This window comes from Hordeum vulgare, chromosome 6H (assembly GCF_904849725.1).
Source record: "Hordeum vulgare subsp. vulgare chromosome 6H, MorexV3_pseudomolecules_assembly, whole genome shotgun sequence".
NCBI classification, from domain to species: domain Eukaryota; kingdom Viridiplantae; phylum Streptophyta; class Magnoliopsida; order Poales; family Poaceae; genus Hordeum; species Hordeum vulgare.
Genome location: NC_058523.1, coordinates 544343831 through 544415919, shown reverse-complemented (window position 1 = coordinate 544415919; position 72089 = coordinate 544343831). Strand labels below are relative to the sequence as shown.

Genomic DNA, 72089 nt, shown 5'->3' with positions numbered 1-72089 from the left:
GTAGAAGAGTTCTCCGGCAGCGTGACGGCGCTCCGGAGGTTGGTGATGATCTTGTCTCAGCAGGGCTCCGCCCGAGCTCCGCGGAAACACGATCTAGAGGAAAAACTATGGAGATATGTGGTCGGGCAGCCGTGAGAAAGTCGTCTCAAATCAGCCCTAAAACCTCCGTATATATAGGTGGGAGGGAGGGGAGGAGGCAGCCTCAAAACCTAAAGGTTTGGCCGAAATTGGAGGTGGAGGAGTCCTACTCCAATCCTACTTGGAGTAGGATTCCACCTTCCCACTTGGAAACTCTTTCCACCTTGTGTTTTTTCCTTCTCAAATCTTATGGGCCTTAGTGGGAACTTATTCCAGCCCACTAGGGGCTGGTTTATCTCTTCCCATAGCCCATGAGACCCCTTGGGGCGTGACACCCCTCCCGATGGTCCCCGGCACCCCTCCCGGCACTCCCGGTACACTACCGATGAGCCCGAAACCTTTCCGGTAATGCACGAAAACCTTCCGGTAACCAAATGAGGTCATCCTATATATCAATCTTCGTTTCCGGACCATTCCGGAAACCCTCGTGACGTCCGTGTTCTCATCCGGGACTCCGAACAACATTCGGTAACCAACCATATAACTCAAATACGCATAAAACAACGTCGAACCTTAAGTGTGCAGACCCTGCGGGTTCGAGAACTATGTAGACATGACCTGAGAGACTCCTCGGTCAATATCCAATAGCGGGACCTGGATGCCCATATTGGATCCTACATATTCTACGAAGATCTTATCGTTTGAACCTCAGTGCCAAGGATTCATATAATCCCGTATGTCATTCCCTTTGTCCTTCGGTATGTTACTTGCCCGAGATTCGATCGTTAGTATCCGCATACCTATTTCAATCTCGTTTACCGGCAAGTCTCTTTACTCGTTCCGTAATACAAGATCCCGCAACTTACACTAAGTTACATTGCTTGCAAGGCTTGTGTGTGATGTTGTATTACCGAGTGGGCCCCGAGATACCTCTCCGTCACACGGAGTGACAAATCCCAGTCTTGATCCATACTAAATCAACTAACACCTTCGGAGATACCTGTAGAGCATCTTTATAGTCACCCAGTTACGTTGCGACGTTTGATACACACAAAGCATTCCTCCGGTGTCAGTGAGTTATATGATCTCATGGTCATAGGAATAAATACTTGACACGCAGAAAACAGTAGCAACAAAATGACACGATCAACATGCTACGTCTATTAGTTTGGGTCTAGTCCATCACATGATTCTCCTAATGATGTGATCCCGTTATCAAGTAACAACACTTGCCTATGGCCAGGAAACCTTGACCATCTTTGATCAACGAGCTAGTCAACTAGAGGCTTGCTAGGGACAGTGTTTTGTCTATGTATCCACACAAGTATTGTGTTTCCAATCAATACAATTATAGCATGGATAATAAACGATTATCATGAACTAAGAAATATAATAATAACTAATTTATTATTGCCTCTAGGGCATATTTCCAACACCGGGGACCATCGGGAGGGGTGTCACGCCCCAAGGGGTCTCATGGGCTATGGGAAGAGATAAACCAGCCCCTAGTGGGCTGGAATAAGTTCCCACTAAGGCCCATAAGGTTTGAGAAGGAAAAAACACAAGGTGGAAAGAGTTTCCAAGTGGGAAGGTGGAATCCTACTCCAAGTAGGATTGGAGTAGGACTCCTCCACCTCCAATTTCGGCCAAACCTTTAGGTTTTGAGGCTGACTCCTCCCCTCCCTCCCACCTATATATACGGAGGTTTTAGGGCTGATTTGAGACGACTTTTCCACGGCAGCCCGACCACATACCTCCACGGTTTTTCCTCTAGATCGCGTTTCTGCGGAGCTCGGGCGGAGCCCTGCTGAGACAAGATCATCACCAACCTCCGGAGCGCCGTCACGCTGCCGGAGAACTCTTCTACCTCTCCGTCTCTCTTGCTGGATCAAGAAGGCCGAGATCATCGTCGAGTTGTACGTGTGCTGAACGCGGAGGTGCCGTCCGTTCGGTACTAGATCGTGGGACTGATCGAGGGATTGTTCGCGGGGCGGATCGAGGGACGTGAGGACGTTCCACTACATCAACCGCGTTCGCTAACGCTTCTGCTGTACGATCTACAAGGATACGTAGATCACTCATCCCCTCTCGTAGATGGACATCACCATGATAGGTCTTCGTGCGCGTAGGAAAATTTTTGTTTCCCATGCGACGTTCCCCAACAGTGGCATCATGAGCTAGGTTCATGCGTATATGTCTTCTCGAGTAGAACACAAAAGGTTTTGTGGGCGGTGATGTGCGTTTTGCTGCCCTCCTTAGTCTTTTCTTGATTCCGCGGTATTGTTGGATTGAAGCGGCTTGGACCGACATTACTCGTACGCTTACGAGAGACTGGTTTCATCGTTACGAGTAACCCTCTTTGCTCAAAGATGACTGGCAAGTGACGGTTTCTCCAACTTTAGTTGAATCGGATTTGACCGAGGAGGTCCTTGGATGAGGTTAAATAGCAATTCATATATCTCCGTTGTGGTGTTTGCGTAAGTAAGATGCGATCCTACTAGATACCCTTGGTCACCACGTAAAACATGCAACAACAAAATTAGAGGACGTCTAACTTGTTTTTGCAGGGTATGATTGTGATGTGATATGGCCAATGATGTGATGTGATATATTGGATGTATGAGATGATCATGTTGTAATAGAAATATCGACTTGCACGTCGATGGTACGGCAACCGGCAGGAGCCATAGGGTTGTCTTTATACTAACATATGTGCTTGCAGATGCGTTTACTATTTTGCTAGGATGTAGCTTTAGTAGTAATAGCATAAGTAGCACGACAACCCCGATGGCAACACGTTGATGGATGATCATGGTGTGGCGCCGGTGACAAGAAGATCGTGCCGGTGCTTTGGTGATGGAGATCAAGAAGCACGTGATGATGGCCATATCATGTCACTTATGAATTGCATGTGATGTTAATCCTTTTATGCACCTTATTTTGCTTAGAACGACGGTAGCATTATGAGGTGATCTCTCACTAAAATTTCAAGACGAAATTGTGTTCTCCCCGACTGTGCACCGTTGCGACAGTTCTTCGTTTCGAGACACCACGTGATGATCGGGTGTGATAGACTCAACGTTCACATACAACGGGTGCAAAACAGTTGCACACGCGGAACACTCGGGTTAAGCTTGACGAGCCTAGCATGTGCAGACATGGCCTCGGAACACATGAGACCGAAAGGTCGAGCATGAATCGTATAGTTGATATGATTAGCATAGGGATGCTTACCACTGAAACTATTCTCGACTCACGTGATGATCGGACTTGAGATAGCGAATTTGGATCATGTACCACTCAAATGACTAGAGAGATGTACTTTTTGAGTGGGAGTTCTTAAGTAATATGATTAATTGAACTAATTGTCATGAACATAGTCTAATGGTCTTTGCGAATTACGATGTAGCTTGCGCTATAGCTCTACTGTTTTTATATGTTCCTAGAGAAAATTTAGTTGAAAATTGATAGTAGCAACCTTTGCAGACTGAGTCTGTAAAACCGAGGATTGTCCTCGTTGCTGCACAGAAGGCTTATGTCCTTAATGCACCACTCGGTGTGCTGCACCTCGAGCGTCGTCTGTGGATGCTGTGAACATCTGACATACACGTTTCTGATGACTACACGATAGTTCAGTACAAAATACTTAATGGCTTAGAAGCAAGGCGCCGAAAACGTTGTAAAAACGTCACGGAACATAAGTGATGTTCCAAAGAGATGAAATTGTGATTTCATGCTTGTGCCCTTGTTAAGAGGTATGAGACCTCCAACAAGATTCTTTGTCCACAAAGTAAAGGAGAAAAGCTCAATCGTTGAGCGTGTGCTCAGATTGTCTGAGTACAACAATCACTTGAATCAAGTGGGAGTTAATCTTCCAGATGAGAAAGTGATGGTTCTCCAAAGTCACTGCCACCAAGCTGTGAGAGCTTCGTGATGAACTATAACATATCAAGGATAGATACAATGATCCTTGAGAGATTCGTGATGTTCTGACACTTCGAAAGTAGAAATCAAAAAGGAGCATCAATAGTTGATGGTTAGTAAAACACTAAGTTTCAAGAAAGGCGAGGGCTAGAAGGGATACTTCGTGAAACGGCAAAACAGTTGCTGCGCTAATGAAGAGACCCAAGACTAAACCCAAACCCGAGACTAAGTGCTTCTGTAATGAGGGGAACAGTCACTGAGGCGGAGCAACTCTAGATACTTGGTAGATAAGAAGGCTGGCAAAAGTCGAGAGAAATATATTTGATATACATAATGTTGATGTGTACTTTACTAGTACTCCTAGTAGCATGAGGGTATTGGATACCGGTTCGGTTGCTAAGTGATTAGTAACACGAAATGAAAGCTACGGCATAAACGGAGACTAGCTAAAGGCGAGGTGACGATACGTGTTGGAAGTGTTTCCAAGGTTGATATGATCAAACGTCGCACGCTCCCTCTACCATCGGGATTGGTGTTAAACCTAAATAATTGTTATTTGGTGCTTGCGTTAAGCATGAACATGATTGGATCGTGTTTATTGCAATACGATTATTCATTTAAAGATAATAATGGTTACTCTATTTTCTTGAATAATCACCTTCAATGGTTTATTGAATCTCGATCGTAGTGTTACACATGTTCATGATATTGGTGCCAAAAGATACGAGTTGATGATGATAGTACCACTTACTTGTGGCACTGCCGCTTGAGTCATGTTAGTATAAATTGCATGAAGAGGCTCCATGCTGATGGATCTTTGTACTCACCTGATTTCGAATCACTAGTGACATGCAAATCATACCACATGAGCAAGGCCTTGTTTTCATTGAGATGAAATAAGATAGTAACTTGTTGGAAGTGATACATTTTGATGTATGCAGTCCAATGGGTGCTGAGGCACGCAGTGGATATCATTATGTTCTTACTTCACTGACGATTTGAGTAGATACAGGAGTATTTACTTAATGAATCACAAGTCTAAAATGTTGAAAAGTTCAATTCCGTTTCAGAGTGAAGTTCGTCGTAACAAGAGGATAAACTGTCTACGATATGATCATGGAAATGAATATCTGAGTTACGAGTTTTGGTACACAGTTGAGACAATGTGGAAATTGTTTCGCAGTTCATGCCACCTGGAACATCATAGTGTGATGATGTGTCTGAACGTCGTAGCCACGCACTATTTGGTATGGTGCATACTATGATGTCTCTTATCGAATTACCACTATCGTTTATGGGTTATGCATTAGAGACAACCGCACTCACTTTAAATAGGGCACCGCGTATTTCCGTTGAGATGACACAGTATAGACTGAGGTTTAGAGAAATCTAAACTGTCGTTTCTTGAAAGTTTGGGGTTTCGACACTTATGTGAAAAAGTTTCAGTCTGATAAGCTCGAACCCAAAGCGAATAAATGCATCTTCATAGGATATCCAAAACAGTTGGGTACATCTCCTATCTCAGATCCGAAAGCAAAGTGTTTGTTTCTAGAAACGGATCCTTTCTCGAGGAAAGGTTTCTCTCGAAAGAATTGAGTGGGAGGGTAGTAGAACTTGATGAGGTTATTGAACCATCACTTCAACCAGCGTGTAGCAGGGCGCAGGAAGTTGTTCATGTGGCGCCTACACCAATTGAAGTGGAAGCTGATGATGATGATCATCATTGAGCTTCGAATCAAGTTACTACAAACCTCGTAGGTCGACAAGGTCGCGTACTGCTGCAGAGTAGTACAGTAACCCTGTCTTGGAGGTCATGTTGTTGAGCAACAGTGAACCTACGAGTTATGGAGAAAGCGATGGTGGGCCCAGATTCCGACAAATGGCTGGAAGCCATGAAATCCGAGAGAGGATCCATGTGTGAAAACAAAGTGTAGACTTTGGAAGAACTACTTGATGGTCATAGGACTATTGAGTAAAAAAATGGATCTTTAAAAGAACACAGACGATGATGGTGATAAGTCACTATTAAGAAAAGCTCGACTTGTCGCAAAGATGTTTTCGATAAGATCAAACAGTTGACTATGATGAGACTTTCTCACTCGTAGCGATGCTAAAAGTCTGTTAGAATTATGTTAGTTGTTGATGCATTATTTATGAAATATTGCACGTAGGATGTCAAAACATTGTTTTCTCGACGGTTTCCTTGAGCAAACATTGTATGTGATACAACCAGAAGGTTTTGTCGATCCTAAAGATACTAGCAAGTATGCAAGCTCCAGTGATCCTTCAATGGACTGGTGCAAGCATCTCGGAGTTGGAATATACACTTTGATGAGATGATCAAAGATTTTGGGTTTGTACAAGGTTTATGAGAAACTTGTATTTCCAAAGAAGTGAGTGGGAGCACTATAGAATTTCTGATAAGTATATGTGGTTGACATATTGTGGATCAGAAGTAATGTAGAATTTCTGTAAAACATACAAGGTTGTTTGAAAGGAGTTTTCAAAGGAATACCTGGATTGAGCTACTTGAACATTGAGCATCAAAGATCTATGGAGATAGATCGAAAAGCGCTTAATGGAAGTTTCAACAAGATGCATGCCTTGACAAGTTTTTGAAGGAGTTCAAAATAGATCAGCAAAGAAGGAGTTCTTGGTTGCGTTGTGAGGTGTGAATTTGAGTAAGACTCAAAACTCGACCCCGGCAGAATAAAGAGAATAGACGAAGGTCGTCTTCTATGCCTTAGCCGTAGAATCTAAAGTATGCCATGCTGTGTACCGCACCTGATGTGTGCCTTGACTCAAAGTATGTTGAGAGGTACACAGAGTGATCCATGATTGAATCACTAGCAGCGGTCAAAATTTATCCTTAGTAACTAATGGACTAAGGAATTTTTCTCGATTATGGAGGTGGTTAAAGAGTTCGTCGTAAAGGGTTACGTCGATGCAAGCTTTGACACTAATCCGAATAACTATGAGTAGTGAAACGGATTCGTATAGTAGAGTAGATATTCTGAGTATTTCCGAATAGCACATAGTAGCAGCATCTATAAGATGACATAAAGATTTGTAAAGAACACACGGATCTGAAAGTTTCAGAACCGTTGACTAAAACCTCTCTCACGAGCAAGACGTGATCAGACCCCAGAACTATATGGGTGTTGGATTCGTTGAAATCACATGGTGATGTGAACTAGATTATTGACTCTAGTGCAAGTGGGAGACTGTTGGAAATATGCCTTAGAGGCAATAATAAATTAGTTATTATTATATTTCTTAGTTCATGATAATCGTTTATTATCCATGCTATAATTGTATTGATTGGAAACACAATACTTGTGTGGATACATAGACAAAACACTGTCCCTAGTAAGCCTCTAGTTGACTAGCTCGTTGATCAAAGATGGTCAAGGTTTCCTGGCCATAGGCAAGTGTTGTCACTTGATAACGGGATCACATCATTAGGAGAATCATGTGATGGACTAGACCCAAACTAATAGACGTAGCATGTTGATCGTGTCATTTTGTTGCTACTGTTTTCTGCGTGTCAAGTATTTGTTCCTATGACCATGAGATCATATAACTCACGGACACCGGAGGAATGCTTTGTGTGTATCAAACGTCACAACGTAACTGGGTGACTATAAAGATGCTCTACAGGTATCTCCGAAGGTGTTCGTTGAGTTAGTATAGATCGAGACTGGGATTTGTCACTCCGTGTGACAGAGAGGTATCTCGGGGCCCACTCGGTAATACAACATCACACACAAGCCTTGCAAGCAATGTAACTTAATGTAAGTTGCGGGATCTTGTATTACGGAACGAGTAAAGAGACTTGCCGGTAAACGAGATTGAAATAGGTATGCGGATACTAACGATCGAATCTCGGGCAAGTAACATACCGAAGGACAAAGGGAATGACATACGGGATTATATGAATCCTTGGCACTGAGGTTCAAACGATAAGATCTTCGTAGAATATGTAGGATCCAATATGGGCATCCAGGTCCCGCTATTGGATATTGACCGAGGAGTCTCTCGGGTCATGTCTACATAGTTCTCGAACCCGCAGGGTCTGCACACTTAAGGTTCGACGTTGTTTTATGCGTATTTGAGTTATATGGTTGGTTACCGAATGTTGTTCGGAGTCCCGGATGAGATCACGGACGTCACGAGGGTTTCCGGAATGGTCCGGAAACGAAGATTGATATATGGGATGACCTCATTTGGTTACCGGAAGGTTTTCGTGCATTACCGGAAAAGTTTCGGGCTCATCGGTAGTGTACCGGGAGTGCCGGGAGGGGTGCCGGGGACCATCGGGAGGGGTGTCACGCCCCAAGGGGTCTCATGGGCTATGGGAAGAGATAAACCAGCCCCTAGTGGGCTGGAATAAGTTCCCACTAAGGCCCATAAGGTTTGAGAAGGAAAAAACACAAGGTGGAAAGAGTTTCCAAGTGGGAAGGTGGAATCCTACTCCAAGTAGGATTGGAGTAGGACTCCTCCACCTCCAATTTCGGCCAAACCTTTAGGTTTTGAGGCTGACTCCTCCCCTCCCTCCCACCTATATATACGGAGGTTTTAGGGCTGATTTGAGACGACTTTTCCACGGCAGCCCGACCACATACCTCCACGGTTTTTCCTCTAGATCGCGTTTCTGCGGAGCTCGAGCGGAGCCCTGCTGAGACAAGATCATCACCAACCTCCGGAGCGCCGTCACGCTGCCGGAGAACTCTTCTACCTCTCCGTCTCTCTTGCTGGATCAAGAAGGCCGAGATCATCGTCGAGTTGTACGTGTGCTGAACGCGGAGGTGCCGTCCGTTCGGTACTAGATCGTGGGACTGATCGAGGGATTGTTCGCGGGGCGGATCGAGGGACGTGAGGACGTTCCACTACATCAACCGCGTTCACTAACGCTTCTGCTGTACGATCTACAAGGGTACGTAGATCACTCATCCCCTCTCGTAGATGGACATCACCATGATAGGTCTTCGTGCGCGTAGGAAAATTTTTGTTTCCCATGCGACGTTCCCCAACAAAAATCATTGCAGAACATATGACCAAATTAATACAAGTTCATCATCACATTAAAGCCAACGAACAGTAGTGATCAAATGTTATTATTGCAAAAAATAAATACATAAAGTTCTCTCATAAAACAACATACAACTATGTAAAACATTTAAATGCAACAACAAACGCGATCAAAATCGCAACTAAGGTAACAATTGACCCAACAACATAATGATACCAAGCCTCTTTATTAATGGCATATTTTCTAATATTCCTAATCTTCAAGCGCATTTCATCCATCTTCAAGCTCATTGCATCCATCTTCAACCGCATCGCATCGATCTTCATCTTGCGATCATCGATGACATCGGCGACATGCAACTCCAGTTCCACATTTTTATCCTCAATTATTTTCAATTTTTTCTTCAAGTATTTGTTTTCTTTTTCACCCAAATTTAACTTCTCGATAAGAATTTTTATGTGGGTTGGAATTTCCGGTTCACATACCTTCTAGATTAAAATAATATATGTCACGTTGGTCGTCATAATTGTCATAAACACTAAATAAAACAAATAGTTATAAAAGATAATATATACCACATCCGAATCATAGACAGGACGAGGGCCGACGGAGGCGAATACCAAAACCATCGCACTATATAATAAAGCAAAAAATAATGAAAGTTAGTAATTTATACAAGTATGTATCTAAATCATACAAGTAAGATTTTTTTTATTTTAAAAAGAAGATAAGAACAAGAGGCTCACCGCGGTGGTGCTCGCGACGAGATCGGCACGGGGCGATCGACAATGGTGAGGACGGGCACGGGACGACACCCTACGCATGTGCAGACTCTAAGAAGTTAATTTGAGCATTTGAAATGAGCTACACTAGCAGTGACAAATGAAAGGATGAAGTAGCTAACCTTTTAAAACACTTGTGAAGTTGGTGCACGGCCAAACCTAGACAAATATTAAGGAAAATGGAGCTTGGAGGTCGAGCTTGGAGAGGACGAAGCTTAAGTAGAGTGACTCGGGCATTTCATCGAACACGTCATGTGCATGAACTAGAGTGGCAAGAGCATGGCATGGTCACACTTCAACAACCAAAAAACAGGGGACATGGTGGGCAGGAGCGAGGGTTTATATAGGCAACACTTTAGTCCCGGTTCTTGCCACGCCCCGGGACTAAAGGCCCCTGCTTCCCGCCTTCTGGTCTGCCGAAAAAGGACCTTTAGTCCCGGGTCATGGCTCCACCCGGGACTAAAGGTTGTCTCTAGTCCCGGTTCGAGCCACGCCCCGGGACTAAAGGCCCCTGCTTCCCGCCTTTTGGTTTGTCGAAAAAGGGCCTTTAGTCCCGAGTCGCGGCTCGAACCGGGACTAAAGATCCACCTGTATAAGCGGGAGTTAGAAAATTTCGAACCCAAATCGTCCATTTCTCTTCTTCTTCCTCTCGTTCTCCTGCCCGGCGCGGCACATCGACGAACTCGACGACGCCGTCAGGCTGCCCGCTGTCCTACTCGCCGCCGCCTGTCGTCCTCCTCGCCGTCGCCGTCGTCCTGCTCGCCTCCGCCGTCCTCCTCGCCGCGCGCCGCCGTCCTCCTAGCCGCGCGCCATCGACACCTCCGACCGGTAAGCCCCCCGCCCCCTCCTCCCCAACACTCCGGCCGGTAGAAGAAAAGAAGAAAAAGGAGAAGAAAAGAAGAAAAAGGAGAAGAAAGGAAGAAAAAGGAGAAGAAAGGAAGAAAAAGGAGAAGAAAGGAAGAAAAAGGGAAGGAGAAGAAAAGAAGAAAAAGGAGAAGAAAAGAAGAAAAAGGAGAAGAAAGGAAGAAAAAGGAGAAGAAAGGAAGAAAAAGGGAAGAAAAGAAGAAAAAGATTTTTTTGTCATTTAATTCCTATTGTTATTAGGTTTGTGCTAGATTATTAGGGTTAGTAATATGTAGAATTAGGAAAAAGGAAAATAAAAAGAGGAGGAGAAGAAAAGAAGAAAAAGGAGAATAAGAAGACAAGGAGAGGAGAAGAAGAGGAAAAATAGAAGAAGAGGAGAAGTAGAAGAAGAGAAAAAATTAGAAGAGGAGGAGAAAGGAAGAAAAAGGAGAAGAAAATAAGAAAAAGGAGAAGAAAGGAAGAAAAAGGGAAGGATAAGAAAGGAAGAAAAAGGGAAGAAAGGAAGAAAAAGGAGAAGAAAGAAAGAAAAAGGAGAAGAAAAGAAGAAAAAGATTTTTTTTTTCATTTAATTTCCATTTTTATTAGGTTTGTGCTAGATTATTAGGGTTAGTAATATGTAGAATTAGGAAAAAGGAAAATAAGAAGAGGAGGAGAAGAAAAGAAGAAAAAGGAGAATAAGAAGAGGAAGAGAGGAGAAGAAGAGGAAAAATAGAAGAAGAGGAGAAGTAGAAGAAGAGAAAAAATTAGAAGAGGAGGAGAGGAGAAGTAGAAGAAGAGAAGAGGAGAAGTAGTATAAGAAGAGGAGAAATAGAAGTAGAAGAAGAAGTAGAAAAAGATGAGAAATAGAAGAAGAGGAAAAAATAGTTTAGGGTTACAAGAAGAAGAAATATATTTTTTGTCATTTAATTTTGCTATTGTATAGTTTATATGCTTAAGTGTTAATAGTGTTTCTTAGATTATTGCTTAATTTTGCTATTGTATATGCTTAAGTGTTAATAGTTTAATTTTGCTATTGTATATGCTTAAGTGTTAATAGTTTATTTTTAGCAAGAAAATTAATAGAACTAGTTTAATTTTGCTATTGTATATGCTTAAGTGTCCGGGACTGGGCTCCGCCCGGCTGATATTTTAGAGTTTAGGTTATAGCCAAGACCCAGGACTAAAGGTCCTCCTATATAAAATGACACTTCGAAGTTTTCAACCCCTCTTATATAGTTTGTTAGTTTATTAGTTAATCAAATGTCCGTTTTTTGCGGAACTATGGATCCACATATCAGGAACCTCGAAGAGGAAGAACTTCTCGAAAATATAATCAAAGACGGCCCCGACGTTGAACCAGCTGTATCTCCGTCGTCATATCTAAACGCCTCCGGATATGGAATGGAGGTCGAGCGGCACGAAGATGAAGCCGATGGGGCAGGAGATAGGTCCAATGACGGAGAAGGTGATAGCTCCACTGATGGAGAAGCCGGTGGAGAAGCCGTTGAAGAAATAATAAAGTCCGGCGAGGTATACATATGAAGTTCGACAATCACTTGTAATATGTGAAAAATATTGGAGATAGTTCTATATTGTATACATATACATTCATTTGACGAATGTTTCTCCCTCTTAGGCCTCCACATCGAGCAAAGCTACGAAACGAGGCCCGACTAAAAAGTTGGATGCACGGACGCATTACACCTTTGAGGTGATATTGCCTACGAGCGAACCCAAGCTTCCTAAGAATGTTGTTGACACATTTAAGAAGCAATGCGGAGTTCTTGTTAGGGATCACGTCCCGATCAGCGTTCGGGAGTGGAACAAACGCAAAGGGGCAGCCGATAGTGACTATGTCGTCGAAAGGTACAAAGATAATCTTTGGAATGATCTCATGTCACATTTCAACCTGCCATAATGTGAGAATGAAGACGCCGTAGACAAACTGAGGGCCAAAGTCAAGCAGTGGACTCTAAAGAAGATGGCCGAACTGTTCCGTAGCTGGAAGAAGAAGCTATGGAAAAACTATCTGAAGACAAAGAAAGTGCCAGTATTCGAGGGGTATCTAGCCAAGCAGGCGAATCACTGGAAGGCATTTCAAGAGTACAAGGAGTCAGAAGATGCCCAGGCATTATCAGAAAAGAACAAGATAAATGCCGACAAGAAGAAATATCACCACAAGCTGGGGCCAGGGGGCTATGAGACTGCCATCCCGAAATGGGATAAGAAAGAGCAAGATCTGCTAGACAAAGGCATCGTACCTAAACCACTCCGTGATGAGTGGGAATTGAGAGCAAGAAATTGGTTCCTTGCGCATGGTGGGTCGTACGACGAAAAAACAGGAGACCTCATCTGCAGTGACGGTCTTAGGATACCCAGGGAGAATTGGAAAAGGATAGTGAAAGAAATTAAGGAGGGAAAAAGAAAGTTCACTGCAGATAGAGAGAAAGATTTGCTCACACTGGTCCTCGGCAATGACGAACATGAAGGACGAACGCGAGGCTTTGGTCCTTCTTACCCGTGGTGGCTTGGGTTTGCCAGAGACCAAGACACTTACAGAAGCCGAGAGAGAGCAAAGAAGCGGCAGCAGGATGAGGAGAATGACAAGTTCAACCAGTTGCTTGCCAGGATTAACGAGCAACAGAAGCAGATTGATGAGCTTAGAGGAGTAGCGCGCCAGGAAGATCCTGCACTTGATATTACCGGCGCCCCATCTAAGCGGAAAAGCAGCGTGGCTGAGTCTGAGGCCCCGCCCAACGATGCACGAAGAATGATAGAGGGCGGTCCCGGCTACCCCGTGGATGGAATCAAGGAGTCAACATCATGTGAACTCCATCAGAAATTCAAGAACATATCCATGAAGGTGGCCGTCGGACAAGCTTTACCTTCTGGCCCTGATGCACGCTTGCATGGCCGTGAGATTCCAGCTCGCTTTGCTAAAGTCGGGGTGGATGAAATCCTGACGGGGTTTCATGATATGGAGCTCGACATAGCTGGACCCGAAGATGAGAGGACACTCAGAGAAGTACTGGGTGGAGTCATCCTATGGGACAAGAACTACATCAAGCTTCCAGGCTCGGCCCCAAGGACAACACCGCCTCCGAGTCGTCGCAGGTCACCTACACCTCCATTACCTCCAAGCCCTCCACATGACGTCGTCCAGCACAACACAAGTCCATCTCGATCACCGCCACCGGACTTGGGTCGTCCGTCTCCGCCGCCGCCCGCTCCGGATACTAAGCGGGAGCGTGCCACCAAGAACGCTCCGCCGACGATTCCTAAGCCACGGAGCCCCCCAAAGCGCAAACGGTCGCCCCTCCCAAAGGTACGTCATGCTAATCTTCCTATCAGACCTTATGATCGTACCCCCGAGGAAAACGCCACGATAGCAAAGGAACATCATGATGCGTAGATGAAAAAGAAGGAACCCGAGCCCCGCCCGGAATACACCGAGAAGCAAATAACATTTGCAAAATACTTCACGACCCTTCCATCACAGTATGACTTACACCATAAGCCTGATGACTATACACGCACATTGCAGAAGGAAGTGAAAAAGAGCAGATCACCTCCAAGCCCTCCACATGACGTCGGCCAGCACAACACGAGTCCATCTCGATCACCGTCGCCGGACTTGGGTCGTCCGTCTCCGCCGCTGCCCGCTCCGGATACTAAGCGGGAGCGTGCCAACAAGAACGCTCCGCCGACGATTCCTAAGCCACGGAGCCCCCCAAAGCGCAAACGGTCGCCCCTCCCAAAGGTACGTCATGCTAATCTTCCTATCAGACCTTATGATCGTACCCCCGAGGAAAACGCCAGGATAGCAAAGGAACATCATGATGCGTAGACGAAAAAGAAGGAACCCGAGCCCCGCCCGGAATACACTGAGAAGCAAATAGCATTTGCAAAATACTTCACGACCCTTCCATCACAGTATGACATACACCATAAGCCTGATGACTATACACGCACATTGCAGAAGGAAGTGAAAAAGAGCAGATCACCTACAAGCCTTCCACATGACGTCGGCCAGCACAACACGAGTCCATCTCGATCACCGCCGCCGGACTTGGGTCGTCCGTCTCCGCCGCCGCCCGCTCCGGATACTAAGCGGGAGCGTGCCACCAAGAACGCTCCGCCGACGATTCCTAAGCCACGGAGCCCCCCAAAGCGCAAACGGTCGCCCCTCCCAAAGGTACGTCATGCTAATCTTCCTATCAGACCTTATGATCGTACCCCCGAGGAAAACGTCAGGATAGCAAAGGAACATCATGATGCGCAGATGAAAAAGTAGGAACCCGAGCCCCGCCCGGAATACACCGAGAAGCAAATAGCATTTGCAAAATACTTCATGACCCTTCCATCACAGTATGACTTACACCATAAGCCTGATGACTATACACGCACATTGCAGAAGGAATTGAAAAAGAGCAGATCACGTGCAAGTGCAAGTGGGAGCAAATCAAGTTCAACTACAAGCAAGAAAAGATCAGACGTTCCTCAGCTTGGACAACAGGCTAAACAGTCGATCCCACCCCTCAAGGTGTTAACCGAGAATGTTCCCCCTCCGGTGCAGGGGCTAGCTTTTGAAATAGCAAAGGAGTTGGCGGCTGAATGTGGTGTCTCGGTTGAAGATTTGCTAGCTTCCCAAGACGACAGGATACCCAAAGCTGTGGTAGCCCCTAAGCCACAGTTTGTCATGGGTGAGCCTTTGGTCAGCAAAGATGATCTCCCAACAAATATGCGTTACTTGTATCAATGGTACTTAAGTGAATCAAGAATGGGAGAACGATGATCGTGCTGAGTGTCCCACGGGAGTACTACGGCCGCCCCGAAGAAATCCATATCGACTTTGATGAACTCTTCTAGATGTACAATGGCGACGCCCTCGACAAATCGCTTATGAGTTGCTATTGTCTGTAAGTTTTTCAATTCGTTGTCTACATATAACTTGTTTAGTTATTTCAATTCATTGTCTATATATAACTTGTACTCTATTATGCAGAATGAAGATTCTGGATTGTAAAAGTAAGAACATCCTAAATATTGGGTTTACTGACCCAGATAAAATACATATAGCGACGCTAACTGATTATCCCAAGGAGACGGAGGAAAACCTTCTAAGGTTTCTAACAGATCAAAATTTCTGTGACCACATACTGTTTCCATACAACTTCAAGTGAGGGTCTTTACTCTGTTGTGTCCATTCACTTATAAGTGTAACTGATAAGTTACTGACACACACACACACACACACATATATATATATATATACATGTGCAGCTTTCATTGGATTCTGTTGGACACTCAAATTGATAAGGGAAGAGTTGATGCCTTCGACCCATTATCGAGACCCTTGGAACAGTTCCAAAGCCTGCAGGACATGCTCCAAGGGTAATTTCAATCATTCTTGCGCTCTATCAGTCTCTTTCGATGATTTTCTGATATATCAATTAATGAAAAATTTAGCAAATAATTATCCTTGTCGGACAGGGTTTGGAAGCGGTTCAAGTGCGTGACTCCCGGTAACTTTCCTGAGAAGCTGACCTTTAGAGCGGCTCAGGTAAGTAGTAGTATGATATACTTCTATTTTCAATACATTTATGATGCTAGATTATTATTTTGATTATATATATTCTATTCTCGTAAAGTGCGACCAGCAGCCACGGGGAACGCATCTATGCGGATACTATGTTTGCGAGACCATTTGCACGTTTACCTCTGAGCACAAGGATCACAGATTCGACGTAAGCAATGAATATTCACACCTCTATTTTTACCCGTCATTCTTTGTTATCATGATTAATATTCATATTCATCTCCTCTTCTTATATAGCACACGGTCATGACGACAAAGGTCCTACCAGAGCAATGCGCGATTGCTGTTGCAGAGGAGCTTGCGGGATTTCTGAAGACGGAAGCTATAGATGACAAAGGACGATTTAGTGTAGCTAGGGGCCATTACTGATGTTCGTCCATGTAATCGAATAGACGGGCTCTAGTCCCGATAATTCAGATCTCCATATAATTGTATATATATGCTCGCTTGTAAGATAAGTTAACCTTATATATATATGCATAATTATTTTTATTTAAATTATATGAAAACTAATTCCCGAATACCAAACGAGGCATCACGTTAATCTCCCGAACACCTAAACCCTAAAACCCTAAAACCCAAAAATAATTTCATTAAAAAAACCCAAAAATAAGCAAAATCTGAATCTCTTTAGTCCCGGTCCGTGTAACGAACCGAGACTAAAGGTCCTGCGCCTCATCCTGCCACTGAGTCGCTACGAGGCGCCCACGTGGAACACCTTTAGTCCCGGCTTGTAACAGGGTCAGGACTAAAGGTTAGGCCTTTAGTCCCGCTCCTTTAGTCCCGGTTGATGAACCGGGACTAAAGCCCTTTACGGACCGGGGCTAAAGGTTCCGTCCCCGCCAGTGCTGCCCCTCGCGCTCGCCATCCTTACCATGACGTAGTATGCAGTAACTCAGCCGATGGTGTGCTGGACCGGCGACGTACCTGTGCTCCCATTAGTTTTTCTTTAGTCAAATGAAGTTCTACCTGCAGCTGCAGTGAGATGATTTGATGGGCAGGCCAGGATTTGCCTAGAGTAGAGTATAGACGCACTTGAGCACACGGTGCACATATGGCTCTGCACTTGGGCTGGTGAATGATGCAAGTATGCATGGACTTGGTCACTTCATTTACTTTTGGAGTTTGACTGTTAGAGCAATTCTAACAAGGCGATCAAAAAGACGCAGCTTTGTCTGTCTTTTGTGTTGAAATTAGAGCATCTTCAACAGCCGCGCTTCGCGCCGCGCGTAAAAAACCTGTTTGCCGCGCGCGCTTCGGCTGGTTTAGCGCGGCCGTCAGCGCTGGCTCCAACGGCCGTGCTATAATGCAGCGCGCGTCGCTCCAGCAGCGCCCAAAAACACAGCGCGTGCAGCACGCACAAACCACATATACATTTCAAAAAATAAGAGCAAAAGTGATCAAACAAACAAAATAAATCAACAATAAATAGTCATTATAACTCAAACAAATAGTTTATCGTTCAGTACAACAAATAATGCAATAAACACAAACAATAGTTTATGAACAATACAATGTCGAATGCAGAAATCATTTATCTGCAATGCGCCTGAACAAGTCGGTGCTCATCCTAAACCGGCAACGAAAATACGACTCCGGGTATGTGGGATTCTCCACGAAATAGTTCTTCATCAATCTGTTATGGGCATCAATCCTATCTCTCCAAATTTTCTCCCAACCTATAACCGAACCACCGTGCTTCGGTTTTTTATTGATATGCATAGCTATGATCATTGCAAGATCCTCCTCCTCTTCCATATCAAATTCTTCTTCGGAAGAATCATACGACGAACTCATCTACAATGTTCAATACTATACTATAAAAACTACAATTCAAAACATGCACCAAATTCATGAAGTTTGAGCAATACATACCTTGTAGGCGTTTTGTCGAACACCTTGCAGGCGCGGCGCGGCAGCGAGCGCTCGGGCACTGTTCCTCGGACGATAGAGGCGCGCGAGGGCCGGCGGGACTAGGAGGGGGTGGGGCGGAAGCGCGGCGGCGCGGGGATAGGCCGGGGAAGCGCCTGAACGGTAGCCGGGGGGCGCGGGCGGCGGCGGCGGGGGGGATAGGCCGGGGAAGCGCCTGAACGGTCGCCGGGGGGCGCGGGCGGCGGCGCGGGGATAGGCCGGGGAAGTGCCTGAACGGTCGCCGTGGGCGCGGGCGGCGGCGGCGGCGCGGCCGGATGGGGGGTGGGAGTGGGAGAGCGAGCGCGCGAGAGTCCAGCGCGCGGGAGCTGGCGCAGCAAATAAGCGGTGCGATTGCGTTTCGGCCAGCACGCTGAACTGCATATGCCGCGCGCGTCGTTTTTGCGCGCCCGCTGGAGCCACCCGCCGCGTTGGGCGCGCGCTAAAACGGGCTAATTTGCGGCGCGGCGCTAGTTTAGCGCGGCTGTTGGAGATGCTCTTAGTAATGGGCCTTAGGCCTATAAGAGAATTTCAGAAATCTTCAAGGACCCATGTAGGTAGTGGCATGACAAGGTGGTGGTGAGAAGTTTAGTCCCACCCCGCTAGTGGAGAAGAAGTTGGACCCCTTTATAAGGGTCTCTCTTCTACATGCTATTTATTCAACATTTTGTTAGTTTGAGCCAGCTCATCCGTCGTCCTACCTATAGCTCGATGTATGTCCAATTCTAACAAGACGACCCAAAAGGACGCACGTTTTGTCTATTTTTTTTTTAGGGTCAGCTCGTCCGTCGTCATTTGCAAATGGGTTGGTTGTATGTCCAACGCGTCGACCCATTTTTCGTCCGCATACAGTCAGTTTTTAATATTAAAATGTCTCACGGTCATAAATCATGTCAACTATCATGCGAGCGTCAAGAGTTTACGCCGGTTATATGCCAACGGCCGACATACATATGCCAGTCTAAAAAATACATTGTTTATTTTTAAAATAAAGACGCTAAAAGCGTCCGGCTTTAAATTAATAAAGCCAACAGGAAGCATCCAAACAAGGTTTTTAAGCTTACGGACTCATAGAGTCAAAAACGAGACAACACGTCCAAATTACATGTCAAGTTTGGAACAGCCGGAGGCATAGACAAAGCGGGGCAAAGCGGGACGGGTGATCTTCAAATCTATCTTCCGTCGCGGGCGAAGACTCAAAAGCTCAATCTGTCGAAGTGGTTTGCCGAACCAGCATTAGGGTGCGCCTAATCTTCTCTATGGTCTCCAGCATGCGCTCAGCATCGTGCTGCTTCTCCAACGTTGTCCACATCTGTAAGAAGAGATGACATTCGAAAATGATATCAGCTAGATAAGCGGAGAATTTCTTCTCAATCATAATTTTGTTATGGATCGTCCAAAGAGACCATAGAAACGCCCCTACGCAACGCCTAACCATACTTGTGTTCGCACCCCGCTAGGACTGCAGCAAGGAAAGAAGGTCCCCTCCAGAGGTGGGATTCTAGTTGTGACTCCATGCAAACCTAGATAGGAAGCAGCGAAAGAAGACGTGATTCGCGTCCTCCCCTAGTTCGCAAACGGCACAAGACCGTGAGTCGGTCTGTTGTGTTTGGCCACGTTATCTGACGTCGGTAGGCGGTTTCTAAACATTTGACCAAAAAAAAAATGAGTGGCAGGGAAACCTTCCATAGCCCCCTAGCTATGTCCAGCGAGTTGCCCTCGGTTAGCTTCTTGTAAAGTGATTTGACCGAGAATTTTTGTGAAGCAGAGAGGCTCCAGGTGACAGTATCAGCCCCCAAGCTGAGCTATCTGCCGCCCAGCAAGGCCACGAGGTAGGCCCAGCTGGCCTCTTCAACCGGGTCAAGGGTGCGCATGAAGGGTATCACTAGAGGGTAAGATCTGAGGGCCTCGCTCACGAAGATATGTGTATCCGTGGCAAGTTGGAAAATCGTTGTGTGGGATTGCCATAACGGTGTCTGACCCAAACAACTATCGAGCCAGGACCGTGTGGACATGTCATTGTTAACGCTAAAACGGGCCCCCACCAAGAAAGCCGGTCTAATCGCTTGGATCTCATTCCAAAACATAGAACCAGACAACTTGGCCTTGAAAAGGTTCCTATCTGGGAAGTATTTAGCCCGGAGGAGATCCGCCCAGAGTACCGACTCGTTTTGAGCAAGGCGCCACCACCATTTGGTAAGAAGGGCTACATTCATTAGCTTGGAGTTAGTAATCCCCTAGCCCACTTGACCAGATGGTATTTGCGTTTGATTCTGGTTCCTTCCCAAAAGAACCGGGAGCAAGGTGTGTCATGCTTCGCGTGGACCCCACGAGAAGAAACATACCCATTGTAAAATGTGGGAGGGAGGAGAGGCTCGAGTTTGTGAGTATCAATCTAGCCGCTGAAGACATAATCCAAATGTCACAACCTCCCATATGTCTGGCTACTTTGCCATTGCCGTGATGAACTACTTTGTGAAGAAAAGTCAATATTTGTGAAATCATAGCCAGATCATAAAGTGATCCGAGGAGATGGAGAAGGACATTGACATAGTGGAATTATTAAGTGAGCTTGAGCGCATCCAAGAGGTGTTGGCCAAAATCATCAACAAGGAGGTTGTAAATGAGGATGGGAAGTTCCGCTGCTAGCCAGAGTCAGATGAAGAACGACTTCACCAAGTTGAAGACACATTTCGGCCATTGAGTGGCAGCGAATAGCCAAGTCGATACAAACAATTTTTCAAAGTAGCTTCAAAAACTACTAATTATGTGTTGAGACATGCATATTTTTCTCACACTTTTTATACTCACTACTTTGCTTCACTATAACTCTTATTTATTGTGGCGACGTTGTAATAATGTATTGCATGCATGTGTGTGCATGATTGTTTGAATACTGAGACAACATTCTATATTTGTAATGCAATGTGATGACTAAATACAAAATACTATAACCGTGTCAATTAAATGTTGCCACAACAACAAAAGACGTTGGCGTGGCAGCAATTCTTCTATAGGCCTAGACCACTACCAGTGGCGGGCGCCAAGGATGACTGCCGCTGCTGCTACGAACAACAGCGGCACAGAGAGAATAGTTCTAGCGGGTAGTAATTCCGGCCCACCACTAAAATAGTCCCACGAGTGGTGAGAGGGCGCCCGCCACTATTGCCATAATAGTAGTAGTGGGAGGTCAATGGCAGGTGGCCCAGAGAGTCTTGCCCCCCACTACCGACCTTTTCCCACCGCCACTGCTAGGCAATCCTGCACTAGTGTTATAGTAAATATTAACAATGTCTAGAAACCATGCTAGAGTACTGCTGGACAATGTAAGGATACTTTCAGAACAAAATGGCATCCTAGAAAGAGCATTAGCTGACTACTGGCCTTTTCCCACCCGCCACTGCTAGGCAATCCTGCACTAGTGTTATAGTAAATATTAACAATGTCCAGAAACCATGCTAGAGTACTGCTGGACAATGTAAGGATACTTTCAGAACAAAATGGCATCCTAGTAAGAGCATTAGCTGATGAATTTATAGTTCCTTTCTTGCAAGTGATCTTATGTTGTACGCCTATTATTTTAGTTAGAGATTTCTGCTGCCAAGCTAGATATAAATGTTATTTTTCCAAATGAGCTAAACTCTCCTGGTCAGTTCTGATCTCAAATATTTGCACCTGCAAATAGGACCTCCACTATTCAATGGTTAATAAAATAGCCAAGTACTCCTTTTCATAGACTAACAAGGTTAGATTCCTAGGAAACATAGTAACATATATGACAATGGATGTCCATCTTGCATTAGCACAACACCAACTCCCACATCACAAGCATTTGTTTCTACTACAAAAGGCTTATTGAAGTCAGGTAAAGTGAGAACATAAGCAAACATCAAGGCTTGCCTAAGAGTTCGGCTGGCAAGTCATGTAAGAAAATTGCACCTTCCTTCAACGAGTTTGTTCATGATTTGGTAATGATCCCATAATGCTTAATGAATTTTCTATAGTAACCAATGATACCAAGAAATGCACTCACTTCCTTTGTGTTAACTGGTGTAGTCCATTGGGGAATGATCATAACCATGGAGTTTAAACCCAATTTGGATTAAGTTTAGGGTTCAACTATAACTGTGTTGTGGGTGATTCCAAAATTAATAGAAGAAATTTAGTAGCTTCCCAATAATACTGGAAGGTTAGGTATAGGTTTTTAAGGGATTTCACCATATGAAATCCCTCAATTTAAAATAGACAAAATCTTTTCATTTTATGAATAGCAGATTAATTAAAATAAATCACTGCATTCTTTTAAATTTCGGAGGGCCCACATATTAAATATGAGGCTCTTTAGAAATATTTAGGGTTTGGAATTGTATTTTGAACATTTGGCAAAATGTAGGGTTTTGGCCCTTTAGGAAAAGGTGAAGATTGCAATTACCCTCATTTTCATATTATAATGAGATGAAAATGATACTTATGAGATGGTTATGATGCACAAATCATTTCCTAAGCATAGTGCTAGTGCTGGTTGTTACATCGCTAAAGGCCTATATTTTGTAAAGATGTTCCACTGAACTGCCTACTGTTGTTTCAAGATCTTACTATGTCTTGCTCGTTCTGACAGCTGAAGCCTGAAGGCCGGTGTTTTGGTAAGATGTTTCAGGGACATGTCTAGTGTTGTGTCCACATTATGCTAATTGATTCGTACCGTGTGATTGTCTCGTTTCTTTCTGAAGTTGTCATGTTGGTTCATTGCATGATACCCAAACGCTGCAACACACATGAATAGGATAGCAACATATAAACAGAGGACAGAAAAACACAAGTTTCATAAACTCAATTCCCCAAAATCTTGGATCATTCACGGGAGTAGAAAAAACAGAGCCAAATTGAAGTCTACATGAAAATGCTGTCTAGCCATGGATTCTTCATCTCAAACTCTCATAACCAGGAAGCCGTCTAGCCTAAAATTCACCCCTTTGACATAAAAAAGAAGAGCTAACATCCCACTAGACTAAGATTCCAGAACATCGGTGACCATAGAAGGTGAAGCCCTCGTGTCTTGGCTACCGACGGTCACCGAGGGGAAACTCAAGGTGTGCAGGAGACACTGAAGCATTGCCCTCATCATCAGTCGGCATCTGGGAAAACTGCTTGAGGAACAGGAAGCAGTGGCCTTGCCATCATTTACTGGACTGACTTGACATCACTAGCAAAGGAGGCAACCTTCAACTTCAAAGATGTGAATCTCTCATCCACCTTCTTCTCGAATGCATCTTGGCGGCTAAGGAAAGCAGCCAAAGAGCCTCTATGCTCTTAACCATTGGACACTAGAGCAGGGACACGGACACACACTAGGCTTTGGAAATTATTTACATACATACACAAGCGCGCAATCCAAATCCAGCCGGTCCTGGGAATTGGGACTAGTCCTAACTCGTTCCTAAACAAAATTTATCTCGACTATTGGGGATTGTGTGATCCCATGGAGCCGCATACCACTTGTCTGGATTCCTATATTTTGAAGTGCTTATATCCATAGTCCGAGCTCGTCATGCCTTCTTCCCAGTCGCCCAATTTTCTGCCGCCAAAAACAATCTGTTTGATGCCCAAGTGTCTGCAGTGTTTGCCAAATCAACACAGGGTGAGTTACAGTCACTACGATAGTTAAATCTGGAAAAACTGTGCTATCACATTTCGTAATCTATATTATGTGTTAAGAAATGGTGTTGTGTGGGAGGGTTTTAAAAAAGAAGAAATTATAGAGCTGGCAAACCATACATGAAACAAAAGGCTGTGAGTTTGATTATACAATTATCTTGGTCTCACAATTGGGGTTCAGCTAATATGAGTTACAGAGTTAAGGTGCCAGTGCTGATTTATCTGCACAATCTAATTGGAAACGATGATCTGTGATGATACTTCTTCTGAGCCAAACTGCTACGTATTGTACTATGTCAGTGAGAGATGCCTTACTCTGAGCTTAATTGTGTAAGACAGTTCAGTAGTACATCCAATCCAAGATGATCTGAAGTCCCAAGGTCCACCCTGAAATAAATAGAAGATGGTTTCCAGAATAGCATACACCACTTTACAAGGCTTCAAACTTACTGAATGTTTCCAATCCTTACCACACTCTGCCCCAACTGTCTTGGAACTCGACATCACTGATATCGTGGAAAGATGAAGGCATTACAGCAGAAGCTTCTTCAGAATCATACGAAGGGTCAAAGTCCAGCATTGAGTTCGCCAGCTGAGATCATTTTTTACAAAATCACAAGTCCAAAAGAGTAAAGGGAAAACATAAATATCATAGAACAGCAGAAGAAGCATGCAAGTTTTACATACATAAACTTGCAATGGCTACATAAATGTTGTAACCAGATGATAAGAATTGCTGAATAGGTAAACGCTATTATAAGAGGTCAAACATTTTTCTATCTAATATATTGGCCTGTGTGATTGCGAGTAGAATTTGCAACACTTTTTAGGTGCCAGGTTAAATCATGCCAAAGATGGTTCACAAATTACATAGAGAAACAAGGGTAATTCACAGATCACAAATTCACAATAGTGTGCATTTTTTTCGAAATTTAGAAGACACCGAATATAATGCGCAAATTATTTCATATTTCCAAAAAACTCGGAGGGTTTTTCTTAAAACCGATGACAGTATTATCTTTCAGTTATCGATTAAAAACATGGTGGCAATGTAGGTTTCAAATATCAAACAAGTCCAACCTGCAAATTTGAAGAGTTGAAAGCTCCTAGCCTTCCCATGACATACCAAGCCTGAATAACCTGTGAAGAAACAACTAGCGTCAAGACAGGGTGAAAGAAAAAAAAGTGAATCCAAAAAAAAAAAATACAAAGTCACTTTACACCGCCAAGAAGGTCAACATCTCGATCGGTTGGTTCTCCAAAGAGCTCAAACCAGATGAAAGCATTTAACGGGTTGAAGCTGCAACGATACAAATATAAATGAAATTCAGTGTTCATGAGCCTCAACTTCTTTGAACTTGGAACAACTACTATTGCTTTCAGAGCAACAACCACATCAACGGCCTGTACAATGTTGATGCCAACTTAGCTGTTACATTGTTGATTTATGCATTAGAGTGGCCGAAATTCAGATTGTTGCCTCAGTTTGAAAAATGGGAAATACTGCATTGAAAGCAGAAGTTGTTTTGGATTATGGATGTTTCTGGAGATGCCGTGTCATTATTATTTCACTAAGAAAGAATTTCAGCTACATCAATGAGAACAGAATCATGGATACAGAGAGAGCAATTCGATGTTTGGCAATGAATGCCGCTACTGATTGAAGCACATCATCATGCATGCCGAGCAGATAAAAATACATGCGTATCCATCATCTACGCGACAACTCACTCTCGGAAGCTGACTTTGAACGCGGCGACGGAGCCCGTCTTGGGTCTGTTGAAGCCATCCCTGCCTTTCGCGCGCACCCTCTCTTGTATCTGCACAGCAATCACACAAAGGTCCACAATTTCAGTACAGCAGACGCACTGCACTCTGAGGCCCCAAGAACCAAAACCCCGGTTGTTTATTTTCACAGGAAAACGCACCCTCTGCTTCATGAGCTCCGGGTTCCCGATGCTGTCGCCGAGGATGGCGCGCATCTCCTCGTCGTCCCTGCAGGCGTTCTCCAGGACCCTAAACCACCACAGCAACCACCGGTGAGCTAGCTAGCTAACTGATCAGAGGGTCCATACATTCATTTCAACAGGCGGGGGGGTTCATCCAAACACAAACAGTCCATGCATACAATAGCAAAGCAGAGGGGTTCAGTAAGGAGGCGACGGGGGGGAGATGGCGGACGGACCTGGCCCAGCCGGGGTAGGTATGCTCGCGGTCGTACTCACGGCGGCGCCGCTCCTCCCGCACCCTGGCCAGCCGCCGGTCCCTGGCCGACGTGCCGGACGCCGCCGACGCTTCGGCCGCACCGTCGCCCCTCCCGCCGGCAGCGGTGGCGGTGGCGCGGCGGAGGTGGAGGTGGAGGCGAGGCGAAGGCGGGGGCGGGAGGCGGGAGGGGAACAGGGTTTTACCGGCTGGGGCTAGCAGCGGCATGGTTGCTGCGAGGTGAGCGCGCGGCATGGCCTGGCCACCACCTTATCTTCGTCTTCCTGTAGCTCAAGAAGTAATTCCAGTGGGTCAACCAATACTGCAGTTCGGTCACTTGGGTTGGGCTGCTTGGCCCGGCCCAGTTGTCAAACAGGCCCAAAACCATACAAATGTTCTTTCAAATTTTAATTAAATAGGAAAAAATGGCACCAACCAATTCTCAAAATATATTATCTGCAACAACAAAGGTCCCAATTTTCAGGTGCAAATGAATGGATCCACCAAGAGAGAACAAGCCTAATGTAGTCAAAGCATCTGGGTTTTATTTGTCTACTAGATCATCGATGGCGCGCGTTGCTGCGCCCGTCTACTTATTCGTTGGAATAATAGGGATTTCCATAAATATAATACAAATGAAACATAAAAATTCAATTACATAAATATCTCATTCAGTGATCGAAAAAGGATATTCATATGCTGATGGATTAGACAGTTTTGACAACTGATAATATTCTCATAGAAATAAGATAAATCAAACAAATTAATTCAATTACATAAAGATATGTTGTATCATTCAGTAATTAAAAAGGATAACTTATGCCAATGTATTAAGCACTAACGTTTTCACGATGTAACAGTACCAGAATCACATTAGGTTGTTCTCAAAATAATGTACTCCATGTACTTTAGCCAGAAACCAATGTAGTAGTATAGACTTTCATTTAGTGCAAATAAATAAATGAATAAAAAATCATAATTGGCAGTTGCATTAGAAGAAAATGCGCTCCACATTATAACTACAAACCAACAAGGGAGTATATTTAAGAGAAACTACTTACTGTTAATATGGCCATGCTCCATGTCTCAAGTTTTCACAATGTGCAATCCTTTTGTTTCTTTGGCACATAAAGAAATCGAAGTTGTGTTATTTCATCCACCACAGCAACCCATTAATACACAACAGACAACATCATGTCTTTCCCAACCTAGTTTGCCAGAAAATGGAGCGGATAACATAAAGTTAGTAGATGTAAGGCTGTAAGTTACAAAAACAAACTTAATTGTCTTCAATTGTGATGGATTTCATGTGAGGCTAAGCTCTCAGACATACGTTGGTATCTCAGAGAACTTGGATAAGCTAGTGTGGTCCACCATGGCATATTATCTTATTATCTTGTTTATTCATCCTCATATTCTTATCTTGAACCACTTGTAAGTTGGCAGATCAAGATTGAAATTCACATATATACATAGTACGGTGGTTGTAGGCAAACATCATCCTATCTATGCAATAGTGCTTTTAAAGATCACAACTCTGCCTCCTCTTTTTCTAATGTTTACCACGTGTTTAGAATTTCTTCTCTTGGTTTTTGATGGCCTCTTACATTGACTTACGTTTTTGTTCTATATATGTCTTACAATAGTTCCTATAAAAATGTGTACATCATATCAGGTAAAATCATTTGTAATGTGAGAAAAGTCTGACCAGTTGCATTGAAAAATGTGGCTAGTATTTTAAGATTACAATGTAAACAACTTAATGTAGCACACATCTTACATGAAAATATGAAATGAAACTGCAAACAGTTACGAAAATCAAGTAGCCAAGATGTGCAAGAACCAATGGGATATTTTGGAGGCGGAGCTGAAATGAAATGGGAGCGAAAGAAAACCTCTCGACAGATCAAAACATATATTATCTTTCTTACATGCTAACTGCTTTCACAGATGATTCATAAGGATCAGAAATTGACGTACAGGTAATATCTGCATATTCATGTAGTCAGCTTCTTAAGAGCCTTCTTTCTAGGGTCAAAAGCTTCTGAAAAGCCTACGATTATCTAAATTTCTCATAAGTGGCAGACATGAAATTTGATTCAAAAAAATCACAATTAAGAGTCTATAGTACAGCTCGAGCAACAAACCAGTGGTTTAGTATAGCATCATGAAATAATAGTACCCTTCCTGAAGATACGGTCAAACAAAAAGTAGTGTACCGAACCAATGGTCCAGTCTACAGTTAAAATATGTACTGCAATAACCAAGCATCATCTGCAGCAGCTGGACGTTTGTGAAGAGACAACTTATAACTACACATGAGGAAAAAAAACTGCATAAACTCCCAGAAGGCAACATCAAATTTTACAGATTAAATACGTATAGAAATAACACAACATCAGCTCCACCATATATATCAAATTTTATAGATTAATTTTTTAACCGGTCTTACATAATTTAATATTTATTAAACATTCATGAGAATAATACAAAAAAATAAATATGTTAGACTGGATTTGCATTTTAAAAGCAAGATGGACAGACCTGTTTTCAGTTTTGTCTTAATTTTTTGCTCAATCTCCATAAACTCCTTTGACAACTTCATAATAGATACCGAAATGCACTTCAATTGCTTTTCTTGTCCCTTCTTAGTGAGAGCACCACCATAATCCATAATTGAACTGTTCAGTTTGAGAAGTTTGTCATACCGCAGATCTTGCTTGGGACTCATATGGGATCTTCATGGTGATGTGTTGTTAGGCTTCACCTGGATATCACACAAAACCATTTCAGCACTCCCTTGCTTGGGTCTTCCTGATGCTTTTGGAACAAACACTCTTTCTCTAGCGTTCCTAGCTTCTCCTTTAACTTCCGATTTTCTTTTCATTCGACGAACACATCCTTTTCCGTTTTGGAGATGATCACAGCTTCAGTGAAGAATTTTTTGCATCAAAGCATAGTGAAGAATTTTTTGCATCAAAGCATAGTGCAGCTTCACACCTGTCACCCATTGAATCATCAAGTAAATTTCTTGTAGCAGTATAGTATAGACAATACCTAACAACACTTTCAGTTCGGAGGTCCTCCTACTCTTCTTTGCTTTTCTTGATTTGCCTCAAGAGCTCGTCTTTGCATCACAAACATCTGGCAGCAGTACACTCCCCCCCCCCCCACACACACACAAAGCAATATATCACACACCGTGCAATAGCAGTACTAAATAAAGGGTACATCAAGGAGGAAGCATAAGCTCACCTGCCTAACGGAGACGAGAACGAGCTGGGGAGGAGGGGCGTACGTGGGCGGCGTCCGCGTGGTGCCATGCTTGTGGAGGAGCAGGGAGGGGCGGTCGCCACCGCACGATCTGCAGCCCGTGCCGTTGTACATGGAGTCGGTGGAGGCGCCGACACCTGCAAGCGGTCTGAGAGCCGGCGGGTCGGCGAAACCCTAGGTTTGGAGCGGATTAGGTTTGGGCTTTTCTGTGGAGATTTGTTGGAACGGGAGATCCCCAATTCAACGACGACGGGGGAGTGGAGAGGAGGACTCCACTCACCGCGGCAACTATCCCAGCCCAGGTGCAAGCCCCGCCGGCGGTCGTAGCGCGTGTGGTCCTAACGCTGGGGAGGAGACCTGCAGGCGGACAAAAAGAGAAGAGATCGGGAGAGCATGAGTCGAGGTGCAGCAACCTGGAGTCCTGGAGTCAGCGGAAGCAATGGGCCAAAAAACCAGATAGCAGCCCAGTTAACCACAATGGGCCAAAAAAGCTACGGGAATAGCTGCCCTTTAGGACAGCCAGCCCATCTCGCGAAAAAAATCATCTTGACAAAAGATCTAACGACCAGAAATGTTTAGTACACGAAATCGGACGGTTAAAAATGTTAAATGCCTGAGGAGGGTGGAATTAGGTGCAGTTTTACTGTTCTAAATTTGTTGCTACCATGTTGAGCTCAGAGAATAGATAAGCATGCACATTGCTTCCTTTTCCCCACACAGAATTTTATATCAGATATACATAACTGAGTGAACACATTCTAACTGAAACAAAAAGAAACACAGATTGCGCTGTGAATCCCTAGTGAAACCAAAGTATCAAACATGTCCTGCTTCTATCCGGCTAACAAGGTGTTTTCCACCACCTCAACTGTCCTATTGCTGCCATACATTGAATATGCTTCCGTTGACCAGGTTCGTGCACGCGATATGGATATTCGAGGAGCACAGCTCGCAACCTTCAGCACCAACAACATGCGATTCGATTCACAGGGCACCTGAAAACAATTTTTTATAAGTACTCTGGGGTAGTAAATACCAGAGACTGATGTACAGTTAAAGAAAAAGGAACGAAGAGATGTCGCGAATTACCAGCGTGTGTTTCATACCCTTGCACGATGGAAGGTTGACGAAGGGAGCACAAGGTAATGATACATGAAAACTGCCAGATAAGTCCGCTGAGGTCTCATTTCGCAGACGCCGGTAAGCTAGGCCTTGAAACAGGAGCATGCCCCTCGTTCTCAACTGCAGGATTCAATGATTTCAGCCTTGCTTGGTGCATCAATTTGTACACACTCTTCCCAATCAGACCTCTCTCGATGGCATGAACCCAGAACATGTTCAGTGTCTGCTTCTCGTCCCCATAAGAAGTGCACAGGCAGTTGTAGATCTGGGGCGTTACTGACAGCTGCTTCTTCGCCATATCATTCAATGTGTCAGAAGCAGCAGCCAGCTTTCCTGCAGTCAGCTGTGCGTATGCAAGTGAGGCATACACTAGACAGTCAGCTTCTAGACCTTTGCCTTGCATTTGGTGAAGTACTTTTTGGGCAAGGTCAACCAGCCTCTTCTTGCAGAGCCTTCGGATCAGAGACCTGTATACCGATTTATCTGGAGGAAGACCCCTTTTCATAAGCTCATCAGGAATGAGTAGCACTGCATCTGCATTATTCCTCTTGTAGAAACCATCGACGAGCCATGAAAATACACTATAATTGGGTGAAAATCCTGCATACAGATAAAACCAAACATCATTAGTAGAGACTAATAATATGCCTAAGTAACCAGTTTAGTGATGTAAAGAGGTTTTTTTACAGCAGGCGTTGTACAGAGTTAGTCACTGGCTTGAATACCAACTGTTTTCTATTGTAACATAAGGACCACACACACTCAAATTACTGGTTGGTGGTTACACATTATATATTTATTCAGCCTTTAGTCCTTACAGTGGGCTGATAACGCTGACTGAAGCCGTAAAATAAGACAAATTTGGAGTACCTGCACCCATCATCTCGAACAAGGCCTCTTTGGCCTCATCTAGCTGCTTGGCCTTGCTGAATCCATGGATGAGAGCCTTGTAAGTGAACTGATCCAACTGCAATCCTGACTCCATCATCCTCGTCTTGACCTTGCACGCCGAGGGCATGTCCCCCTTCTTGGAGTATGAGTTGATCAGCGTGTTGCACGTCACATGGTCAGCCTGCACCTTCCTCTCGTCCATTTCGCTAAGCAACCCGTTCACTTCCTTCATCTTGCCATCCTCGCAGAGCTTCCTAATGATTGCGTTGTAAGCCGCCACACCCGGTAACATCCCTCTTGCCTCCATCACCGCTCGCAGGTTCATCGCTTCCCCCACATCGCCCGCCCGGCAGTACCCGTCCACCAGTGTGGTGTACGTCACCGTGTCCGGCTCTATGCCTGCCGCCACCATATCCCTATGGAGCTGGGATGCCTCCTTCATCCTCCCCTCCTTGCACATCCCATGGATCACGGTGTTCCAGGTGACAATGTCCGCCTCGACACCGTCGTTCGCCATCCGGTCCCGCACGCACATCGCCTCGTACTGCATCCCCTTCCTGACGTACAGCGCGATGGCGGTGTTAAAGGAGAAGAGGTCCAGCGGCACGCCGGTGGCGTCCATCCTCGTCATCAGCGCCTCGGCACGCGCGGCGTCCCCAGCCTTGAGGCACACGTGCAGCATGGCGTTGTAGACGTGCGTGTTCATGGCGACCCCGGCGCGGCCCATTCCGTCGAACACCCTGCGGGCGGTGGCCGTCATCCGGGCCCTGGCGAGCGAGGTGAGGAGCGCGGTGCAGGCGTGGGCGTCGGGCGCGAGGCCCTCGGCGCGCATGTGGTCGAAGACCCGGACGGCGTCGCCGGCGCGGCCGCCCTGGGCGAGCGCGAGGAGGAGCCAGCTCGGGAGGTGGGGCTCGGCGAGGAGCGAGGGGAGGAGGAGCGGGGAGGAGAGCGGGTGGCGGAGGGAGAGGTCGCGCAGGAGGGTGCGCGCGACGGGGTGGTGGCGCGGGTGCGCGGCGAGGAGGCGGACGAGGGCGAGGGAGGCGTCGAGCGGGTGCGGGGGCGGCAGCGCGCGGAAGAAGGAGAGAGCCGCGGAGGGCAGCGGGGAGAGGCGGCCGAGGACGGCGGCGAGGAGGGTCGGGTCGGCGGCTAGGAGGTGGGCGTGCCGCCGGTAGGAGCATTTGATGACGGCGGCGCAGATGGCGCGCGGGAGGTCGACGCCGGCGTGCGGCGGCATCGGACCGCCGCGAGGAAAGTGAACGGGGGATTTTTGATTTTTAGGCAACTCAACTCTACTCTACTCTACCGCATGCCCATTTTCACAGACTCTAGCAAATTCTCTACTGTATACCCATCACATTCACATGCTCTAAAACCCCTCAAAAAACAAATCACATTCTCTAAAAAGAAATGTAGAGCACTTCACCAAAATAGCTAAGAGCAACTCTAGCATAGCCCGCAAAACGCGTTTGCGGTTTCACGAAGATCGCGTTTGCGGGTCGAAAACATGCGCGGTAGAACAAAGACTGTAGATGAAACTGCATAATTTGAAAATATAGTTTCGCGGGAAGTTCATACTACATATATTTTACATGATCAAGCTCTGCAAACACTAGTTCATACTACATACTACATCAGTACTAGTACTAGGGGGTGGGGATCTCACGGCGGCAAGCTCGCGGCCATGGACGACGCCTCCGAGGAGCTCAATCCGCCTCGCCGGAGCTGCAGAGATCGATGTACATCGCCCTCTGCTCCTCGCGGATGCGCCACCACTCGTCGTCCTTCGCCTTGGCGGCGAGGTTGGCCTCGACCGCCTGCCGCCACTCGAGATCTTCCATCTTCTCGTCATGGCGCCGGCGCTCCGCCTCCTCGCGCACGCTACGCTCGGCAATGACGGCCGCAACCGCGTCCACGTCGGCGACAAAGTCCTCCGGCCCGACGACTCCGCGGCGGCCGAGCTCCTCGGGCTCCTCCTTGACGGGCACGAGCTCCTCCTCGACGTCCTCCGGCTCCTCCGACCACTGCCTCTTCACAGGGAGAAGGCGCGCGCTGGAAGAGGAGGAACTCCCGGCGTAGGAATAAGCTCCCGGTGTAGAAGAGGAGGAGCCCGCGGCCGAGGACGGCGTACGGCCATGCCGACGGTCGTACTCCTCCGTCTCCTGGACGAGGAAGTTCGGCGGCGGCGAGAGGTCGTGGTTGGTCCACCTCTTCGCCTCGCGCTTCCTCGCGGCCTCGGAGCGGATGCGCCGCTCGCGCTCGGGGTCGTTGCCGCCGCAGGATCTGTTGTCGGAGCCGCGTCCGGAGCTCCAAATGCGGCCCCACATGGCGGCTGGCGGCGGAAGGTAGTCGCCGGCGGCGAGAAATGTGGAGAAGGGGGTGGGGAATTGCGTGGCTCGGCGGCGGCGGGGGATAGGGTTTCGACCCGCAAACGCGCCGCGAAACCATAGATATAGTGGTCGGGGCGTGCGGTTTGCGGGCCGCAGCAAAAAAAATTACGGGCCGGGCGAGTATGCGGGCTCTGTTCTGACCGAAAAAGTGGCCCGAACCCGCATACTCGCCGGATTTTTACGAGTTTGCGTCGTGTGCGGGGTGTGCTAGAGTTGCTCTAAGGCCGAGACGCGCTTCGCCGCGCCGTTCTTCACTCATGGGATTGTCTTTTTTTTTCTCTAGCAAATTATTGCGGCTGTTTGTTTTGTTTGGTTTTATATATGCGTTGGCTTGACTATTGATTATGTTCTGATGATGATGTTTTTTTTTCGTTCGTAACCCGTGATGGGTGTTTGTTTGAAGGGAGAGTGTGATTTCGATGCCCTTAAGCCGATGCTCGTTTAGTTTTGTTAGAGTAAAACGAGATTGAATGAAAGTAATGGACGATTAGTCCTGATTTCTATTGATTCTCAAGTATATATACATCTGGAAGAGGTGCGAAGAAGAGGTGTCTGTTCGGAGGCATCCCTCCAGAACAGGTGCCTCTTGGCAATAGATAGAGAAAGGAGACACGACTCTTCGGGTTGGACACATCCCTTGGATTAATGTACTAATTAATTTCTAACACTCCCCCTTGTACAACGCCGCTCCTTGAATGTTTCATCGTTGAAAGCTTCTTGCATATAGATCTTCCATCTTGAGAAATCTTTCAGATAATCTTGAGAGTCTCCCCCAAAAACTCTGTGGGAAAAATATGAGGAGAATAGAGTAGATATGTTGCTAAAACTCCTTCAAACCCAGTGGGAAAAATAAGAAGAAAATGATGCAACATATGATGATCATTGTCTCTTGATAACTCATATGAGAAAACCTTTGAAGAAGGAGAAAACTCATTTATAAGTTTAGAGAACAATTAATATGTCTTGAGTACTTCCTTTAAAAACCCCGGTAGGGAAAATAGAAAGTATGACATATGATCTTTGAGAATATATTGCCTCACTAAAAACCATTATGAGAAACTTGAGAGAAAACTCATAAGGGAAAAGAGTGCAATCGTACATGCCATTGAAAACTCCTTTAAAACCCAGTGGGAAAAATACAAGGAGAAAATGATATGGCATATAAAAACACGTGTGTTTATATTATCTCGTTAAAAACCTTTTATGAGAAACCATTATGAAAAAACTCATCAAGGGAAAAAGAGTACAATATACGCAATGTGATGATTGTTAATATGTTATAGTCTGGGAGATTACTCCCCCTGAACTTTGCAAATATGGAGGATGTCTCATACCAATGCCATTGACATGAACATGAGATTGTGTATAATCTGTTGGATTATCACAATATTTTGTTTGCAAATTATTTCCTCAACGTTCTATAATACATGAGGATAAGTAATTTTTGAGCAATGTGATTTATGATATTGCTCTTCATATAACCTGTAGGTATTGAGTAACACAAGTGGTAGTATCTTGATAAATCAAGTTATGTGATTCTGATGAATCTCAACCACACGATTTTGAGTGTGGTTAATCATTCTGCCAAGCCATACATATTTTTGCAATGCTTTAGGATAAAGCAATTATGTCAGAATGATAAGTGGAAATAACCATTAAAATCCATTTATATGACTTCCTTGTGAAGGCTATTCTAGCAAATTCAGTCATTGATATGGCAGCGTTGGGATCAAATAAAGAGCCAATATCATTACATCATATCATGATCATATCTTCTATTTCCTGATGGAAATATTCAAGATTTACTGTAATCTTCAGATATAAGATGATAGTACTTATATCAACCATATACCTTTTGTTTGAGGTTGCACTCCGAATAAAGATAGCAAATATAGTGTCAGGCCTGACGTAGTTTGCAAGTATATGAGTGCTTTGGCATTAGTGAGATATAGAACTTCAGGTCCTAGTATCACTTCATTATCACCCCTAGGTATGAATGGATTTGTACTTTATCAAAGGTAGTATGACCTTACATGTCTTTTGTTGATATGATATATACAAATTGAACTTCTCGTATATGTTTGGATATATGTAGACTGATATGTATTCTTGAGAGAATGCTCAAGTTGTAACTTAAGCTAAATTTGGTTGAATCCAAAAAAATTCGTCTTGAGATGAGTTTATGTATGTTTAGGTCTTGTAGAGACATTGATGATGAAATCATCATATACGCTGAGGTGATGTAAGGAAATAAAATTTTGGTATTCCTTTATTAACACATAAACAATCATCATCCTTTGAGTAATCCTCTGAAGAAGGAACTCGTCTAGTCGGCAATACCATATGATTCACAACTATTTCTAGTCATAGAGTGACTTATGAAGTTTTACACAATACATGTTGTGATTTGTTTTTGTATTCGGAAATGAAGCCCCTCAGGGACTTTAATATAGATTTCCGAAATGAGTGACTCATATGAGTATGTAGCCACTTCATCCATCAACTGCATGGATAATATTATTTGTACTACCAATGGTATTTATTATCGAAACATAAGGCATGTTACATCATAATTTGATGTCGGGTCTCTGCGTGAACCCTTTTGCTACAAGCCTTGCTTTCTCACCACCTCATTGACTTTGTCTATGAATGAGAAGTTTTTAGTATTCCATATGGAAGATACTTACGAGGAGTAGGTATTACTGTGGTAAATACCACTCGTTTGTAGAGCGAGTGCTATTCTTCATTACTTGCTTCCTTTTATGTGAACCAATATGAGTACAAGAGGCACTCTACCATGGATTTTGGTTCAGGGCCCAAAAGATTTTAGCAATTTTCAGAAGAAATATATGTCGACAAATGTAGACTTATGTTATATGATTCTGGAGGAATCAATGAAATTTGTGGAAATGTATTTATTCCTTTTAACTCATTGTGATTTCCTACAACAATGGAGTCAAGGTGTTTCGATGTCCCGACACGAAAACATTTGTGCACATTTATGTCGGGCTTTTGGATGATGAACATCCGGTGAGGTGTCTTTCAACATGATGTTGAATTACATTTACTGGTTGAGGATTTGATTTCCTCTGTTTCCGCGGAAGCATATGCGAGATTATATCTCGTGTGGTCAGATTTCTCCCCCTGTTGCTCTCATTTTGAGGACAAGAGTGGTTTATCAGGTACCTCCACTCTTTCTGACACTTTACTGCAGGAATATAAAATTGAGTGACACCTTTGTCATCAGTAAATGTATGTGGCAGATTTGCAATGAGTTGCAAATGTGTGATTCTAAACTTCTTGTTCAAATTCTTGGAGTACGTGGATATAGGGACTGAATGTGAATAACATTTCTAATTTATTTCTTGGCATTCTTTGTGGTACTTATCTCCCCTTAATGCCATATATGTCCTTATTGCTGATGCAATCATCATACGGGCTATGAATAATTTTGATTGACGAATAAATTGTTATTCCTTACATAGATCCCTAATTTTCTGTGAGACCCCATTGATGTATGCTCGAGTGGTGATATCGGTATGTAACCGAATTATCGCAGATAGGAAATACTTTGTTGATTTCCACGTAATTACTACAAGGGGAAAGTAGTAAGCTATGCAGTCGGTATGATTTATATCATACTTACGGTGTGTAATGCCGTATTTGTCTAGCATGAGGCTAGTTAATTATGATTTTATAAATTTTATCATATTATTAATTTCACTATCTTTGATAAGATATTTAACTAAACCATTCTGGGTATGTACATAAAGTATTATGTATAATCAGGCATTGCTTGTGAAATGAGTTCAACGAAGTTGCCCATTCGAATGGATTTATCCCTTGTTTAGGATAACTTGCTCTTACTTTGAGAATTTGAGCAATTAATTTACTTATATCATTCATGGTTTGTGTGACAAGAGACACACTTGAAAATCATTTTATAAATGTTTCCATGAGTACCATGAAGTATCTATATAATACCACATAATGGTTGAGTAATCCACATATCTTCTGAATGTGTTCAAGGAAGAATGAGTGGCTCATTTAGAATTGTAAGGTGAGAGAGCCTTAAAACTTATTTCCCATATGGCACATGTGGTGCACATAAATCTGATGATTTGAGAAATTTTGTAACTTGTTAAGTTGTGACCAATAGAATTGTCCATAATTTTCTAATCAACCCCAAACCAGGATTGTAAGGATTATAACCAAATATTTTGTAAGATTTAGAAAATTATTTTGTACGCAACCAAACTAAGTATGAATTGATCCATACATTGAAAATTTATCAATCATGATGTCCAAGAAATAGGATATTGGACATTATACTACATGTAGTAGTCCAACTATAGGCTAATGTTATTTTGAGAATAATTAGGATATTACATGAGGTCACCCATATTACAGGAAAAAAATTTAATTATGCAGACATATCATAGGCATAAAGGAATTGATCATTCTTTTATTACACTATATTTTTGGTTCTCCTTCTGATGAAGATTTGAGAACAATCGTTTACGAGAATGTTTTCTAGTTGTATGTTTGCAATTTCTCAAATATCCCAATGAACTTATCAGCCTTTTGAATAAATTTGTGATGTGGTTTGACCATATGTTTGAGGGTTTGGTAATCATATGTACGATATTTATATAACCACACATTTGACAAACTTGAGAGTAGTCTTTGTAATCGTTTGAAAATGATCAATTACCAATTAAAAGGTAATTATGTCATTGGTTGTCTGTATCCTCCACTTTACTTTGAATTCCTCATGGTTCTATTCTGTGACCACTAACTTGCATAGTATTCTCAATGCTAGCAAAAATTTGAAGCACCCGTTGGGTCAATATGATGATTTTAAGAAATAACATGTTTCTTTACCACGAAAATGGTAATACCATCATAAGGAGATGTAAAGTGTATCAAGGGCTTTTCAACCCGATCTCCATATGAAAATGTGAGATCATGAGATCTCAACTTCAAGTTGATTTTATAATTACCAAAATTGTAAGTTGCGATAGACTTGAGGTCTTGAAAAGTTATTGGGTGATCATTCCAAATGTGCTCACGGCTGCATGTTTCTCTTAAGGGAAATATTCAAGGTGAATAAATATTCATCCATTATGTACTTAGTTTGATAACTAAGTGAAGTTGGTGATTTATAAAATGCATATGTCCATATTAACTATTAAGATAATAGCCACGACACATTTTCCCAAGGTGGAGTTATAGTGGCAACAATGCCACATGTGGATATAATGACTGATGTCATGAATCATCTTAAAATAAATACTCCCACCAAATCATGCATTTGGTGTATTTGGAAATGTCAGCCATGTGTTACTTGAAAATTCTAATGCATTTATTTAATTTACTGCTAGGAGCAAGTGGCATCTATGAATAAATGATTTGTTTGAGAACAATCATGGCCAAGGTGATCCCTGGTGAACTTGTGTGTATCCTTCAATACAACACATGTGATGAAATTATTGATAATGTTTTGGACTTCATTCTTGAGGAAGTGTGTGACTTTAGAGTCACTGCCAAAACATATAGACTTGCATGCTTAACATTGGTTAGTCACTATGAAAGTATAACCACGATGTGATGTGGACCTTGCGAAAGTGTTGAGACACTCAATAATTGTCATAAATTATGGGATCCATCTTTACGGATGGACCTCGACACTATAATTAGAAGTAGTGACATAGGCTCCATTGCCATATATTTGACCAATGTAATAGAAGGTAATCATACGTATATGAAATATTTTCCTAGTTTCTTATTACATATTGAGGGCAAAGTGTGCAAGAACAATATTTACTATGAGAGTAAAATATTTTAGTGAACAACAACAATAAATGCTTCGGAGGAGCAAATATTAGCACGGTTGATGCCTTATAGCCACATGTTACCTCTGTGGGTAAACCAGAGATAATTAATTTACCTACAGTAAATTTAAGACCATCATGGTTGATGTTGTAATGAATTTAGTAAAATTAATGGGTATTTGAAGAAGTTATCTTTAAATCATTAATGTGAATCTCAAATTGCTAAATATGACACCTTGAAGATAATCTCCAAAATGAAGTAGATCCCGCACCACTAGGGAGTATAATTTGATGAAGTCAGTAGACTCACTCGTAATGCCTTGTGCCATGACTTAGTAAAATGTGTGGGAGAGCACTTTGTAAAACAATCATAATGTCGAAACGACAAAATGTAGGCATTATCAATAGTGGTGATAATCTGCAAAGCAGTAGATCTACACACTACTTGTGATCCCAAAACATCAATTTGAAAAACAACACTTAGAATTTTGCATATCAATTCTTGCTTGTATCAAGCCAAAGGCTCAATTAAGATGAATTGATTTTTATTTGCAAGAAAATAAAAATCTCAGTTGCAAATCTCAGTTGAAAATTAAATGAGATGATCTTATATCAAGTTGCAAGATAATTCAGCAAAATGAATTAATATTTCGTGAGAAAAAAATTATTCTCAATCGCAATGAGATTGTTTTGCGAGATTTTTTTTTCAATCGCAAATCAATATTGTTGTGCGAGAAAATTTAATTTCAATCGCAAAACAACATCATTGTACTATAAGATATGTTATAGGGATTGCTAAAAAGCAAACGCATTGAACATGCCGCATATTTTCTTTCTGGAGTGTTAAAACTCAACAGAAAAGAAACTGAAAATGCAAAATTCCAAAGAGCGAGATGGCTCGATTGTAAAATAAAGTCAAGCATATAGCTAAACTGCAAAGATTCGCAAGCTTGAGGATCGAATCAGAATTTTGGACCGATTTAGCATTAAAATAAAGTCGAAGGACTAAATAGAGGAACGACTGAAAGGATAAGATGCCCTTTCTTCCTCCTGTGGCCATCCTGTAACCGTCGCATGCGAGCGCGACTGGGCGGCTGCGGCCATGGCGCAGTCGGGCGCGTGCGGCGGCAGGGCGGCCGGGCGCGTGCGACGGCCGGGCGGCGCGGGGCGAGCCACGGTCTGGAGCGGCAACGCGTGGATGAGTCGGGCATCCCGTCTTCCTCCTGTGTAGAAGAACCACCATGGAGGCCGGAGTTGGATGCCACGCCGTTGGGGAGCCCGAGCGTTGTCGGGTGCTGGCGAGTGCACTGACTCGGTTCAGTTATCCAGTCCGTGTCGACTTCCAATTGTATGCCGTCATTTGCCTGATTAAGGATGCTATTTACAACTTCATGGTTGTCTCATTGATTCCCGTCGTTTGACTTCATGGTTCGCCTGATTCAGGATGCTATTTACAATTTCAGGATTACTCTTCACATGTGCGGAGAAAAGCGTTGGGACGGGCGCTGTCGGCATAGACGGAGCCCGTGCGGTCAGGCAGGGCGACCCTAGTCTGCAACGCCAAGCTCCATGGCGTTGCAGCCTGCATAGAAGCGCCAAAGTGCATGGCGTTTTTCGTGCGGTCTGCAACGCCGCAGTAGACAGACGTCTGTATTTAGAGCAGAAACGTGAGAGTAGACTGGCGTTTTTATATACACCAACAACGCCACGGGTTCTGACGTTTCTAAAAGGATTAGATCGTGAAATACTTTCAGATCGAGTTTATTCTGTGCATTTTTTTTCGTCTTGTGGGTCAAAACAGTGAAAAAAACCTTGATATTATTGGTTCCACATGACTTCTTGATGTGATAGTAATTCGTCTGAGCCAGGCACATTCTCGTGGGGCTTCGTATAAAGCAACTATCTCTATGAGGGCATGCTTACATGACCGCCAAGAAATTGAAGTTCTAGTCGTAAAACAATTAACGATCAGCCCATCATAGTCAAGTTTTGGTTTCTCTCGTAAAGATAGTTTTGACGCAAAACAACGGGTTCAAGTTGGGGGATGCATTACATCAGGCCTAGTGCAATTCGTCTCTGAAATTCCCATGCTCAAGTTGTAAGCCTAAGCAGAGCCAGGTTTTTACCAACTCTTTTATCTCAAACTCCGTCTTTAAGGTAAGACCTAGCTTCCTTTACATCCTCAATTTGCGTAGCCGATGATAACATTCACATCATCGATATAGATAGCATTGATATAGACTGGGGAATTGTTGGAGATACTCCAAACACCTTAATTTTGCAAAATAAATCCTCGTCACACACCCTATGTCCACAAAACCCATGCCATTTATTTTGCAAGAAAGGTCCAGTAGTAGTCCATGGCAAATTACATTTATTCTCACCACTACAAAGGCCAACGCACAGATTTATCCTGATGGAACAGATACAGGTCCTCGAAACAGCTCAATTGCATCCTAGTTAGCCGGAGCCTTGTACCACCCCCACGGCGCATCAGATGTGTACTCCGTCACCTGCTTGATGCTCAGGTAGTTATCAATGCCCCTGCAAAATAAAAGGCGCGGGCGTTACAACATGCCTGTAGAAACGTCAGGGAACACGATCTCGGCTCACCCTTCTCCGAGCTCTCGCCCAAAGCCGCTGCGCTTGTTCCCGCCCCACGGAGCTTGGCAGAAGCAAGGCTGCGAGCAGTTCACCCAGATGCATCCCGCTTCGATCTCCTGTAGTTGGAATTGCCATTAGACACTTGTTAGCAGAACAGTCCCAAGAGCGATTTGCAACACTACTCAAGTAACACCAACTTGGAGTAGCAGATAAAGCTATCAACGTTATAACAAAGCATGTTAGACTCCTCCATACCTCAGCTAATCTCTGGCATCGCTCACGGTCACCGGAAATCACGGCACCAGCCAGACCATAACTGTCAAAAGGGGACAAGTTATCGGAGTAAGCTCACAAGCGATAGGCTGACATATATGATGCGTACTGCCAAAGCAGCAAGGACATAAATGCTCTATTGAAACCGAATAAGTAGCTCACTGAGTATCGTTGGCCAGTTCGATGGCTTCCTCTTCGGTAGAAAATTCCTTCACACACAGGACTGGACCAAAGACTTCCTCCCTCCAAATCTCCATTGATGTGTTGATGTCAGTGATGATTGTGGGTTCAATGAAGAAACCTTTCTCCAGATGCTGCAAAAACACAAAACGTTAGCTCTATTCTAGTAGCACATGAGTGCCTGTACATGTACAAAAATCTGTGAACTGGGAATTACCTTGGGCCTGACACCCCCAGTGAGAATGGTCGCACCTTCAGTTTTAGCATTCGCTACAAACTTCTTGATCTTCTCATACTGAAACCGGGCAACACCACAAGTAAGAGTACTAAAAGAAATGAGTCTAAGCAATGGGTAATATGCAGACACAAAGAATATTTGTAAATCTGGATGGTCATGGATTGATCATGATGTTTAATTTTCTCAGTCACTGTCATGGGGCTATGACAGAAACATGAATTCTTGCAATGAAAAAGATAAAAAGTAAATCCAAAGAACATTTGTAATAACTAGCAAGAACAAGAGAGGCTGCAACTGGTAACTCAAAGGAGCAAACTATATTACTATAAATAAACTAAAAGAGAACGTACATCCAGCAAAAAGACAAACGGGACCTCCCTTGTTTTCTCTCCCTGAATTTATATAAAGTTAACATGTATTACCTGTCCTTCACTAACAACTGGCCCAAGCCTGCAACCCTCCTCGAGCGGGTCTGACACCTTGATATTTTTGGACCATGCAACCATCCTGTCAACGAATTCTTTAGCGATATTTTTCTGCAAAAAATTTGATGTCAGGAGTGCAAAGCCGACTGCCATATGTTTAAGAACAATAAATTAATAAATAAGGTATATAGCTTCCAGAGGAACATTTTGAAAATTGCTCCCAATTGCCAGCCATACAGTACAGCGATCCAGAAAAATGAGCTAAAACATGTACTTTAAACAACGGGTAGTTAACATATTGCTAAGAAAAGCATACTGTACACAATGCAATTACATATGTCATGTGAACTGACAGTGGTGTATCATACAATAATCATAAATGAGAAGTTGATGACCGATCTGAGCTATCTCTGAATCCCATCAAACATGTAGAGTACTTCATTAACATAATAGTTAAAGTTGCAGCATTCAATACTTACATGGATAAGAAGACGAGATGTCGCACTGCAAATCTGACCATTGGTCCAAAAGCACCCAAATAGAGTCCACTCAACAGCTGTTTAAATAGAAGGATCAACAATCGAATCTAACTAAAGGTCGCAAAAGGTACCCCCTCCGTCCCAAAATTCTTGTCTTAAATTTTTCTAGATATGCATGTATCTAAATACTAAAACGTGACTAGATACATTCATATATAGACAAATCCAAGACAATAATTTCGGGACAGAGGGAGTACTTAACAGAATCATATTATTCACTCAAAATGTATGCTTCAACTAACTTGAGTGAATCACTGTCTAGAAACATTTAGATCGTAAAGGTTTCCAGCGCTAAAGCACACTACTCATGTTTTTATAATCAGTTCAAAATAAGTGCCTTGCTTGTCACCAAAAATTAGTGATGAAATAATTTCCGGTATGTTTGGGCGTCAAGCAAGAAAACCCCTAGACCAGCCCAGCAAGGTTGGGCGTTTAGGAACAACCATAATTACTCTTTGGCGGCAATGTAGCCTAGGAAAGTTTCAAAAGTAGCTGTGTGAGCCAAATCCGCTTGCACTTTTGGGCAAGAATCGCACGCAAGAACAGCTCTTTGGTAATTCGTATGGATCTCTGAGGGTGGCGGCAATGTAGCCTAGGAAAGTTTCAAAAGTAGCTGTGTGATCCAAATCCGCTTGCACTTTTGGGCAAGAATCGCACACAAGAACAGCTCTTTGGTAACTCATATGGATCTCTGAGGGGGCTTCCCCACAAAACATAACTATCCTCCAAAAGCTAGGATTAGTCAGATTAAACCAAATAGCTAGCCAAGGCTAGCACAACAAAGCCGGGATAAGTTACTTGGGCTATAGCCCAGCTTAGCTAAGAACTAAATGTATCCTTCGTTTCATTATTCAGCTTGCATGTACCCTCCATAAAAAATTACGCCAGTTTGAACAAGCAGAAAGTCTGGTGAAATATAGACATCATTATTATCGTTTTACAGGTTAATAATCCTAAGTTCTAACAATCATTTATCATGACAAGCCCCAGACACCAAATAAAGGCTTTGGGATGGGTAACACCATGCTCTATTAAGTGATTCCACACATGACATTTCGAATTGGATAAGTCTCAGCATGCAGCATGTACCTTTGTCAATGTCGACATCATCAAATACTACAATAGGACTTTTGCCACCAAGCTCCAATGTAACAGGCTGTCAAGAAAAGATGCAACACAAAAGGTGAGAATGGTCTGCTATCAGGAGGGCGCTCGAAGTATCTTGGTAAATATTCTAAAAATCTAAAGGAGGAAAAACAACAGATGCTTGGTGATAAATTACTATACAAAGATTTTTAAAAACAGAGACATGTGGAACAAACCTTGACTGTAGGAGCTGCAGCAACCATAATCTTTTGACCGGTTGCATAGCTCCCGGTAAATGCAACCTAAAAGTTCAAATAAGCCATATATTGTGAGGAATATACTCCATAGACATTGATGGATCACAAGAAGATAGAGGACAAATATATGTACCTTGTCGACGTCAGGGTGTGATGACAAAGGAGCACCAGCTTCATTACCTAGTCCAGTCACAATGTTTAAGACACCTGATGGAAGACCGACCTCTTTACACACATCACCAAGCTCTAAGCAAGTCCTGGTAATTAAAAAAACATAGAGATATTTCAATTCCCATTGCTTATAAAATGGAAAGGTGGACAAATGTTAAACTTACACGGAAGCTAATTCAGATGGTTTCAGTACAGCTGTACAACCAGCTGCCAGAGCAGGGGCTACCTTCCATACAGCCATCAGGAGAGGATAGTTCCTGTAGCAAAATGTGTCAAACAAAGAACGTCAAGACCAAATAATTTAATTTTATATCATAAAACAATATAGAAAAGAAAATACAGCTAAAACCACAAAGTTGAATGTAATCAATAACCAATTACTGGATCAACTGTTCTCATTCAGCAGTAAGCCAGTAAGACTCTAAATAATGAGATCTACGTAATTAGATTAAGTGAGCAGGGCTGACAACAGATTACCAGTGCCAGTAAGGAAAAGAAATATTTGGATGAGGAGAAAACACAGGGTTGAGGGTTGTATCGATCCATAACAAGTTTAGTAACACTAGCCAAAACTTCCGCATGCACACACACAGACAAATGGAATTGTCACAGCCGAGTGAGTTTGAAAACTCAATAATACTTACAAATCCGGAGAACATGAGCACAATATGCGGACAAGGAAAGAGAGAAAAAGTGTACTAAAGCAGCAACAAGTAGTATGGATCGGAGGGAGTATCAAATTACTTGCATTGTGATGGCTAAGCCTAATAGTCGTCGACGCCAATTTAAAGCTCCTTTACTATATGAAGGATTTGCGGTAGCATGCTTCAACCATATATAGAGATACAAGCAGGACAGGAGGGGTATGGGAAATACATACCATGGTGTGATTAGAGCAACTACACCAATAGGTTCCTTCTTAAGATGGCATTTAAAATTCTCCGGGAGAGCAACTGCAGCATTTTGCCTTTTGTCCAAGGCTTCAGCATGACCTGCGAAGAACTCAAAGCAGCCGGCAACATCGTCCTGATAAGAAAAACATCGTGCACATCAGTACATCATGTGTACAAAAATACAGTGCATGCAGACATCCAAAAGGCGGATCGCATACCATGTCCCATGCCGCTTCATCAAGAGGCTTCCCGCAATCAAGTGCCTCTAGCCTAGCCAGATCAGATTTCCTCTCAATCATCTGAAGGAGAAGGAAATCAGATGCATCAAAAACTGACAATACATGATGTGAAAAAATACCAGGTTTTACAAATTTAAGATCAAAAGCAGATTTAATTACGTTTACTCATCTAAGTATAAAAAGGCTATCATCCATATAGAAAGCAGGTCTTATAGAAGACTAAACAGGGCACATATTTCCTCCATGCGGTTCTTAATTGCTATTTTTTGAATCACTTTCTGGGGTACATACACAGAGTGTACTAGTGCGGCACACCATAACAGTAACTTTGTGATTCATAAACCGATACAGTGCCAGCCACGTGTGCCAAAAGAAGAGGCCCTGAACAAAAGCTAGCGGCTGTTGATGGAGAAGACAGATCCGGTTTTTGCTATTCAGCACTATCATTCATGTTGCTACTTTGCCAATTTGTTGTAGTATTTGAAATTAGACTGAGCTTGGTACTACCATTCATGTGCGCCTTGGTGGTTCGCTCACAGTACTACGTAGTAATCAGAAAACACACATGAAAGGGAAGGGAAGCTGCAGAGGAGGACCGCTGACGGATCTAGCGTGCATCTGGCACCCATAAGAAGTAAGTAAAATAGTACTAGTAGTGAGAAGTTGACTGATTGACCGATTGAGTTAGCACCATCAATGCACACACACACACACGCAGAGAGACTATTGAGGTACCTTGGCGGCGATTGCGCGGAGGTACTTGGCCCGGACGGCGCCGGGGGCGCGGGACCAGTCGCGGCCGCGGTTCCTCTTGAGGGCGGCCCGCGCGGCCGCCACCGCGGCGTCCACGTCCTCCGAGGTGCCCGCCGGGATCTCGCCTGCGCAGGCTTAGCCCGTCAGCCAGCGCCCGAAATCGAACGGAAAGCGGACGAAGAGACAGAGAGAGAGAGAGACGGGTGGGTCGGGTACGGACCGATGGAGACCTCGGTGGTCGGGTTGATGACGGGGAGGCGGCGGCCGAGCGCGGGCGCGCGCCACTCGCCGTCGATGAAGAGCTGCCGCTGCGGGATCTTGGCCGGCGCGACCATCGCGGCGGGCGGGGAGTGAGCTTGCGTGGTGGTTGTTGGTGGAGGTGGAGGTGGAGAGCGCGCTATCCCCTCCCCGTTCCGTTCCGCTCCGTTATTTGTAGACGGAGGATGACGCGGCGTTCGCGGCGCCGTTATCATTTTTGGGTCCACGTCACCGTGGCGCCCGTTGCTTTCTGTTGTGGAACCAGCCGTCGTCTCGGATCATGATCAGGGCCCTCGATGATCTGCACGTCACAGGTGCTTGGTTGGTGGAGCGGCGCTATCCCACCCATACGTCCAAAAGACGTGACGACAAATTAATTATGTCACGGCGAATATGTATGATGATTGTCGTGTCGGATCGGATGGACGATGACGTGAAACCATGCCATGCCGTCCATGGTCCGTACGCGTGGCGGAAGGCGGAAGCAGACGCGCGCCATTCTCTGTTGACGTCGGACCTTGCTCCTCTACCAAACAATTATCAAAACTGTGACAAATCAAACTGATGGATACCATTGTCGATGGTTACAGGGAGTATATATATCTCGTGGAGAGACGCGAAGATCGGAGGGAGATGTGTCGGTTTCAGGGAGTCGGGAGAGAGAGACGTCCGTGCGGGAGGAACCGCTCGAACGGTTGGGCAAGGGGAGATTTTCCCCTAATTTACATAATTAGTTTTAACACTTCTACTAGTCTACGCTTGACCATGTGGAGTCATCTTCATGATTGTCCGGGAAGCTTTTATCATCTCAAAACTCTTCTTCAAAAGTTCTTCATAAAAACTTTGATGAGAACCTGAAACATAAACTTCACAAAAATAGCATAATGTGATGTTATTGAACAATGATATCTCAAGAAGAGACTCCCCCTGTTGCCTGCAAGTCTCTAAGTCGTCGCATACCAATTCCATGAACATATTTTTGAAATGTTGAGTTTGGTAGAGACTTAGTAAGTAAATCAGCAAGGTTGTCGCATGATTTAACTTGCAGAATGCTTATTTCCCCGCTTTTCTGAAGATTGTGAGGGAAAAACCATTTAGGAGAAATATGCTTAGTAATATTGCTCTTGATGTATCATGTTTGCTTCTGTGCAACACAGGCCGCATTATCCTCATAGATAATGGTGGGTGATTCCATTGAACCAATTCCATATGACTGTTGTATGTGGTTTATCATTCTGCGAAGCCATACACATTCACATGATGCTTCAAATAATGAAATTATTTCAGAATGATTGGTAGATGTAGCCACTAGAGTCTGTTTTGAAGACTTCCATGATATAGTTGTACCACCATGTAGGAACACAAAGCCGGTCTGAGATCTGGCATTATGGGGATCGGACAAATAACCGGCATCTGCATACCCAATCATATCAGAGTCTAGATTTTGCTGGAACTGGAAAAATAGGCCAAGATCCTTTGTGCCTTGGAGATATCGAAAGATATTCTTTACTCCAGACCAATGTCGTTTGGTGGGAGCTGCGCTGTGTCTAGCAGGTAGATTCACTGCAAATGCAAATCAGGTCTTGTGCAATTTGCAATATACATAAGCGCTCCAACAGCAGTGAGATATGGAACTTCAGGTCCCAACACCTCTTCTCCATCATCCCTCGGTCTGAACGGATCTTTCTCTACGTCTAGAGATCGAACCACCATAGGAGTTTTAGATGGATAGGATTTGTCCATATTGAATTTCTCCAATATTTTCTGGATATAGGCAGCTTGGTGTACCATGATTCCTGAGGGAAGGTTCTCAAGTTGAATACCTAAGCAAAATTTGGTTTTACCCAAATCCTTCATCTCAAATTCCATCTTTAGGTGATTGCGTGCTTCATCAATGTCTGGTGCACTGCCGATGATGTTGAGATATCAACATACACAGAGATGATGCAAAATCATGTAGAGGACTTCTTGATGAAGATACATGGGCAATCATCACTATTGGAGTAACCTTTCTGAAGAAGGAACTCACTTAGTCGGTTGTACCACATCCGTCCCGACTGTTTTAAGCCATACAATGACTTATTCAACTTTACATAATACATGTTGCGTTTTGTACTGTTATTCGGGACAGAGATTCCATCAGGAACCTTCATATATATGTCCGAATCTAGTGACCCGTAAAGATATGCGGTCACGGCGTCCATCAACTGCATGGATAGACGATTTTGTACTGCCATAGATATAAGATATCGGAAAGTGGTTCCACTCATTACTGGAGAGTATGTCTCATTGAAATCAATGTCGGGTTTCTGCGTAAAACCTTGTGCTACGAGCCTTGCTTTATATCTCACCACCTCATTGTTCTCATTCCGTTTCCGGAGGAAAACCCATTTGAATCCCACAGGGAAAACATTGGGAGGTGTAGGTATTGCTTCACTGAAAACCTTACTTTTGTTAAGCGAGTCAATTTCTGCTTGGATTGCATCCTTCCATTTAGGCCAGTTGGAGCGCCTTTGGCACTCGACGATAGACCTTGGATCATGATCAGTGATAAGGGTATCTGCAATCTTTTCAGCAAAATATATGTCGACAGCCGTAGTCTTGCGGTCAAATGATTCTCCAGAATCAACATAGTTGATGGAAATTTCTTGCACCCCTAGAGGCTCTTCGTGATTTCCCAATACGATTGAGTCTGGGTGTTCCGATGCTCCGGCTAGTTTGTGCACACTGGAGCTGGGTTGTGAAGGTTGCCCTTCCACTGGGTGTGAACTACCTATCAGGTGTTTGTCAACGTTGAGTTGACCTGCATTTACTGACTCCGAGGATTTTCTCCTCGATTTCCTTTGCTGCTTGCTAGAAGCTAGCTCCAGGTCAGAAGCCATACTACTCCCCCTCTTTTTAGGAACAGGGAGTTGAGTGGTTTTTATTGGTACCTTCACTCCTTCTAGCGCGTTTCTGGCCGGATTTAAGGATTTTGTAACACCTTTTAGATCAGTAAATGAATCTGGCAGATTATTTGCAAGATGTTGCAAATTAATGATCTTCCGAACTTGAAGTTCGGTCTCATGGGTACGTGGATCAGAGGATGAAATGGCATGAGCATTTCAATCGATTTCCGGGCATTCTTTCTGGTACTTGAAATCTCCCCCTAATGCCGGAAAATGTTCCTCATTAAATATGCAATCAGCGTGACGGGCTGTGAACAGATCCCCAGTTAGGGGTTCCAGGTACTTGATAATCGATGGCGATTTGTACCCCACATAGATCCCCAACTTTCTGTGTGGGCCCATAGATGTTCGCTGTGGTGGTGAGATCGGGATGTATGCAGCACATCCGAACTTACGCAGATGGGAAATGCTTGGAGGATTTCCACGTACCAATTCCAGAGGGGAAGAACTATGATATGCAGTTGGCCTCAATTGTATCAAGTCAGCAGCGTGTAAAACTACATGACCCCAACAAGAGGTTGGCAAGTTGCAATTCGTCAACAAAGGTCTTGCAATGAGTTTAATCCTCTTAATTAATGCTTCAGCCAAACCATTTTGTGTATGGACATATGGAACAGAGTGCTGAACTTCAATCCCCAAAGCCATGCAATAATCATTGAAAGCACGTGAGGAGAATTCTGCAGCGTTGTCCATGCAAATTGTCTTAATTCGACTTTCAGGATAATGGGCTTGCAACTTAATGACTTGCCACATTATCTTGGCAAATGCATGGTTCCGTGTGGATAAAAGACACACATGTGACCATCGTATAGATGCGTCAATGAGAACCATGAAATACCTGAAAGGTCCAGATAATGGTTGAATGGGACCACAAATGTCTCCTTGAATACGTTCAAGGAACTGAAGTGGTTCAGCTTGAATTTTGAGATGCGAGGGTCTCAAAATTAGCTTTCCCGTGGCACAAGATGTGCACACAAAATCAGAAGATTGAGAAAATTTTGACTCGAGCAAATTATGACCAATGGAATTGCTAGTAATTTTTCTCATCATCCCGATTCCGGGATGGCCCAGACGATCATGTCAGGTTTGGAATGCGTCAACATTCTGAAAAATTACTTTGTATGCAACATATTCCACGGGTTTGATGTACGTATAGTACAAACGAGACGATAGAGAAGGAATTTCTCATGTACCTTTTTGCCATATCCGTGATTTTTAGTAAAGAGTAGATACTCCTCTTTGTTGTCTTGGGTTTCAATATGAAAACCATTCTTACGGATATCTTGATAACTGATCAGGGTACGTGAAGAATCAGGATACAATAAAGCATCCTCGATTGTCACTTGTGTACCACCTGGGAGGGTGAATATGGCACGTCTAGTACCAACAATCGTTGTATCGCATCCAACGATAGTTAGAATATCTCCATTCATCTTTTTCAGAGTTTAGAAATATTTCATCTCCCTCAGTATGGAGTTTGTGGTACCACTGTCCACAAGGCATAATTCCTCTTCCATCGGATTGTCCCCATAGAAAAACTATATAAAAACGAAAGAATTTTCAATAAGAAAACCTTATGTTAATACATATGATACAATCTTTATTATATCAAATGTGCTGATACAATACAATATAAAGACAACAACAAACTTATGTTCTTATTGCAATCATCACAAATGGACATAGTTAAGTAGATCACTAAGGAGGTCGAGGGACTAGTCAAAGTTTGAGGTGTACTCAAGTAACATGGCCTCCGTTTCAGCAGGGTCCTCAAGTGGATAAGGAATCATGGCGTTGCTCGGTCCAGGAAGAATATCTTGTGAATCACCAGCTCCATTTGCGCTATGCGGATGTAGGTTGAAGTTAGCTTCAAGCCTTTTCCCTTGAGGTGCTTTGCGTCCCTGAGATTGCTGGTACAGCATGAACAGATGCTTGGGCATTGAGCACTTCTCAGTAGAATGCGAGTAGCATCCACACTTGTTGCTAAGTTTAGATTTATCGAACTTTGGCTTTGCAGTGCCTTTGCCCTTGCCCATGTTTCTGAATTTTATGTTCCCATTGCGCTTGTGCTTATGCTCAGAATTGGAACGCTTACCTCGAAAGGTACCATTAAACTTCTGTCTATTCGCGACTTTTAGATGAACTTCATGTAAAGGTTGTGCCCCAACTGGGCGCTGAGAGCCATTCTTAGCGAGTAGCTCATCATGTTTTTCAGCCTGAAGTAACATGTGAATAAGCTCGGAATAGATAGTATAGTTACGAGCACGATATTGCTGTTGGAGGATCCTATCTGAAGGGAGCATAGTAGATAAAGTTTTCTCTATCTTCTCCCCCTCAGTAGGTTCCTTCTCACAAAAGCGCAGTATGGAACATATCTTATGAACATCATGATTGTACTCACCAATGGACTTGAAATCCTAAAGACGGAGATGAGTCCAGTCATGGAGTGCTTCTGGCAGGACTACTGCCTTCTGCTGTTCATACCTCGTTTTGAGGGCCAGAAACAGAGTACTAGGATATTCCTCATGTAAATACTCAGACTTGAGATCTGGATGAATATGGTGCCTTATGATGTATAAGGCAACATAATTCTGTTGTTCTGTCAGCGGCGTGGCTCCAACCGGGAGAGGAGTCTCAGGAGGCTGGATTGCACGCGCAATCCCACGGGACGCAAGACTAATCTTGATGTCCATAGCCCATGTAGGATAGTTGTGGCCATTGAGGGCAAGCTCCTCAAACTCTTTGGCAGTCATCTTTGCCTATATGGAGAACCAGAGATAATTAATTTACGGGTGGTAAATTAAAAACCATCATGGTTGTGTAATAAGAATGCAAAAAATTGATACTCAAGTGAAAACTTGAAAAAAAAATCTCAACCTCAATTGTGTGAACATACACATTGAAGATCACTTAGATCTCACAATAAATAGGCTACATTAATTGCTATTACCTTGTGTATGCTACAATTTAAATATAAGGAATGCATGATGGAGGTAATCGTTTGTCATGTGACAAAACGTAGGCCTCGCAGTAAGAGGAGATAGTCTGCAGATGAGCAGTAGATCTCAACTCATTACCTTGTGGTTCCAAATATAATGAGGGAGAAAGATTCAAAAATTTGCAAGTTTGATATGCGAGAGAAGATGATCTCAATCGCAAGCACATGTTCAAGAGAACTGAATATGTGGCAAACACATAGAACATGTCATTCTTCCTAGATGAAATCCAGTACTTTATTTATATGCAATCCATTACATAATATAAACACACCTACTAATAATTACACAAGTCCTAACATAGAATAAATCTAAAATAGGACTAAAATGTAAGTAGTTGTCAAACTAAGTACTAAACAATACTAAACATAGTCTAAAATTGCATAAATACAATAATTAGTACTAATGTTAAGAAAACAGAGAAAAAACAGTTTGGCCGGCCCATGGAGCCGCTGCACCGCACAGGGGAGTTGGCAGCCGCCTTGGGCGCCTGGGCCTAGGCCTGCCCGGCCTTTGGCCGGCCCACTCGCCACCGCACCACATAAGGGACAGGGGGAGAGGGTGGATCGGATAAGGGTCGGAATATTCGAACCCCGCACCACCACCTCTGCTCGATCCCCACTATCACACATCGGCGCCGGCGGGGAGGAGTGGCCGCCGCATCCCCTTGCGACTCCGGTGGTCACCAGCGCAGCCCCACCGAGCTCTCCTCGTCCGAAGAAGATCCGATGAAGACGGCGTCTGAGCGTGCAACCTCTAGCGCGGCGCTGGAGAGTCTGAGGCTCGCCGGGGCCCACGAGCCGGCGCGGCGGCCGGGACGGCGGTCGATGGCGGCGACGACGCGCCCGAAGAGTCGGCCGAAACGCCTCTCCGCGCGGCTGCTCGAGCCCGCGGTCGTTTCCAGCGGTGGCGAGGCGCTGGTGTCCGCACCATCCATCCGCACTCTGAGGCGGACGACGCGAGAGGCGCCGGTGGGTGCAGAGACGAAGCCGAGCGCGGCCTCCTCGTCCACCATGACCCGCATCGGGACAGGCGCATAGCCAGGGGGGCCACGGCTCGGGCCAACTTCTTCGCCGGCGGGAGTCGGCGTCGAGGGCGCAAGCCACATGGCCGGTGGAGGAGGGGGTGGAAGAGGGGACCCGGGAGAGGGGGCTGCTGCGGCGCCGTGCACCATGGGGGCGCTCGGACCTGCCACAAGCCATGGGTCAAGCCCCCTATTCACCGACGGCACACGTGCAGCAGCGCCGAAACCGTGTCCGTGGGCGCGTCGAGCACCAGGAGCGGCGTGTCCGTCGACGCCGTGGCCGCGTCCAGCGGCGCGGTGACCACCACGGGCGAAGCGGCGGACGGCATGCATCCTCCGACTGAAGCGCCGGAGTCCGGAAACACCATGACCGCGACGATGGTAGCGACGACCATCCGCACGAATCAGGCGGAGAAAGAAGGAAACAAGGCCAGGCATCTCACCGACAAGTTTCGATCTCTTCTTCTCTCTATGTTCTTCCGCTCGTTGGTCGAGTTCTATGTGCTGATAACGTGTGACAAATCAAACTGGTCGATACCATTGTCGATGGTTACACGGAGTATATATATCTCCTGGAGAGACGCGACGATCGGAGGGAGATGTGTCGGTTCCAGGGAGTCGGGAGAGAGAGACGTCCGTGCGGGAGGAACCGCTCGAACGGTTGGGCAAGGGGAGATTTTCCCCTAATTTACATAATTAGTTTTAACAAAAACATCAAGCATGTACATCAATAATATCCCAATCATTGTTTCTTTTAACTTTCAATCTATTTATCTCCAATCATAGTAGTACAATGTGTTTTTTTGAAAAAAAAGAGAAAGTACTACAATGTGTTGAGTATATTTATTAGGGGAACGCTACCCGTCCGCCGAATGATTTTTAAAAATTATCCGTCACCTAGCTAGTCGTCGGATGCCGATCTAACGCCCCGCATCCCCGCTGCATTGTCAGTAGTTATTTTGTGAAACGACGCTCGAGTTACGGAAACTTCCGCTTTGTTGCAAGAAATAAACTTTGGATCCATTAATTCGTGAAACAACGGTCGAGTTTCAGAAACAATTTGCTTGTTGCTGATTTTTTTTTTCTTCGTCTTTCTGTAACATAGGTATTTTTACGGAAGAATTTTTTGCAACAACGGTCGAGTTTCATGAATTTTTGCAACGAAAGTCACGTTGCAGCCGGGATCCATGCTCAACGAAGAGTCGAGCGCGCGAGCAGGGATGCATCTATAGTGAGGCAGAGAAGCTCCCCGGCGGCGGGAGCTCGCCGGCGTCCGCGTCGCGCACCTCCTCGTTCGCCGCGCGAGGTGGGGATCCGGCGATCCGGCGAGGTGGGGATCCGGCGAGGGGCTGGATCTCGTCGGCGAGGTGGGGATCCGGCGAGCTGGCGAGGACCGACGGCGGCGGCGGTTTGCCGGACTCTGATAGGCTCGTCCCCGGTAGCAGAGGAGCCATGACGAGGAACCTAGAGTGCTCCAGCTTCAGCCCCCGTTCCTGAAACAATGCTCCAGTTTCTGAAACAACGAGCCAGTTTTGGAAAATGGTTCGTGATCGAGGCGAGATCTAACGGACGAGCGGGCGGCGGATGGATCAACCGGATCAGCCGGTGGGATGTAATATTTTCCCTATTTATTATTAGGAAATATGAGATAGGTTGAGATTTGTCATACCTTGTCTTGTACTTCAAGTCGGTCATTTTTACTCCAATATATATCATATATGTTCATGAGGCTCAAGCAATACAACAGTTATTCCACCAATCCCTCTTTTCCTTCTAACATGGTATCTGCCGCAAGTTCCTAGACCTACCCGCCGCACGTCGCTTCCGCCCCGGGACCGTCGTCAGGGGCCGTGCCGCCCGTACCTAGTGTTCGTCCATCGATCGTGTTGACCGGCTGTCCTAGAGAGTCTTTTTCTTGATCTCTTGATCCAGCCCATAAATAAATCCCGCTTGAAGACTAACTCTCAGATTTCTCCCCCTTTGTCATCAAGTGACAAAAAGGGACGAAGCTGAGGACTAACGCCCATGAAGAATTTCACTTATGTGTTGTGGAAGAGGCGCGAGCAGTCTTTGAGTCAGACTTCCTTGTTGGGCATTTTGCAATATCCTCGGGTTCTTCATCCGAATCGACAATGCGGAATGAAGAAAATGAGCTGTCCACCAAGTCAGAAACTGGAATAGACTTTCAAAGGACGTGGATGTCGCCTAGAGGGGAGGTGAACAGGCGCTTTAAAATAATTATGGTTTAGTCTTGAACAAATGCGGAATAGAACTAACGTTTAATTTGTCAAGCACAAAACCTAAAACAACTAGGCTCACCTATGTGCACCAACAACTTATGCTAAGCAAGATAAATAACTAAGTGATAGCAAGATATATGACAATAAACATTTGGCTATCACAAAGTAAAGTGCATAAGAAAAGGGTTCGGGTAAGAGATAACCGAGGCACGCGGAGACGATGATGTATCCCGAAGTTCACACTCTTGCGGATGCTAATCTCCGTTGGAGCGGTGTGGAGGCACAATGCTACCCAAGATGCCACTAAGGCAACCGTAATCTCCTCACACCCTCGCACAATGCAAGATGTCGTGATTCCACGAAGGAACCCTTGAGGACGGTCACCAAACCCGTACAAATGGCAACCCTTGTGGCGGTCACCGGTACCCATACAAATTGCTTGGGGCAATCTCCACAACCTAATTGGAGACCCCAACACTTGCCCGGAGCTTTACACCACAATGACTGAGCTCCGAGACACCACCAAGCTTCTAGGACGCCAAAGCATCCACGAAGAACAATCTCTAGGGTACTAAGTACCAAAGGGTAATAAGCTTCTCAACTTCTCACTTCCACGTATCACCGTGGAGAACTCAAACCGATGCAACTAATGCAATGGCAAGAACACACGAAGTGGTCAAGTCCCACACACTCAAATCCCTCCACAACAACAAAAGTTATGAAGAAATATAAGAGGAAGAACAAGGAGCCCACAAAGAACTTCAAGATCTAGATCCAAGGGGTTTCCCTCACATAGAGGAGAAAGTGATTGGTGGAGATGTGGATCTAGATCTCCTCTCTCTCTTTCCTCAAGAACTAGCAAGAATCATTGGAGGGATTGAGAGTTAGAAAGCTCTAAGAAGGTCAACAATGAGGGAAGAACACGAGCTCAATGGATAGATTCGTTCAAGGGGGAAGAAGACCCCCTTTATATAGTGGGGAAGGAATCAGACCGTTACCCCCACTTACAGCCCGCGCACAACGGTACTACCGCTGGCGAGGCGCGGTACTACCGCGGCCCCTAGCGGTACTACCGCTAGGCCACGGTAGTAAATATATTACTGTCGGGCCTACCACCGCTTTGAAAAGTATTCGCAAAAAGTCTGACGAAGTACAATCTCTCAGAGAGAGGTACTACCGTCCCGAAGCGGTACTACCGCCCACCCGGAGCGGTACTACCGCTTGGCACAAGCGGTACTACCGCTCGCCACTGAAACAACCATAACTTTCGCATACGAGCTCCGAATCGAGCAAACCCAAGCTTGTTGGATTCAGGACGACAAGAGCTATCCAAATAGCGAAAACTCCAATGATATATAGATGTGAGACCTCTATGAATGAAGAACCGACAAAAACTCCAACATAAAAAACATCATAGTAGATGCATATGGACTCCATTTTCGATGAACTCGAGCTTGTCATGAAGATGACCATAAGCTCTAAAACTCACAAAGAGAAACACCAAACAAGAACCAAGAAGTATGATGCAAGGATGCAAATGGTTTGAGCTCTCAATGAACGATACGATCGAGCTACTCACTTGAGATCCCCCCTTGACAGTACGACAATCTATCCTAAAACAGAAAACCTATCAAGGGCAAACCTATACCTTGCACCTCGTCCTCTTGAGCTAGATGACGATGATCTTGGCTTCCTCAAGATGGACCACCTTCTTGATTGCGTTGGCTTGATGAAGACTAGTTGATTGCTCCCCCATACACAACATAGGTGAGCCGTTCTTCAGCATATCTTCACAAGTCCGTTGCCACCAAATGGACGGCAAGCTTCAAGCATGATATCTTCGTGTTGATCCACTTGAAGTTGCACACCGCAATCTTGACGACGATCACCACTTGACGTCATCCTTCATGGGTTGTATGAGATCTTCCTCTGGACACAAGCCCATGGAAACACACCTAACCCCACATAGAACTCCCACGAAGACCATGGGTTAGTACACAAACACGTAATGGACAATGCTTACCATACCATGGGACCACTTGATCCCTCTCGGTACATCTCGTACGCTTTGTGTGTTGATCGTCTTGATTTACTCTTTGTATGACGATCTTGATCAACCTTGTGTCTCTATGACCATTCTTTGGATAATACCTTGAATACCACCTTGGTCATCATATAAACTTCTTGAACCCAACAGATGGACTTCAAGAAGTGCCTATGGACAAATCCTATAAATAAAACTTAAGGCAACCATTAGTCCATAGGAATTGTCATCAATTACCAAAACCACATATGGAGAAATATGCTCTAACAGACTTGAATTTCTTCTTAGGTGGCCATGACCAGTTAAAATCGTGAGAGAATTCCAATTCTTCAAGTTCCCGAGGAGTCTTCACGTGAGACACTATGGCCCAAGTGCGATCAAATACCTCATGAAGATAATAGTGATTTTTTTCACAACATTTTGAGTCTCATTGAGGGTTTTCACAATGGAGACAAACTGGCGTTTTACCCACTTGTGATTGTGATCGACTTTTTGGTGAAGACTGAGGAGAAGCTCTGTGTTAGTCATCACCCTTGGGACAGTTGGGCTTGAAGGTTCTTGAGTGGCAGTGTCATCATATGAGGAATAAGAGTCAGCCTTGCGAAATTGACCATCCAGGGGCCGATTTCCTTCATCAATCACTGACTTGCTGAAAGGACCACGATGACGCCTGGAGGGGGGGGGGGTGAATAGGCTATTTAAAAACTTCTTCGGATTTGGCTTAAACCTAATGCGGAAATGAACTAAGAGGATACTTTTCAAGCACATATCCTAAATGCAATAGGCACCGCAACGTGCACCAACAACACGATCTACCAAGATGGACACAACACGGTTACTAACAAGCACAAGTAAGTTACACAAACTTACTTGAGCTATATCACACGACGAGTAGGTGAACGACACAAGATACTAGATCACACTATAGCACACGATATATCAAAAGCTACAAGTGTGAACGTGTGGATACAGAGGGTATGCTTGAACTATTAATCGTGTACAAAGAAATAGCCAACACAATATAATGAGCACAAACAATACGCAATGTATGTATGCTCAAGTAACACAAGTAAACCACAAGTAAGGAGTTAGGGTTAAGGACAACCAGGGTCACTGAGACACAGATGTATCCCGATGTTCACTTCCTTGGAGGGAAGCCAATCACTGTTACAGAGGTGGATGTTACCACGAAGGCACACCAACGCCACGAAGGCTCACCCTATTCTCCCTTTGAGATAACACCACGAAGGCGTTTTTCAACCACTAGTGGTAAGCCTTTGAGGTGGCTTCCAAACCCTCACAAACTTTTCCGGGGGTAATCACACGGATTGATTCCTCTTCGAAGAACTCCTACCGCCTAGGAGTCTCCAACCTCCAAGAGTAACAAGATCACGGGAAAAGCTCAAAACTTGCTCAAATCTCAAATAGCTTGGGTTGAGAGGAGGAGAGGGAGACGATCTATCTTTTGATTGGAACAACTCTCAAAAGGGGCTAACAAATGCTCTTGGGATCTAAGATTTTGTGTGAGCAAATGTGTGTGAGGTAGAAAAGTGTTCTTATGAAGATATGGCTGTGTTGGACTCCCTCTCACGAAGTGGGAGGGAGGTATATATAGTGGGGAGACTAAAGTAACCGTTGGGGTCACTTAAGTCTCACAGTGGTCGGACGTCCGACGGTTTCCGGACGTCCGACACGCGTCGGACGACCGAAGGAGTGTTCATATCAGTTGGCCACTATGTAGTCGAACAGGGACCGGACGTCCGAAGAGAGGGTCGGATGTCCGAGAGTTCAGCTCTGTTCAAGGGCACCGGATTTCCGAAAGCGGTCGGACGTCCGGCTGTCGGACGACAGGGGGAGGCCGGAAGTCTGAGGTATTTGACTCTGGTGCAAGGTTCCGGATTTCCAAAGTGGTCAGGCGTCCGGCCCTCGGACGTCCGGAGGGAGCCGGATGTCCGAGACTTTGGCTCTGGTATAAGGTTCCGGATTTCCGAACTGGTCGGGCGTCCGGCCCTCAGACGTCCGGAGGATGTCGGATGTCCGAGGCATTGATTCTGTTTTGGGATCAAAGCAGAGCAGTGGAGATGTGGCATGAGCAGAAAAGTAGAGATGTAGTTTGAGCAAATTTATCACAATACCCAGTGATCCCCTCTTAATAGTGCGGGATCCCTAAAGACTCAAGAATCATAAAAAGAAGGGGTATCGATGATCTATACTTGCGTGTATACTTTTATTCGCTGATCATCACTCTGCACCACTAACGTCAAGGGAACTGATACCTTTGAGTTAGCCTTTCACTTGAGCTTGGTGTTGTTGTTCCTTCTTGACTCAAGTTGAAAGCAAGATTGTTGGAAATATGCCCTAGAGGCAATAATAATATGGTTATTATCATATTTCCTTGTTCATGATAATCGTCTATTGTTCATGCTATAATTGTATTAACGGGAAACAGTAATACATGTGTGAATAAATAGATTACAATGTGTCCCTAGCAAGCCTCTAGTTGGCTAGCTCGTTAGTCAATAGATGATCATGGTTTCCTGATCATGGGCATTAGATGTCATTGATAACGGGATCACATCATTAGGAGAATGATGTGATGGACAAGACCCAATCCTAAGCCTAGCACTAGATCGTATTGTTCGTATGCTAATGCTTTTCTAATGTCAAGTATCTTTTCCTTCGACCGTGAGATTGTGCAACTCCCGGATACCGTAAGAGTGCTTTGGGTGTATCAAACGTCACAACGTAACTGGGTGACTATAAAGGTGCACTACGGGTACCTCCGAAAGTGTCTGTTGGGTTGTGACGAATCGAGATCGGGATTTGTCACTCCGTGTGACGGAGAGGTATCTCTGGGCCCACTCGGTAGAACATCATCATGAGCTCAATGTGACTAAGGAGTTAGTCACATGATGACGTGCTACGGAACGAGTAAAGAGACTTACCGGTAACGAGATTGAACAAGGTATAGGTATACCGACGATCGAATCTCGGGCAAGTTCTATACCGACAGACAAAGGGAATCGTATACGGGATTGATTGAATCCTTGACATCGTGGTTCATCTGATGAGATCATCGTGGAGCTAGTGGGAGCCACCATGGATATCCAGACCCCCCTGATGGTTATTGGCCAGAGAGGTGTCTCGGTCATGTCTACCTGTCTCCCGAACCCGTAGGGTCTACACACTTAAGGTTCGATGACACTAGGGTTATAGGGAATTGTTATACGAGGTTACCGAAAGTTGTTCGGAGTCCCGGATGAGATCCTGGACGTCACGAGGAGCTCCGGAATGGTCCGGAGGTAAAGATTTATATATAGGATGGATGGTTTTGGACACCGGAAGTGTTTCGGGCGTCACTGGTAATGTACCGGGACCACCGGGACCACCGGAGGTGTCCCCGGGGGACCATCGAAGGGGGGAAACGACCCCGGGAGGCTAGATGGGCTAAGTGGGGAAGGGAACCAGCCCCTAGGTGGGCTGGTGCGCCCCCACCCAGCCCATGTGCACCGGAGAAGGGGGGAAGGGGGAAACCCTAGGCGCAGATGAGGCCCAAGGCCCACCTAGGGTGCCCCCCCTTTCCCTGCCCTAGCCGCCGCCCCCTCCCATCTGGTGGCTGCCGCACCACCTAGGGGGGGAACCCTAGGCGTGGCGCACCCCCTCCCCCTCCTCCTATAAATATAGAGGGGTTTTGGCCATTGAGACACATGGTTTTCCCTCTCTCTCGGCGCAGCCCTGCCCCTCTTCCTCCTCCTCTCTGCCGGTGCTTGGCGAAGCCCTGCCGGGAGACCTCGTCTCTCCATCGACACCACGCCGTCGTGCTGCTGGAGTTCTTCCCCAACCTCTCCCTCCTCCTTGCTGGATCAAGGTACGGGAGACGTCACCGGGCTGCACGTGTGTTGAACGTGGAGGTGCCGTAGTTCGGCACTAGATCGGAATCGCTGCGAGTACGACTCCATCAACCGCGTTCTAGCAACGCTTCCGCTTAGCGATCTTCAAAGTTATGAAGATGCTCTTACCCCTCTCTCGTTGCTGGTCTCTCCATAGGAAGATCTGAATATGCGTAGGAAAATTTTGAATTTATGCTACGTTACCCAACAATGGCATCCGAGCCAGGTTTTCTATGCGTAGATTCTATGCACTAGTAGAACACAGAAGTTGTGGGCAATGATTTGTCAATTTGCTTGCCGCTACTAGTCTTATTCTTTTCCGGCGGTATTGTGGGATGAAGCGGCCCGGACCGACTTTACACGTACGCTTACGTGAGACTGGTTCCACCGACAGACATGCACACCGTGCATAAAGGTGGCTAGCGGGTGTCTGTCTCTCCTACTGTAGTCGGATTGGATTTGATGAAAAGGGTCCTTATGAAGGGTAAATAGCTTTGGCATATCATCGTTGTGGCTGTCACATAGGTAAGAAGGCGTTCTTGCTAGAAACCCAAATCAGCCACGTAAAACTTGCAACAACAATTAGAGGACGTCTAACTTGTTTTTGCAGGGTTTGACATGTGATGTGATATGGCCAAAGTTGTGATGTTGCATGTATGATGTATGAGATGATCATGTTATTGTAATAGGTTTCACGACTTGCATGTCGATGAGTATGACAACCGGCAGGAGCCATAGGAGTTGTCTTAATTTATTGTATGAGATGCGACGCCATGTGCTTACTACTTTTACTTCATTCCTAACGGTTAGCTATAGTAGTAGTGATAGTAGTAGTTGGCGTGACGACTTCACGGAGACACGATGATGGAGATCATGGTGTCACGCCGGTGACGATGATGATCATGCGATGCCTGAAGATGGAGATCGAAAGAGCAAAGATGATAATGGCCATATCATGTCACTATATGATTGCATTGTGATGTTTATCATGTTTTACATCTTATTGCTTAGAACGACGGTAGCATAATAAGATGATCCCTCTTAAAATTTCGAGAACGTATTCCCCTAATTGTGCACCGTTGCGAAGGTTCGTTGTCTCGAAGCACCACGTGATGATCAGGTGTGATAGATTCTAACGTTCGCATACAACGGGTGTAAGCCAGATTTACACACGCGAAACACCTAGGTTGACTCGACGAGCTTAGCATGTACAGACATGACCTCGAATACAAGAGACCGAAAGGTCGAACATGACTCGTATGGTTGAATACGATCAGCATGGAGTTGCTCACCATGGTGACTAGTCCGTCTCACGTGATGATCGGACACGGGTTAGTCAACATGGATCATGTATCACTTAGATGACTAGAGGGATGTCGATTTAAGTGGGAGTTCATACTTAATTTGATTAAATGAACTTAATTGTCATGAACTTAGTCTAAAAGTTGTCTTTATAAATATTGTAGATGTCCAACGTCAACCTGAATTTCAACGCATTCCTAGAGAAAAACAAGCTGAAAGATGATGGTAGCAACTATGCGGACTGGGTTCGCAACTTGAAGCTCATCCTTGAAGCAGCTAAAAAGGCTTATGTCCTTGATGCGCCGCTAGGTGACCCTCCCGCTCCCACAGCAGCCCAGGACATTCTGAACGTCTGGCAAACGCGGCGTGATGACTACTCTCTGGTTAGGTGTGGCATGTTATACAGTTTAGAAACGGGGCTCCAAAGGCGTTTTGAGCAACATGGGGCATATGAGATGTTCCAGGAGTTGAAGCTAGTTTTTCAAGCTCATGCCCGTGTCGAGAGATATGAAGTCTCCGACAAGTTCTTTAGCTGCAAGATGGAGGAGAACAGTTCTGTCAGTGAGCACATACTCAAAATGTCTGGGTTACACGGTCGTCTAACTTCACTTGGAGTCGAACTTCCGAATGATGCTATAATTGACAGAATCCTCCAGTCTCTCCCACCAAGCTACAAAGGCTTTGTGCTTAACTACAACATGCAAGGGATGGAGAAGACCATTCCCGAGTTGTACTCGATGCTCAAGTGTGCAGAAGTAGAAATCAAGAAAGAGCATCAAGTGTTGATGGTCAACAAGACCACTAGTTTCAAGAAAGGCAAGGGTAAGAAGAACTTCAAGAAAGACGGCAAAGCTGTTGCCGCGCCCGGTAAGACAGATGCCGGGAAGAAGAAAAAGAACGGACCCAAGCCTGAGACTGAGTGCTTCTATTGCAAGGGAAAGGGTCACTGGAAGCGGAACTGCCCCAAATACTTAGCGGACAAGAAGGCCGGCAACGTTAAAGGTATATGTGATATACATGTTATTGATGTGTACCTTACCAGCGCTCGTAGTAGCTCCTGGGTATTTGATACCGGTGCTGTTGCTCACATTTGCAACTCAAAGCAGGAACTGTAGAATAAGCGGAGACTGGCCAAGGACGAGGTGACGATGCGCGTCGGGAATGGTTCAAAGGTCGATGGGATCGCCATCGGCACGCTACCTCTACATCTACCGTCGGGATTAGTTTTAAACCTTAATAATTGTTATTTAGTACCAGCTTTAAGCATGAACATTGTATCAGGGTCTTGCTTAATGCGAGACGGCTACTCATTTAAGTCAGAGAATAATGGTTGTTCTATTTATATGAGTGATATGTTTTATGGTCATGCTCCGCTGGTGAATGGTTTATTCTTGATGAATCTCGATTGTGATGTTACACATATTCATAGTGTGAGTACCAAAAGATGCAAAGTTGATAATGATAGTCCCACATACTTGTGGCACTGCCGCCTTGGTCATATCGGCGTTAAGCGCATGAAGAAGCTCTGTACTGATGGACTATTAGAGTCTCTTGACTTTGAATCATTTGACACATGTGAACCGTGCCTCATGGGCAAGATGACTAAGACTCCATTCTCAGGAATAATGGAGAGAGCAACCGACTTATTGGAAATAATACATACTGATGTGTGTGGTCCAATGAACGTTGAAGCTCGCGGTGGTTATCGTTATGTTCTCACTCTCACCGATGATTTGAGTAGGTATGGGTATATCTACTTGATGAAGCACAAATCTGAGACGTTTGAAAAGTTCAAGGAATTTCAGAGTGAGGTTGAGAATCAACGTGACAGAAAAATTAAATGTCTACGATCTGATCGTGGAGGAGAATATTTGAGTCACGAGTTTGGCACACACCTAAGGAAGTGTGGAATCGTTTCACAACTGATGCCGCCTGGCACACCGCAGCGCAACGGAGTGTCTGAACGTCGTAATCGCACTTTATTAGATATGGTACGATCTATGATGTCTCTCACCGACTTACCGCTGTCATTTTGAGGATACGCATTAGAAACTGCAGCATTCACTTTAAATAGGGCACCGTCTAAATCCGTTGAGACGACACCGTATGAACTATGGTTTGGCAAGAAACCTAAGTTGTCGTTTCTTAAAGTTTGGGGCTGCGATGCTTATGTGAAGAAACTTCAACCAGAAAATCTCGAACCCAAAGTGGATAAATGCGTATTCATAGGATACCCTAAGGAAACTATTGGGTATACCTTCTATCTTAGATCCGAAGGTAAAACCTTTGTTGCCAAGAACGGATCCTTTCTAGAGAAAGAGTTTCTCTCGAAAGAAGTAAGTGGGAGGAAGGTAGAACTTGATGAGGTAATTGCACCCCCTCTCGAACATGATAGTAGCGCAGCGCGGGAAGTTGTTCCTGTGGCGCCTACACCGACTGAAGAGGAAGTTAATGATGATGATCATGAAGCTTCGGATCAAGTTACTACAGAACCGCGAAGGTCCACAAGGGCACGCTCCGCACCAGAGTGGTACGGCAACCCTGTGATGGAAATCATGTTGTTAGACAACGGTGAACCTTCGAACTATGAAGAAGCGATGGCGGGCCCGGGTTCCAACAAATGGCTTGAGGCTATGAAATCCGAGATAGGATCCATGTATGAGAACAAAGTATGGACTTTGGTGGACTTACCCGATGACCGGCGAGCCATAGAAAATAAATGGATCTTCAAGAAGAAGATTGATGCAAACCTTAATGTAACCGTTTACAAAGCTCGACTTGTCGCAAAGGGTTTTCGACAAATTCAAGGAATTGACTACGAAGAGACTTTCTCTCCCGTAGCAAAGCTGAAATCAGTCCGAATCATGTTAGCAATTGCCGCCTTTTATGATTATGAAATTTGGCAAATGGACGTCAAAACAGCGTTCCTTAACGGGAACCTTAAGGAAGAGTTGTATATGATGCAACCAGAAGGTTTTGTCGACCCTAAGGGTGCTAACAAAGTGTGCAAGCTCCAGCGCTCCATCTATGGGCTGGTGCAAGCATCTCGGAGTTGGAACATTCGCTTTAATGAGGTGATTAAAGCGTTTGGGTTCATACAGGTTTACGGAGAAGCCTGTCTGTACAAGAAAGTGAGTGGGAGCTCTGTAGCTTTCCTCATACTGTATGTGGATGACATATTATTGATGGGGAATAATATAGAGATGTTGGAGAGCATAAAGGCCTATTTGAACAAGATTTTTTCAATGAAGGACCTTGGAGAAGCTGCATACATATTAGGCATCAAGATCTATAGATAGATCAAGACGCCTCATAGGTCTTTCGCAAAGTACATACCTTGACAAGATATTGAAGAAGTTCAATATGGAAAACTCAAAGAAAGGGTTCTTGCCAGTTTTGCAAGGTATGAGATTGAGTAAGACTCAGTCGCCGACCACGGCAGCAGATAGAGAGAAGATGAGTTATGTCCCCTACGCTTCAGCCGTGGGCTCTCTAATGTATGCCATGCTGTGTACCAGACCTGATATAAACCTTGCCATAAGTTTGGTAGGGAGGTACCAAAGTGATCCCGGTCTGGAACACTGGATAGCGGTCAAGAATATCCTTAAGTACCTGAAAAGGACTAAGGAAATGTTTCTCGTTTATGGAGGTGACGAAGAGCTCGTCGTAAAGGGTTACGTCGACGCTAGCTTCGACACAGATCCGGATGACTCTAAGTCATAGTCCGGATACGTATATGTGTTGAATGGTGGGGCAGTGAGCTGGTGCAGCAGCAAGCAAGAAGTCGGGGCAGCATCTACATGTGAAGCGGAGTACGTAGCTGCTTCAGAAGCGGCTCATGAAGGAATTTGGATGAAGGAGCTCATCACCGACCTTGGAGTGGTTCCAAGCGCGTCGGGTCCTATGACACTCTTCTGTGATAACACTTGAGCCATTGCCATAGCCAAGGAGCCCAGGTCTCACCGGAAGACGAAGCACATCAAGCGCCGCTACAACTCCATCCAGGACCATGTCCAGAGTGGAGTGATAGATATTTGTAAAGTACACATGGATCTGAATATTGCAGACCCGTTGACTAAACCCCTTCCACGAGCAAAACATGATCAACACCATAATGCTATAGGTGTTCGATACATCACAATGTAACTCGATTATTGACTCTAGTGCAAGTGGGAGACTATTGGAAATATGCCCTAGAGGCAATAATAATATGGTTATTATCATATTTCCTTGTTCATGATAATCATCTATTGTTCATGCTATAATTGTATTAACAGGAAACAGTAATACATGTGTGAATAAATAGATTACAATGTGTCCCTAGCAAGTCTCTAGTTGGCTAGCTCGTTAGTCAATAGATGATCATGGTTTCCTGATCATGGGCATTAGATGTCATTGATAACGGGATCACATCATTAGGAGAGTGATGTGATGGACAAGACCCAATCCTAAGCCTAGCACTAGATCGTATTGTTCGTATGCTAATGTTTTTCTAATGTCAAGTATCTTTTCCTTCGACCGTGAGATTGTGCAACTCCCGGATACCGTAGGAGTGCTTTGGGTGTATCAAACGTCACAACGTAACTGGGTGACTATAAAGGTGCACTACGGGTACCTCCGAAAGTGTCTGTTGGGTTGGTACGAATCGAGATCGGGATTTGTCACTCCGTGTGACGGAGAGGTATCTCTGGGCCCACTCGGTAGAACATCATCATGAGCTCAATGTGACTAAGGAGTTAGTCACACGATGACGTGCTACGGAACGAGTAAAGAGACTTACCGGTAACGAGATTGAACAAGGTATAGGTATACCGACGATCGAATCTCGGGCAAGTTCTATACCGACAGACAAAGGGAATCGTATACGGGATTGATTGAATCCTTGACATTGTGGTTCATCCGATGAGATCATCGTGGAGCTAGTGGGAGCCACCATGGATATCCAGACCCCGCTGATGGTTATTGGCCAGAGAGGTGTCTCGGTCATGTCTGCCTGTCTCCCGAACCCGTAGGGTCTACACACTTAAGGTTCGATGACGCTAGGGTTATAGGGAATTGTTATACGAGGTTACCGAAAGTTGTTCGGAGTCCCGCATGAGACCCCGGACGTCACGAGGAGCTCCGAAATGGTCCGCAGGTAAAGATTGATATATAGGATGGATGGTTTTGGACACCGAAAGTGTTTCGGGCGTCACCGGTAATGTACCGGGACCACCGGGACCACCGGAGGTGGCCCCGGGGGACCACCGAAGGGGGGCAACGACCCCGGGAGGCTAGATGGGCTAAGTGGGGAAGGGAACCAGCCCCTAGGTGGGCTGGTGCGCCCCCACCCAGCCCATGTGCACCGGAGAAGGGGGGAAGGGGGAAACCCTAGGCGCAGATGAGGCCCAAGGCCCACCTAGGGTGCGCCCCCCCTTTCCCTGCCCTAGCCGCCGCCCCCCTCCCATCTGGTGGCTGCCGCACCACCTAGGGGGGGAACCCTAGGGGTGTCGCACCCCCTCCCCCTCCTCCTATAAATATAGAGGGGTTTTGGCCATTGAGACACATGGTTTTCCCTCTCTCTCGGCGCAGCCCTGCCCCTCTTCCTCCTCCTCTCTGCCGGTGCTTGGCGAAGCCCTGCCGGGAGACCTCGTCTCTCCATCGACACCACACCGTCGTGCTGCTGGAGTTCTTCCCCAACCTCTCCCTCCTCCTTGCTAGATCAAGGTACGAGAGACGTCACCGGGCTACACGTGTGTTGAACGCGGAGGTGCCGTAGTTCGGCACTAGATCGGAATCGCTGCGAGTACGACTCCATCAATCGCGTTCTAGCAACGCTTCCACTTAGCGATCTTCAAAGGTATGAAGATGCTCTTACCCCTCTCTCGTTGCTGGTCTCTCCATAGGAAGATCTGAATATGCGTAGGAAAGTTTTGAATTTATGCTACGTTACCCAACAAAGACATGATGAAGTCTTCAAGAAGCTCTCCCATACACAATGTGAAAAGCCTAGCTTGTGTATTCATCTTCATCTGTCCACCATGTGAGCATCCACAAGATTCAAGCATGTAATACTCGGAATGTTTATCTTGATCTTGTCCTTGTTAGCACATGAGCTTGTCCTTATCAACACATGATCATTAACAACAGCTTAAAGGGGATTAGTGATTAGTTATCTATATGTGTGTTGTGAGCAACACCAAAACACGATTAAGGGCATGACTGCACTTTCAATCTCCCCCTTTTTGGTAGTTGATGACAACATACATATAGCTCTCCAAAATAGTAATAAACATGTGTGGCTTTGAAGAGATTTGTTACGAGGCTCCCCCTGATTATATGCATGGTAAGAATGAATGGGAGAGTGAGAGTTTTGTCGAAACACCCCCTGATTATATGCATGGTAAAACAGGTAAATGCGGGAGCACCCCCTTAATATGTGTATCGAAGAAATCATATGGCAGCAGATCATCACATGGAGTAATAGAACAAAACATAATATCATACGATGATGCACCGCATTCATACATAGTACATCATAGTCGTTTATCCATACATTATCGTAGTTCCACCATGCAAATGAGTTCAAAAGCTAAAACTCCAAAGACTAAAACTAGGATACATTTCTCCCCCTTTGGCATCAAGTACCAAAAAGGGAGGCATCAGAAACATCCACAATGCTCAGAGATCATCATCACCATCATCCTCATCATGCTCATCCTCAGGCAAGCCACTGCCACCAGCCTCGTCAAGAAAATCAGCCCACTCAGGACCAGATGGGAAGCCAAAATCAGAAGGAGGAAGAGCAGGAAGAGCCTCATCGTCACTGACATCAAGATTGCCCGATTCTCTCAGACGAGCCTTAAGGGCATTCTTGGAGGTGATTAGGCGCGAAACCACATCGTGGTTCTGAGCGCACTGGAAGGAGAACGCCTTCATCATGGCAGAATGGGCTTTGCCAATGAATTTGGCAAAGCGACTGAGAGGGGCAGAGCTGGATGAAGGAGTGTCTAACCGGGAAGCAGCACGACGAGTGGAGGTGGATGGGGTTTTCCTAGGAGCATAGTCATCCACCATATGAGTAGGGATGACCCACTTGTGGTGCGTGTGAGTAGGAGCAAGCGGGAAAGCAGCAATAAAGTTGATGAAGGCCTGGATGAAGGGGGCATGAGGGAAGGCTCGCTTGTATTGAAGACTAGTGAGTCGAATCTCATGCCACAAAAAATGAGGCACATTTAGCTTGCGCTTGGGAAAATCATGCAAGTGTGACATGATATCAATGCAGTAGCCGCTGCAGGTTCCCCTGTCACCCATCTTGGGGTAGATGGTGCGGATAAGGCATTGAAAAATGATAAAGTATGGAGACCGCCAGATAGACACTTGGTTGAGATCTTTCTGTTTTTCATCAGCATCAAGTTCATGACGTGGTTTGAGAAGAGAACCACATGCTGCAATGGATTTGGGAGCATGGTTAGGGTCACTTTTGTGAATTTCGAAACCGATGTCGGGAAAACCCAAAGCGGCAACAAACTCCGCATAAGTGGCCCTAAACTCCGTATCAGAGGTTATCCAGCTAACGGAGTCATCATAATGAAAGTAACAAGTGGCATAGAATTGGTGGATGGCGCCACTGTTAAAATCGCACTTAAAGGCAAGGGGATCAGCTAGCCCCGAGGACTCAAGAAGCTCAATGGCACCCGGATATTTCGCCGGGTGAGTGCGGATGTGCTCAAGGTCAATGCAATGATGAACTGAAATACCTTTAGGAACTATGACTGTAGAGAAAATGTCCACTTGGACATTTGTGCGAAACCGTGAATCCAGAGAATCACGTTCATCATCGAATTGGTTGACATCTCTACGGAAAGTAAAATAGGCGGATTTGGGTTTTTTGGTGAAGTCCGTGACTTCACGACCCAAGGAGGGAGGAGGCTCTAAGGAGATACGTCGAGCATCACCTGCTGGCTGTTCAGGAGGAGGCGGTGGCATATATGAGGGCCTGCGAGTCCCGGGCTTCGGCATAGTCTTCCGAACGGCAACGTATTCAACACGTTCCTCCGCTACAAGCTCATCCTCAAAGTCAGAGCCATCAGACGAGGAGCTAGGCTGTGGAGGAGGGCGCCGGGCGAGCCGTTTGAAGGGACGACATGGTACATCGGTGTCATCCGTCCCCGTGCCAGGAGCGGCACGAGCGGATGAGCCAGCAGAGCTCTTCCGGGC

At 44.9% G+C, this 72089-nt stretch overlaps 3 protein-coding genes and 1 long non-coding RNA gene across 5 annotated transcripts; 1 reads left to right on the top strand and 3 right to left on the bottom strand.

Annotated features, from left to right (window-relative positions):
• Positions 1–22991: 22991 nt before the first annotated feature.
• On the bottom strand, positions 22992–26311 carry LOC123403409. Its single transcript, XM_045097344.1, has 8 exons — positions 26007–26311; positions 25750–25837; positions 25553–25641; positions 25043–25121; positions 24902–24961; positions 24292–24413; positions 24137–24208; positions 22992–23777 (listed from the first exon to the last, which is right to left on the bottom strand). Exons 1-8 carry the CDS (start codon positions 26276–26278, stop codon positions 23675–23677), a joined length of 885 nt encoding a protein of 294 aa, XP_044953279.1. The 5' UTR covers positions 26279–26311; the 3' UTR covers positions 22992–23674.
• A 3667-nt stretch (positions 26312–29978) lies between these two features.
• LOC123401667 (pentatricopeptide repeat-containing protein At5g38730) lies at positions 29979–32599 on the bottom strand. 2 transcript variants are annotated; one of them, XM_045095513.1, is made up of 3 exons: positions 31289–32599; positions 30403–31018; positions 29979–30291 (listed from the first exon to the last, which is right to left on the bottom strand). In XM_045095513.1, the coding sequence occupies exons 1-2, from the start codon at positions 32541–32543 to the stop codon at positions 30480–30482; spliced, it is 1794 nt and encodes a 597-aa protein (XP_044951448.1). In that variant the 5' UTR covers positions 32544–32599; the 3' UTR covers positions 29979–30291; positions 30403–30479. The 2 variants fall into 2 exon arrangements, with proteins under 2 accessions (XP_044951448.1, XP_044951447.1); XM_045095512.1 differs by having other exon boundaries at positions 30386–31018; positions 31289–32593.
• Positions 32600–40669: 8070 nt separating this feature from the next.
• On the top strand, positions 40670–41384 carry LOC123401077. Its single transcript, XR_006611025.1, has 2 exons — positions 40670–40878; positions 40994–41384. It is a non-coding gene; the product is annotated as an uncharacterized LOC123401077 (long non-coding RNA).
• Positions 41385–41840: 456 nt separating this feature from the next.
• LOC123401076 (betaine aldehyde dehydrogenase 2) lies at positions 41841–47590 on the bottom strand. The gene is made up of 15 exons (XM_045094793.1): positions 47409–47590; positions 47171–47313; positions 46415–46495; positions 46184–46329; positions 45468–45560; positions 45266–45389; positions 45112–45177; positions 44879–44945; positions 43730–43806; positions 43248–43361; positions 42805–42882; positions 42570–42721; positions 42390–42450; positions 42144–42250; positions 41841–42074 (listed from the first exon to the last, which is right to left on the bottom strand). Exons 1-15 carry the CDS (start codon positions 47521–47523, stop codon positions 41987–41989), a joined length of 1512 nt encoding a protein of 503 aa, XP_044950728.1. The 5' UTR covers positions 47524–47590; the 3' UTR covers positions 41841–41986.
• Positions 47591–72089: the final 24499 nt, after the last annotated feature.

Coding starts and splice junctions, on each gene's coding strand:
- LOC123403409 (XM_045097344.1), bottom strand. CDS start 26,278: ATGCCGCGCGCTCACCTCGCAGCAACCATGCCGCTGCTAGCCCCAGCC. Junction 25,838..26,006: donor ACCTACCCCGGCTGGGCCAG/GTCCGTCCGCCA, acceptor GTGGTGGTTTAG/GGTCCTGGAGAACGCCTGCA. Junction 23,778..24,136: donor CTTACACAATTAAGCTCAGA/GTAAGGCATCTC, acceptor CAAACACTGCAG/ACACTTGGGCATCAAACAGA.
- LOC123401667 (XM_045095513.1), bottom strand. CDS start 32,543: ATGCCGCCGCACGCCGGCGTCGACCTCCCGCGCGCCATCTGCGCCGCC. Junction 31,019..31,288: donor GTTCGAGATGATGGGTGCAG/GTACTCCAAATT, acceptor ATCTGTATGCAG/GATTTTCACCCAATTATAGT.
- LOC123401076 (XM_045094793.1), bottom strand. CDS start 47,523: ATGGTCGCGCCGGCCAAGATCCCGCAGCGGCAGCTCTTCATCGACGGC. Junction 43,807..44,878: donor TGATGTCGACATTGACAAAG/GTACATGCTGCA, acceptor CTATTTAAACAG/CTGTTGAGTGGACTCTATTT. Junction 42,451..42,569: donor GAACTGGCCAACGATACTCA/GTGAGCTACTTA, acceptor CCCTTTTGACAG/TTATGGTCTGGCTGGTGCCG.